This window comes from Terrapene carolina, unplaced genomic scaffold (genome assembly GCF_002925995.2).
Source record: "Terrapene carolina triunguis isolate 2854851 unplaced genomic scaffold, T_m_triunguis-2.0 Scaffold84, whole genome shotgun sequence".
In the NCBI taxonomy this organism is placed as follows: Eukaryota; Metazoa; Chordata; order Testudines; family Emydidae; genus Terrapene; species Terrapene triunguis.
In genome coordinates this window covers 12,776,974-12,840,861 of record NW_020664435.1, presented here as the reverse complement: position 1 = coordinate 12,840,861, position 63,888 = coordinate 12,776,974, and the positions used below count along the sequence as shown (strand labels likewise).

General features: G+C 42.8%; 2 protein-coding genes across 2 annotated transcripts; one reads left to right on the top strand and one right to left on the bottom strand.

The window, feature by feature from the left end:
* Window positions 1–3,229: 3,229 nt before the first annotated feature.
* Window positions 3,230–14,212, bottom strand: FKBP14 (FKBP prolyl isomerase 14). Its single transcript, XM_024209588.3, has 4 exons — window positions 13,308–14,212; window positions 10,812–10,963; window positions 7,861–7,988; window positions 3,230–3,786 (listed from the first exon to the last, which is right to left on the bottom strand). The coding sequence occupies exons 1-4, from the start codon at window positions 13,502–13,504 to the stop codon at window positions 3,628–3,630; spliced, it is 636 nt and encodes a 211-aa protein (XP_024065356.1). The 5' UTR covers window positions 13,505–14,212; the 3' UTR covers window positions 3,230–3,627.
* A 286-nt stretch (window positions 14,213–14,498) lies between these two features.
* On the top strand, window positions 14,499–56,749 carry PLEKHA8 (pleckstrin homology domain containing A8). Its single transcript, XM_024209587.3, has 14 exons — window positions 14,499–14,594; window positions 30,474–30,590; window positions 31,604–31,759; window positions 35,888–36,012; window positions 37,726–37,884; window positions 38,757–38,797; window positions 40,103–40,260; window positions 42,419–42,587; window positions 43,868–43,953; window positions 44,357–44,415; window positions 46,495–46,625; window positions 52,180–52,250; window positions 53,358–53,419; window positions 54,361–56,749. Exons 1-14 carry the CDS (start codon window positions 14,555–14,557, stop codon window positions 54,556–54,558), a joined length of 1,572 nt encoding a protein of 523 aa, XP_024065355.2. The 5' UTR covers window positions 14,499–14,554; the 3' UTR covers window positions 54,559–56,749.
* Window positions 56,750–63,888: the final 7,139 nt, after the last annotated feature.

Below are 63,888 nucleotides of genomic sequence, written 5' to 3'. Positions count from 1 at the left end.
TGTGTGTGTGTGTGTGTGTGTGTGTGTGTGTGTGTGTGTGTGTGTGTATTTATACATATTTGCTAAGTTATTTCACTATTAGTGTTTTTAAGAATCTAATTGGTAATAGGAAAATTTCACAGCTTTCACCAATCCAGCACTTCCATTGAACATGAAAGACGCAATGCTTACATGAACCCTTTATCCCCTGTCTGAGATGCAGTAACCAAAGACAACATGCTTGTCAGCTACCGCAGTAACATTCCAAAAGTAATATTAAAAAAAAAAAATCTTGCTTATAGAAAAGAGGAAAACAAGCATCAAAGTAATAGAAATATGCACCTTTGTGCTAATTTATCTTCATCTGATGCCACATCTACTACAGACCCCATCCTCTTTCCCCCTCAAAGCAACGAGTTGTATAACAGGACCTTTTCCCCCTTTGCACCCCCTTGTACAGAATATTTTCAGAAGTAAAAAATGCTTAGTTCAGAGCAAACACCTCCTCCCGCCACTGGTTTCAGAAGATCAGATTCTGTTGCAAATTAATAGGGCCCTGAAAATCTGCAGATATCCACAGACTATTTTTGTGGATCGGATGCAGATACAAATTTTGTATCTGCGCAGGATGCTACAAATTAACATATCTTAACTGAGGGTACGTCTTCACTACCCGCCGTATCGGCGGGTAGCAATCCATTTATCCGGGATCGATATATCGCGTCTCGTTAAGACGCGATATATCGATCCCCAAACACGGTCACCGTCGACTCCGGAACTCCATCAGAGCGAGCGGCGGTAGCGCAGTCGACGGGGGAGCCGCAGCTGTCGATCCCGCGCCATGTGGGCCCCAGGTAATTCGATCTTAGATACTTCGACTTCAGCTACACTATTCGCGTAGCTGAAGTTGCGTATCTTAGATCGATCCCCCCCCCCCCCAGTGTAGACCAGCCCTGGCAGACTGTAGTGACTATAGCTCCATTCCTGCACATGCTTAGCTTTAAGAATGTGCATAGTCTCACTGGCTTCAAGTTGGACTTCTCCTGTGTGTAAAGCAGGATTGTGGCCCATATGGACTAGAAGTCACAAGGGGAGAATTCTCTCCCTTGTTCCAGAAGAGCAATAGTTTGAAGCATCAAAGAAAAGCAAGACTGACAGCTCAGGGGTGAGCTGCACCTGTGATCTCTCCCGCAGCCCCTATACGTGACAGACCTCTACCTCAGTATTACCAAACGCCAAATGTTCAAAAATCATGAATCAGGCTCACCACAAATCATGAAATTGGCTTTAAAATCCTAAGATTATGTAAAAATAATAGATTTGGTGTTTTTTATTTTCCTTCTGCTTTCTAAGTGTTTAGGGTGCACCACGGTCACATTTTGAAGTGAAAGCCACAGTCACGAGGGCTAGAAATTTACTTTTTCTTTAAGACTGAAGGCTGAAATCATCACATATCCACTTGACTCTAGAAGCTGGGGCTTTAAAGGAAAAAACAAACAAACAAAGACAAAATCATCAGGGTGGGCAACATTGCTACCTGCAGTCTTCACAGAATGGAATTCAGTTCACCCTACTTTAGACTGGATCATAGGCTACAATACCCTGCATTTCCCATCATCCTGCCATAATTACAGTTTGAGCGATACTTTATACCTTCATGAGTGCACCCCTCAGATGACAGACTGCGTTATCTTCACATCTCCCTAGTGGAACCCTGTGGTTCTACCACTCTCACCTGGATCCTGGAGTGACAGTCCGTTGTTTCCAACCATGTTAACACAAGACACCCAACCATAATTGGTACTTGCAAGAAGCTTTCCTCAGATCCTGTAACCAAGAGCTGAATGATTAAAGTGAGACTCTAAAGAGCTCCTTCCAAACAGACAAATTGTCTATTCACCCAAGAGCAGAGAAAAGGGTTAAAGCTACAGAAACTCTGTATGCTTAGGTCTTATCTGGAACTCTTAGCTGCCTTTGACATTCCACTGGGCCTGCGCCCCAGGCTGACTGCTCTTTACGAACAGCCCATGACCAGTGAAGCCCCCTCCATCTCTAAAGGAAGATTTTAAATATTTAGTGCTCCTTTTATCTTGGGACCTCAGCCTTGGTGAGCCAGGTGTGCAATTTTGCCTGGCCCCTGGAAGCAGCATTTTCCCAATTGATAGCCCAGCCACTATTCCCTTAACTCCCATGAAGTCTTATCTTGTCACTGGCCATTGTTTTGTTTCCTGCTTGCTCTTCCTAAGAGCTCCTTTTGGTTTAACTCCTCAAGACAGACTAAGCACTATCAAGCAGGTAAAGAGAAAGATCTTCCACTTTCTCCATGACAATATTGCACAATAAGACGTTGATGCCTTGAACATATTTTTCTAAGTCGCTTTATTGTTTAAAATGTCAGCACACTTGATCGTCAATGTATTTTTGTACCACCCATGAAATACTGCAAGAAACATACTGCATTGTACAGTATACACCTCTGCAACTCTAAATACTGCTTTCCCTCTGCCCGCAATGGGCAACATAAAAAAAGACAAAACAAAACCCCCAAAACTATTTAAGGCAGTGACAGGAATTGGACCAATGCGGGTGTCCTTGTGACCATTTCGCTTCCTCTCAGAATACCTTTTTCCCCTCATAGCTAAGCAACTTGAAACTTGAGCATTCAGCCTAAGGCATATTTAGTAGGTCAAAGAAAACATGTGGTCTCTTTGCATCAATGCAAATTTCTTAATTCCAATGCATAAGATACTTCTTAGCATCGTAAGTTTTCCATTTAGAAGTGTAGGTGTTGTGCTGTAACTTGATATGTGTACAAATATCTCAAAAATAGCCCTTCCCTCCCCAACCCAAATGGAACGTTAATAACTGACAGTTTAAGTAAATAGCAAAAGTAACTGGCAACATCTAACTCCTACCTTGGTTCTAGCTCATATCACTGAAATAAATACAAAATGAATCATTAGTTTGTTGGGGCACTAAGGAAGCTTACTATATTTATAAAAATAAACCAGTGGAAGACAGTAATTTCTTATTCTGTCCCACGTAGATTACACTATATTACTACAGCTGAGAAGGCTCATAACACGTCACACCTTTGTAGTCTACCTCTTTTTGACAGCTTCAGGAAAATTGACACTTCTTTTCTTGTGCTTTTCAAACACAGATTTGAAAAGGAAAATAATGCCATATAACTGAAGTCACTGATTTAAAATTAAACAAGCTTTATATTATTAAAGAGAGAGAGAGAGAGAGAGAGTCACCTGAAATATTATATATATAGCACAGAAGAAGGAAATGCAAGGCAGATAAAGGACTGGATTTTCATTTTAGAAAGTTTGTTATATGGCAAATTTTTGTTTCATAATTGCAAAATAAGTTAATACAAAATAAGGGTTCGCACAACGAAAACCACTATTACTGCATAAACCTTTTCAACTGCTGCACAAAAAGGCTTAATTTCAATACCTGAAAATAGTTAAAACAGTTTGGATCATCAAACAATCTTTTGAATATGAAAAAAAAAAAAAGAAAAAAAGAAAAAAGTGTTTCTTCTGTTCCATTAGAAACTGTCAGCACCAAACACTGAATCAAAAATGTTACACAAAACTTGACGCTAAGTTGCTTCATGGAAAATTCTGCCAGGCTTCTCTACAGCTCGTCATGCTTGTATGTGAACTCCCTGGCAGATATAAATCCATCACGGTCTTCATCTTCTTTATCAAATATGTCCTCAGCCAAAACATCATGATAGCTGTCATTTATTGGTGCTCCATGCTTTTCAAATTCCTTCTTCAAATATGTTTTCACCTGTTGGGAAAGATAGATTAATAGTTTTTAGAGCTGTCAAGCGATTAAAAAAATTAATTGCGATTAATTGCACTGTTAAATAATAATAGAATACCATTTATTTAAATATTTTGGATGTTTTCTACATTTTCAAATATACTGATTTCAATTACAACACAGAATACAAAGTGTACAGTGCTCACTTTATTTTTTATTACAAATATTTACACTGTAACAAAAGAAACAGTATTTTCAATTCACCTAATACAAGTACTGTAGTGCAATCTCTTTATCATGAAAAGTTGAACTTACAAATGTAGAATTATGTGTACAAAAAACCCTGTATTCAAAAATAAAACCATGTAAAATTTTAGAGCCTGCAAGTCCATTCAGTTGTACTTCTTGTTCAGCCAACTGCTCAGACAAACAAGTTTGTTTACATTTGCAGGAGATAATGGTGCCCAATTCTTGTTTACAATGTCACCAAAAAGTGAGAACAGGCCTTCTCATGGTACTGTTGTAGCCGGAGTCGCAAGATATTTACGTGCCAGATGTGCTAAAGATTCATATGTCCCTTCATGCTTCAACCACCATTCCAGGGGACAGGCACCTATGCTGATGACGGGTTCTGCTTGATAACAATCCAAAGAAGCGTGGACCGATGCATGTTCATTTTCAGTATCTGACTCGGACGCCACCAGCGGAAGGTTGATTTTCGTTTTTGGTGGTTTGGGTTCTGTAGTTTCTGCATCGGAGTGTTGCTCTTTTAACACTTCTGAAAGCATGTTCCACACCTCGCCCCTCTCAGATTTTAGAAGGCACTTCAGATTCTTAAACCTTGGGTTGAGTGCTGTAGCTATCTTTAGACATCTCACATTGGTACCTTCTTTGCGTTTTGTGAAATCTGCAGTGAAAGTGTTCATAAAATGAATAACCTGTGTTGGGTCATCATCCAAGACTGCTATAACATGAAATATATGGCAGAATGTGGGTAAAACAAAGCAGGGGACATACAATTCTCCCCCAAGGAGTTCAGTTACAAATTTAATTAACGCATTATTTTTTTTTAACGAGTGTCATCAGCATGGAAGCATGTCCTCTGGAATGATGGCTAAAGCATGAAGGTGCATACGAATGTTTAGCCTATCTGGCACGTAAATACCTTGCAATGCCGGCTACAAAAGTGCCATGCGAATGTACTGTTTTCACTTTATGGTGACGTAAACAAGAAGCAGGCAGCATTATTTCCCATAAATGTAAACAAACTTGTTTGCCTTAGCAATTTGTAAGTTGCACTTTCATGACAAAGATTGCACTGCAGTACTTGTATGAGGTGAATTGAAAAATACTATTTCTTTTGTTTACAAATATTTGCACTGTAAAATAGATAAACAAAAATATACACTTTTATTTTAAATACAACACAGAATACAATATATATGAAAATGTAGAAAAACATCCAAAATATTTAATAAATTTCAATTTGTATTCTATTGTTTAACAGTGTGATTAAAACTACGATTAATCGCGATTAAATTTTTTAATCGTGATTAATTTTTAAGTTAATCGCGTGAGTTAACTATGATTAATCAACAGCCCTAATAGTTATCATAAGACTTTATTAAAATTCAGTTAATGGAGAAGAGACAGGCCTAGGAAAAGCTATCATATTTGTTATGGGTGTACTAGACAATAAATATCTACCGTATCTACTCGATCATAAGCCGGTTCGTTTATAAGCCGACCCCCCACCCAAGATGGATAAATAAAAATGGAAAATTTTTATAACCCGTTCATAAGACGACCCTATAATTCAGGGGTCAGCAAACTTTGGCTCCCAGGCCATCAGGATAAGCCACTGGTGGGCCAAGATGGTTTGTTTACCTCGAGCGTCCGCAGGCACGGAGGTAAACCTAAGTAAACAAAGTGTCCCGGCACACCAGCTGCTTACCCTGACGGGCCGGGACAGCAACTGGTGGGGAAATTTTGGGGGGTGGGGGAGAAGCTGGGAGTCAGGAGAGTAACCCCAGTGACCACCCTTCACATGACCCCACCCCTAGCCCGGGACTCCCACACTCTCCCCATCCCATCCCTTCCCACCTTATCTGGGGAGGATGTCTCTGGCCTGGCTGAAGCTGCTCCAGCAGGCTGGGCAGCGCGGCCACAGCCTGCTTCGGCGGGCCAGACCAGGCAGTGCGGCCGCATGTTCCAGCGGGCTGGGCCGGGCAGCACGGCCGCAGCATGCTCCGGCAGGCTGGGCGGCACGGCCACAGCCTGCTCTAGGGGGCGGGGCCAAGCGGCACGGCTGCAGCCTGCCAGCCCCAGAGCTGCAGCTGCTTTGGAGTCTGGGGGGAGAGCAGCGTGGCCAGAAGCGGAGAGACTCTGCATAGGTAACATTTAATTATTCTGAGTGACAACTCAATCCTCATTCAGTTGTTTGAAGTTTATCCATCTTAAATCCATAGAGTTGTAAACCATACAACCTTCTACTGAGGTAGGAAGATATTATAAATTAGGTAATTACAGATGACTTACCCTACAATACCCAAGATTTGTTTAGGATTGAATTAACAGCAAGCCAACGGGTCATATCTTCTGAGTTTTAAAATCTCTTTAATCCGCATCAGTACACTGCTTTGTAGCATTTGTTATGGTAAGTCAACAGCCATTAATATATCGATAATTTGCAAGGCTGGCTAACACAGTGCATTAGTGAACTGGATCAGTCTTTAAGCTCTAATTCCTGTCCTCGACTGAAAACAAAAAAGTTTAGTGGTCTCACCTAGCCCCCTAATGCAGGAGTTCCCAAACTTTTTTCCCCTGAGGCCCACCTGTGCAGCTGCAGTAGGCATTGTGGCCCACTATTAACATGCATCCATCAGGGAGAAGGCACTGCAGGGCATGCGAGGCCTCTCGCCTCAGCAGGGACCAGGGGCAGTGAGAGGGCAAAAGGGCCAGGCAGATGCCAGAGCCAGCCCCCGCCGACACCCTCCACCTCAGCAGCCAGTCACCCACCCAGCACCCTAGGGGTCACACACTCGGACTGCCCGGGAAACGTGGCACTGGGCTCCTCTGGCCCTGGGTGGGGGCCATCCTCAGCTGCAACTCCACCAACATATACAATTTTGGGGGGGCAGGGCAGCAACAACCCTCATGCCCCCGCCGCCCCCAAACTCCACCCATAGTGAACCACCCGGGACTGTGTTGTGGCCTACAGTTTGGGAATCCCTGCTCTAATGGATGTATTGGCTCATCACAAAAGCTACATCGTATAGCTGGTATACACTAGTATAATTCAATAGGAAGGAAACAAGTCTGAAATACCAGGACAGATCCAGGACAGGATTGTTGTACATGCAGAAGCCTGCCTGGCTAGAGTTTTTGATTTTCAGTTTAAAATAAAATAAACCACCACTTAAATAGTCTTTAAACACAGGTCATAAAACTAAGTGTTGAAACCTGCAGTTCTTTCCACCATTAAGTTCTATATTAAAGCAGAGTCCCAATTAGAAAAGTGGCCAGCAGAGGACGAACAATGTTGAATGCTGCGTCCTTTCAGGAAGGTCACATGATGAAGTGCCATCGGATGTTGGTGTTACAGCAGTAAGATTTGAAATCCAAGTTGTGGTACAAAAACCAGAAACTGACAAAGTTTAAAGTACTTTTTAACTTCTAAAAAGTTCTAAGTCACACAAATTAATATAAAAATTCTACGTGGTGCAAACCACGCTTAGAATGGGCGACAGAAGGATGGATCACTTGATGATTATCTGTTCTGTTCATTCCCTCTGAAGCACCTGGCATTGGCCACTGTTGGAAGACAGGATACTGGGCTAGATGGATCTTTGGTCTGACCCAGTATGGCCGTTCTTATGTTATGTTAACCTAGGCCTCCATCCTGCACTTATGCACATGAGCAGTCTCTATAGACTCAAGGCCCTTGCCTAGCACTAGCTAGATCAAGCCATAGTCCAATAGACCCTTTCTTGACAAATATCAATTTTTACTTCAACCTTTTATGAAAGGGAAGAGTTCCCTTTTGTTTACTTTATTTAATTTGTTTAACTTTGTTGAGTAGTTAGTTAGCACACTCACCTCATCCTTGGATAGCTTCCAGTCATCATTAAGATCCATCTGTTGGAATGACTCATGAGATCTCGGTCCACTTCTGATTTCTAGAAGGTCAATGTTGAATATCAGCGTGCTCTCAGGTGGAATTTTTCCTACCAAAGATGTTAAACATTGAGACAAATTAAGTGTTACATTCAGTACCTTAGAAAGTCCATCAATATTTGGGCAAAGTCTCCTATTAATCCAGTTTCATTAAAGTTGTTTAGGATTGCAGGTGACTGAATTAGTAAGGATTACTGTATGTGTAGTAGAGTGCAGGTATGGATTTGACCCATTCAAACTGTAAGTGGCCTCTGATCCTGCTGAGAGTGAAATACATATGTTACTTTACACATGCATCCCATTGAAGACAGGTATGCATTTAAGACAATCCACAAACATTAAGTGTTTTGGGAAGACAAGGTTCTTGGATCTGTCAGCCTCAGGCAGCAGAGCGAAGTTCAGGAGGTAGTTTCGTAAAAGGTGGTCTCTGTACTGCCCCTATCTTGAATGGGGATCTAAATTAGGCTGGCTGCGGATGGCACCAAAGGGCTGCAGATATGGCAGCTGAGGATAGCCAGAGCCTAAGAAAGCCCTGGCCATGTTCCCTTTAGCAGCAGCAGAGATGGGAAGGGTATCACAGGACTGCTCTACACTGGGGTGATCCTCTCATTGCTGGCTCTAGGCCCAGCCTTTTAAATAATGTTGTTGGTTAATCTGATTGTACCTGTGTGCTCAGTGTACATGCACCAAGTGAATTACTTCATTTTAGATGCTTGAATAGGCTGCTGGTTTTCTGATGGCGACACAGAAAGCAGTCCACTTTTGGCTCAGAATGGTTGGAAGTTTTAAATTTAATCACACACTGGCTTTACCAACATGTTATCTTTTAGCATTTAGGTCCAGTCAGTAAGATCATTTAAATGATTAACGTTTGAGGCACACAACTATCAGAAGCACATTTTCATCTTTAACACTCCACTTAATTTTGTGCCTGCTGTGCAAAGCCTACAGGAGTAGAATACACATCCTTGCTTTTGCTCCCCAGACAACAGCTCCCTGCCCCTAACAATATCCTCACAGCTCCCTACATGCCATCTCTTCTACTACTTGCCTGATAGGGTGTGAATGATCTCCAGAAAGCTCTGATTCACAGTAAGAGAGATGCTAACAGCCTTTTAGCATGTGCAAGTGGGTACTGAATCTTGGGAATACAACTGAAGGGGGACAGTGAGTGGGCAGTGATTCTTCGTAGGGTTACAGGAAAGAGTGCAACTCATTCTCCAGGTGAGAGATCAAGGGCAGCACCAAGGATGGAGGGCCTGGAGACAGCATGTGTGCATTGAAGAAAGCAGCATGAAGAAAGAAAATGAACCAGTTATTCCACATACCTGCTGAGTGTATTATTTGAAAAGAGCTGTAGGCAGGCACACACTCTACAAAGTTTTCTGAAGCAAAAACTATTTCTTATGGCAACTGTCAGGTTTGTTTAACTCTTCAGCAGGCCTTTAAATATACAAAACAAAGTCGCACTGTGTGTACTGACAATTCTTCCTTAGAAATCTGGGGGCTAGCTCGCCACTGCCTTGTATCGTAATTATTTACACTTGTGCTAAATAAGTGTGCATAAAGTGGCACCAAGTGAAAATGTTAGCATTTGACATCCTTTTTGTGTAGTTATTTACACCTGGGCATGATAGTAGAGAATTAGGCACCATGGGTGTCCTGGTGGCAAAAGACTAGCCAGGGTGCATTAATTTAAATTGCATACTAAAAGCTTGCTTTGCTTCTTGCATCATTTCTGGAAGACAAAAAACAGTGCTTCTAGAAAGCTATAATTGAAAGTTTTATTTTAAGGGAAAGTGTGTTTAGTTGCCCTCCACCTCTTGCTCCAATTTTGCCAGAATACATACACACAGTATATGGAGTCAAGTATTCCCAATTCCTAAACTAGTTTTGTATTATGAGAAGGCATAGTAGAAGAGTTAAATTTCCTCAGGAGAATACTTACTCCATCTGCATTAAAGGTCACACATTGCCTTAGATCCACATGACACAGGCAACCCCCATGATGCAAGTACTTAGCCCTGTTAACTGTTCAAATAATAATATTTTTTATAAATCACTTACTGTTGTAGCCCAACAGCTAGCTATCTCCAGTTTGGACTCTCTTGTCCCAAAGAGACATCTGGAAGTGTTTACCATCTTGGAAAGTGAAAAATCACTGCTAAAGCTAGATAAAGTTATGCAGAGCCACATTACCACCATTAATTCTGATAAATCAATCCTACAGCGAAGAGACAAGTCTTTACAGTGGATATACATACTGCTGTGCTAAGGGCTGGTCAGTCACACCATCTTGTTGAAGTAGTGCAATAGCTGACTTCCATTCAGGGCGGGCTAAATGATGGAACAATTAAATGCCTCTTTGTTTAGCAATAGCTGAAACAATGGAAAACCCCTACCCAAATACAAGACCATACGCAAGCCTGGGAAATGGCTGGGATTTCCCAGTGGTCTAATAGAGGGGCAGAGGACTGATGTGATTCCAGGTGTGTATCAGCCCACATGCCACAGAAGCATACTGAGAAGGCAGCAAGGAAGGCCAACAGCCAGACAGAGAAGAACTTGACATTGAGAAAGAGCTAAGGGAGAGAGTTTTTGGTTGAGTGCTGGCTGGAAAGAGGCTTAGTACTGTGAACAAAGAAACTATCTGCTGCTGCTTGATTCCTATTGTGTTCACGAAAACAGGACTTTATGTACATTCTTTGTAAATAAGCAGGATTGCATCAAAGAAATGTCTGACTCCTATCAATTTCTCTTCCTAATGGAAACAACCTACAAGACCTCAAAAATCTGTTAACTACCTAAGACAAAAGAGGTAACAATACAGGTTTAGGAATGCGTTGAGCTTGAGGAGGATTTAAAAGTATTACCTTTCCCTTCTTTTCCGTAAGCAAGGGATGGAGGAATAGTTAGTTGCCGCTTTTCTCCTACACACATATCCTTCAAACCTTTGTCCCAGCCTTTAATGGCTTCCTTTATGCCAAGTGTAAACCACGTAGGTTGACCATTGTTATGCTTGTGGCTGAAAAAAAAATGGAACAAAATATTTTAGTCCCTTAATTGTTTAGTATGTCCATGAAGATTAACCATTATACTAAGCTGAACAGACTCATACTGCAGAGTTACAGCACTGAACCCCTAAACAATAACTTTGCACCTCTTTAGTGACAGCAGACCTAGTCCTTGCACATCTAAAACATAGGAAAAAGCAGTGAAATTAAAAATAAAACCTCACCCTACACATGAAGATGTTGGTGCCTAGAGCCAGCACATTTTCTTTTTGTACTGGAAGCAGCAAATCTAATAATTTGTGTATCTGATCACTGTAGAAATGGAATCATACAGTTAAGAACACACAGCCATGGCTGTATTGATTAGTTGGTAGACAATAAAGCCTGAGATTTGTTTCTGAACCTTGATGGTCGATTGTAAAATATGTAGTATGTTTTAAATTGTTAACTGTATTTGTCTTTTGAAATAACCATGTCAGGTAGAAACTCACAGCAGCCACTATGAACCAACAACACTACACAACTGATGTGTAAGTTTAGCACAGAGGAAGTAAATGGATACAGGGAGGCATTTTAGTTTAGATAGGTAGAACGTAACCCCTCCCTTCCAAACTGAAATTTGGCTAGTATACCAGGGTGATAACTACTGTACAACTTACCATAGCATTCCTAGGCACCAATCCAACGCTCCTAACCACGTGAGTAATCACACTCATATTTAACAACACATTTAGAAAAAATTAAGTCAATACAATTGCACTGAATTCAATCCCACTGACTTCCATGGGCCTTAACATGTGCTTAACTTTAAGTGCATGTTCAAATGCTTATTTAGATCTGAATGGGACACTTGCACATTTCAAATAAAGAACATGCTTAAGTACTTTGCTGAAATGGCACCTTAGCCACTACAAGACTCAGGACCTCTACTTTAGGTATCATTCAGAAGTCACTGCTAGCAGCTCAGTGCTGTTGTGTACTATGATGGAATATTATTAGTTGTAGTACTAATAGAAAAAAAGTGCCTCAAAAACCACTTTATGGAGCATTTAGGTTTTCTACAAGGTCTCCCATCCAAGTAGTGACCAGGCCCAATCTTGTTTAGTTTAAATCTAAGCACTTCAGAGCTGTGCAGTTAGAATGTTTCTTAACCAGTATAGCTGGTTGAAAACATTGTGAAAATTTGTCACCATTTTCATTGATATTTTGTTTTTATCTGATTTTTCTGACCAGCTGTATTTACCTGATACTGAAAGAAGATACTTCAAAAATACAGAAATTAGTCATCAATGGACAATTTGTTAGAGAGAATGACAAACATAAATATAATTCCTTTACAAGAAGCATAAAAGACTATCTGTAAGAGATAATTGGTCAGAATTTACGATTTGGTGAGAGATTTTATTTAAGACTGATCTGTAAAGAAAGAACAAGCAGTCTGTACTAGTTGGACTCTTGTAGAAAGACATATTTTGGACCTAGCCTGGAAATATTTAAGCATGTTCATTGCTCTGCATCACCATAGCATCTGACTTTCATGTAAACTCAGTATCTGTAGTGAAGCTGACTTCATGGAATTTCTGGCTCTTCTCCCTTTTGGGGATAAAATGTCTGTTTAAAAATAGTAAATTTTTTTTTTTGGTTGATTTGTTTTAGGGAATTTGGGCGGGGAGGGAGAGGAGAGGGGAAGAGTGATGTTTAGACAGAAGATGTCAATGTTGCAATTATCACTTTTCCTGTAATGGAAATTACTTTTTAAAGTGAAAGGTTCTGCAGAGTTTCCTAGAGACAGATTCTGGATTGGTCCGATCTCCTCCGGAAACTTGTTTTATAATCAGATGTCCCTTTCTGCACATGAGAAGCCCCACTGAGCTACTCAAGAATATTTATGAGCATAAAGTTAATCATGTGTATATTTGCAAGATTGAGGCCAATATCTGAATTGTAAAACGTTGCTTAAGGCCCCCATCCTTCAAGGGGCTCCATGAGGGTCTGTCTGTGTGGAGCAACTTGGATGTTTGGGTAGTTTTATTTTTGGGTCTTCATTGGAAGTGAGGGTGAGGAACACAGATCACATCCTTAAGACAAAATTAAAAAACAACAAAAACAAGTACATTCCATCACTTATATTGCAAGAGAGGGAATTAATTAGGTACACTTTATTGTTAAAATGAGTATATTGGGGTATGGATATATTGATGGGGTTTAGCTGTTTTACACATATATCCTAGGGCAATGGAGCTTATACAATCACTATCCACACATCTAATCTCTTTACAGATCACCAAAATTGCCAACGAAAGCTTTAAGCCAGTACCTAGTGCTTTATCTTACATGCTTGAAAGGGTTACTTACGTGGAGTGAAACATTGAACCATCTTTTTCCAAGTAGCCTTCATAATGCACCAACATCATATCCCCCCATTTGGTTTTCCTCTGACAGATGAATGGCTTCTGGAGCACCTCAATCTTCACTTCTGCTTCTGGGATAAGAGCCCCAGTCACACAGGTAACAACCACACAGAAAAGGGGAGCCCAAAATGCAATCCTCATCCTTGAGTCACAGCAAGGGCTATTTTCTCAAAAAGAAAAAAAAAATCTGGATGACGGCTGCGTAAAGAAGTTTTATACAGTTGGGAGCCTGGAGCAAGGACCCTCACCTCTCCTTCTCCTGGGTCAGTTACATTCAGTGCCTTTCGCAGCCGCCTTAAAGTGCCCCCAATATTGTCAGCACGAGAGGATTCGGTCTTTACTTGCACGCCGCTGCGGCCAGGCGCTGAGTTTTGCAGGGCACTTAAGGCAGGTTTCGCTGTAACTGAATCAGACTTCGGGCTCCCCAGGGGCTCCAGCCCCCCGCAGAGGTGGGTGGTGCTGGGGGAAGAGGAGGGAGCCACATCCACTCTCGGCTCATCCCTCCCTGCTGCCCCTCCCCAGCACCACGCAGACGTGGCAAACTCATCCCGAACCAGGCTCAAAACTTCAGCTGGCGGACCCCTGCCCACTAGAGCCGGGCTCCTCTCCCTCTGATTGGTTCTCCCTAGGGGGCGGGCCAGAAAATGTCGCCATCTAATGGGACGCAGACCTATGTGTCTTCCCTCCCGCCCAACGGACAGCCGGCGCCGATCAGCGCTCGCAGAAAGTAATTGGTGCTCCCGGAAGAGAACGTTCGTACACAGTTCGGCCTTGTTGGAATCCTTACACAATTGAATCGGCTCCCGTGCGCCTCCGATTGGGTGGCGCTGTTGCCGGAGCAGCATTCTTATTGGTTCCCGGAAGCCACCGGCTTTGGATGTTCCATCTGCTCCCTTCCCGACTCCGCGCACGCTAGTCACGTGGTGGCTATTCCGGCGGCGGCGGCTTACACTGCCCGCCTCCTCGTGGGGCTGTGAGGCGGTACCCGGGGATGCGGAAGCCTTTGGTTGTGTGCTAGAAGCATAGTGCGAGAGGAGGCGGGGAGGGTCTGTCTGAAACAAGCCCCAGGATGGCCCTGGGTGTCGGTGGCTTTGCGGTGGGGCGCAGGGGGTGGTTGAAGGCTTAAAAGGGCAGGGGGGGCAAGGGGTTCCCCTGTCCCGAGCAGAGCTGGATGGGGGGGCCCTTGCCACCATGGAGGGGGTGCTGTACAAGTGGACCAACTATCTGAGCGGTGAGTGCCTTCCCCTCTTCCTCCAGCCCTGCGAGTGGTGCCTGCCTAGGGCAGCCTGGGCGCGCTGAGATGGGGGGTGTTCAGCCGGGACGCGGTTCTGTAGATGTGGGAGTTGCTTTGGGTGGGGGAGGCAAAGGTGCATGTTGGATCCTGCTGACTTTTGTCCGTAGGGTCCCAAATGGATCCCTCACTCGGGAGAGCCAGACTAGCCGCGCCCACTGCATCGGGAAAACCGAACCCTCCCAGAGAGCGTGGGTGTTGTCAAACCCGAAGTCTGGCACGTGGACCCAGACGTAATTTGCTTCCCAGCCAGTGCTAGAACACCACAAAAACACATACCTGGCGCCCGGGTCTTGGCAGATCCAGCAGTGTTTTAACCATAGACATCTAGATTTTATTGCATATATGGAGACAAAGCGTACCTACTTCACCATAAAAATCCGGGCACTGGTACAGCCTTGATCCTGGCGCTTGTACAGCCTTGTATTTCTAATGCAAAAAGGCAAAACAAATTTTGCTACTTTATGGCACCCAAAACCAATAGACCCTGATACATAGGGTTGCCAGCAGTGTATCTTAAAATAAGAGACCCATCCTCCTGATATTATTATTATCATCATCATAAGCAGTAATACTCACCTACATTCACCAGAGGTATTTCTTGCTGCTTTTTGCAGCACTCAGCAACTCCCGAACTTGTTGTACAGAGATAGAAAAAATAAGGGACATCCCTGGTAATAAGGGACTTGGCAGCCCTACCTATAACCCAGAGCATGAGTGCTGTAAAAATCCAGGTGTGGCACTGGAATCCAGCTGGATCTTGACTGTCTTTAGCCACAAACTCCAAAATGTACAATCTAAATAGAAAGCTGTTGTAGCAGCCTCAACTTGATTGGCAAAAATCTGCATCTGCATGCACCCCAGGCCCAGTCTAAAGCCGGTGCCCTGAGATTTATATAGCAGTCTCAAGGATTTACACACACATCTTCCATTGAAATGTGCTTAAAATTAATGGAAGTTCTAAATCCTCTAGACTGTTTTGGAAATCTCAGTCAAGATTGGCTAAAACCACACATAATGCGATCATCCACTTTTACAAGATGAGATGGGTCACGTTTCTATGTTCTGGTATAAAATTAGGCTGTATCTAGAAAAGTCAAGAGATTAAGTTTTGTTTATTGTGGCTTCATTAAAATACAATGTACATAGATTTATCTGATATGAAAGGACACATGCTGTCTTCAGAATTGCCACCCCCAAACATTCAAAAATCCTGACTCAGGCCCACTAAAAATCATAATTTTGGCTTGAAAAATCAGGAGGGTTTTTTTTTTAATTTAGTTTTGAATTCTTTTTATTTTCCCTCTGAGTTTTGAGCTGTTAGGGTCACATTTACCAGTGTTTTTCAGCAACCATTAGGGCCAAACACTTTTTATACATTTAAAAAAAAAACATACAAAAAAACCCCTGAGTCTGTTGTATTTAGGGTGGTCCAGGAACTGTGGCTTTAAGAAAAACTCCAAATAGCATGAGATTCACAATAGAATTTTGAGAGTTCACAACACAAGGTTACATTTTGAGGATCTAAGTGAAAAAAAATAATCAATACCTGCTGGATCCTGATCTACTTGGATTTTTCCCTGGTGCCAGGCTGTATCAGGTCCAGATTTTTATGGTGAAGTAGAAACACTTTGTCTCCATTTATGCAATAAAATCTAGAGATCTGTGGCTAAAACATAACTGGGTCTGATAAGACCCAAGTGCCAGATATGTGTTTTTGTGGTGTTCTTGCACTGGATTGTGATGGGGCCTGAATTTTTCTGGTTAAATAGCTATTTTCTGGTAGAAGCAGCTGTTGTCTACTTTGATGGTAAAGTTTGGGAACTTGAAGCCTGACCAGCTCCAGGTGTTTGGATATGTTACTTTGTGGTGTACTGAGCCGTGATGCATTGCAATTTGAATTTTTCAATTACATTTGAGCAACTGCATTTCTTCTCTATTTAGCCAGTAGAGCTTTGGGATTAGTTGGTTGTCTGTGTTTTTTGTTGATGTTGTTTGTCTGTTTAATCCCAAACTGGATCCCATGGGATCCAGATGCTGGATACGTGTTCTTGTGCTGCTGCACTAGATAGCAAGTTGATTTAGGTTTAGTGGTGCACTAGGAGATGCTACACTTGTTCCTCTATTTAGACAGATTTTTGGAGGTTGGGTTGAAAATTGGCAGGATCCAGTTGACAGATGTTTCTCCAGTGCTATTGTCCCTCTGTGCCTCAATTCCCCCTCAGTAAAATGGGGACAATAGTACACCTCTACCCCGATATAACGCTGTCTTCGGGAATCAAAAAATCTTACCGCGTTATAGGTGAAACCGCGTTATATCAAACTTGCTTTGATCCGCCGGAGTGCGCAGCCCCGCCCCTCCGGAGCACTGCTTTACCGCGTTATATCCGAATTCGTGTTATATTGGGGTAGAGGTGTACTTGTCTACCTCACAAGGTTGTTCAAAGGATACATATATTAAAAAGACTGTGAATTGCTATGGCATATCCTCATGTAAGAGAGAGGTTTGGGGTTGGTTTATATTAGGGTCCAGATTTTTCCATTGAAGTAGGAGCTGCTACATTTGTTTTCTATTTGGATTTTACAATCTGAGACTCAAAATTGCCATGTGGAAAAGGCAAAAAATTGCTATGATCCTGCTGGATCCAGGTTTTTGCATTGCTTGGGACGCATTAGGGTCTATAATTTTTTGGTGCTGCTACGCTTTTTTTCTGTTCATGCAATGGAATTTGGGGAGTGAGGGCCAAAACTTGCAGGGCTCCAGTAGGTTCCAGGTGCTAGATCTGCGTTTTCATGTACTGTGATATGACAAAGACAGAATATTTTAGTGCACTCAGAGCAGTTAGACTTGTTGTCTGTTTAGGAAACTGAGGCCAAAACTTGGCTGGATTCTTGTAATGGATCCAAGTTTTTACAGTGCTTATACTCTCGGATGTGTCAGGATTTGCATTTCTTGGTGCAGTAGGAACAGCCAGACTTGTTCTCTGTTTGATGGGACTTGTGACCAAAAAGCTGTAGGATCTGTCAGGATTCAGCTAGATCCAGACTTACGTTAAAACACAAAACAAAACAAACAAATTGAAACACACCTGAATCAAAATCCATTTTCATAAAGAAGGGAGATGCTTTGAAAATCTCAATAAAACTAATGCAGAATGAGTGAGTCTCCCTTCTCTAGGTGTGTAAGACTTAGCAAGTCTGAGTACCCAATGAGCCCACACAGAGAAGGAGACTGGTAGATTGTGATGTAATTTTTTCTTTAGTGGCTATGCCAAACCCTGGCCCTGCTACTGAATTTCACAGGTCAGTCTCATCAGTGCCTCTTCTTTTGTTATTACTTAAATTATAAATTCATTGGTACTATGTAGTATTTTTGTTCTGTATTTGTAAAATGCTGAGTACATTTACAGTTGTGAATAGTGTTTCTGTAATAAACAATGTAGTGCTATAGAGGCAATATACAATGGGTATAATGTACCAAACAAACGAGTTCCTGTTACGTTGTAAAGTGCATAATAGTATAATACAAATGCCGAATAAACATGGAGTGGGGTGTGGCATTTACAGATTGATTGCTTCCAAGAAGAGGAGAAGTAGAACTGTGACATGAAAGCCAGCAGACTATCCTTTCATAGAAAATCAGACATTAGAGATGGAGAAAAGACTTGTTAAATCATCTGCAATAGTTACCTCTGCCAATATAGGAATTTTCCCTCCAAACTAGATGTGCTGCATAGTGTAAATATTATATATAAAATGTGTGCAAAATATGTTGGGACCCTGAGTATTACAAAGATATAAAAGTGTATAACAGTTCAGCTCTTTTTCTATCTTTCTATACCACCAATCTGTAATGCTTTGTTTCACATGGTCCAAGATCATATGAGACATTCATGGAAACAGGAAGCTTATTTAAAATATTTGAAAAAGTGTGATTTCTTTTTCTCTCCCAAGAGAGCAGAGGATGGAGTCTGCTGGGGGTCATCATCTCCAGTGATAATGTTTCTATCACTGACACTCCTGAGAGAAGATGAAATTTGCCTCAAAGTTTTTCCGATATCCTAACGAGTGGTGTCTCCACCCTATTTTAATTTTCAATGCCCTCTCTATGCGTTTTTCCCTGAAAACTTCCTGCTCCCATATATCCAGTTTATCAAAGATAATAAAAATGTGTGAGCCCAGTTCTCAGCTGCTGATGTAATGGGTACACCTGCAAAAACCATGCAAGCAAAGTATATACACCTTATAAAAGGGTATATAGACCCTCAATTACTAGGTTTGAACACAGAGGCAGGATCATGTGTTCACACTACTTGTGTGAACTATGAGACCATTCCTGTCTTCCCTCACTCTGCCAATTTGAGACAGTGGGAAGCCCTGCACAATTTTCACTGAATTATTAAACATAATACTAGGTGATTATACCTTCACAGGGTTTTTACAAACTCTAATTAATCCTCGAAAGACCTACAGAGGGAGGTATTAAATAACAAAGGCACAGAGAAGGAACTTGTGACCTCAGGGTACATCTACACTTACCGGAGGGTCCGGCGGCAGGCAATCGATTTTCTGGGATCGACTTATCGCGTCTAGTGAAGACGCGATAAAATCGATCCCTGATCGCTCTGCCGTCGACTCCGGAAATCCACCGCGGCAAGAGGCGGCAGCGGAGTCGATGGCAGCGCGGCAGCGGTCGACTTTCCCTCGTCCTCACAGCCAGGTAAGTCGACCTAAAATACGCAACTTCAGCTACGGTATTCACGTAGCTGAAGTTGCGTATCTTAGGTCGGACCCCCGCTGTAGTGTAGACCTAGCCTCAGACAAAGAGTGTGTGTGATTATCTCTTGATAGAACAGGATGTGATCCAGGAACTAAGGCTAGGTCTACACTACAGCAGGGGTCCGACCTAAGATACGCAACTTCAGCTACGTGAATACCGTAGCTGAAGTTGCGTATTTTAGGTCGACTTACCTGGCTGTGAGGACGGGGGAAAGTCGACCGCTGCCGCGCTGCCGTCGACTCCGCTGCTGCCTCTTGCCGCGGTGGATTTCCGGAGTCGACGGCAGAGCGATCAGGGATCGATTTTATCGCGTCTTCACTAGACGCGATAAGTCGATCCCAGAAAATCGATTGCCTGCCGCCGGACCCTCCGGTAAGTGTAGATGTACCCTTAGTCCATTAGATTAGACCTTGTCTTTCTGTCTAATGTGAATCTGACCTACTAAATGTAAGCTGAGATGTGTACAGCATTCTGTCATACACAGCACCAGTTTGATTCTTGACTATGACAACAAGCAAGATATTTTCTTTTTGGGCAAGTTGGTTTGAGTAGGTTAGATGAAGTACAAGTGGTGTTGCACTGAGGCTCCGATCCTCAAAGGTATTTAGGCAACTAATTCCAGTTGACAGCAATGGGAGTTAGGTGCCTAAATCCTTTGAAGATTTGAGCCTGAGTGCTTTGGAAGCTGATCTACACATCTGTCTGAAATAGAGCCATAACCCGATGTTTGTCTTAGACCAGTTTACCTCTTAGAAGTTACTTTTGCTGAGTCTTAGGAGACTGACTCGTAAAAAAAAAAAAAGCCTGATTTCAGACAAGACTTTTATAGGGTGAGTAAATTACCATTTATTATGGAGTATAAACAGCCCATAGGGAAGTACATGCTGAAGATGGGGAGCTCCTTCCTTTAATTATGTAGGTAATAGCTTGGTACTTCCCAATGTTCTTTCTACTCAAATTCAATTAACTTCAGACTTTGAACATGAGAAGTATTTTACTTAAGATCAGCTCGCCAGAGTCTTCATGTCTTAACTTGAAGATTAAAAATGTCTTCTAAATTAGAGATGGCAAATACTGATTACATCGACTGGCCCATGCATATGCAAGTGCAGAATTGTTCTCTGCAGTACATTTTCTAGCACTTTACCTAGTCTCTTAACAGTTACATGTGAAGTAACTTCCACCATTTCCCTTGGGAAAGCTATGCAACAGTCTAATGCTTGCTGTCAGACCTTTTCCTGGTATGTAAATGTTCCCATAATTTAATTTTATAACTCTTAATTATACCTTGTTGTAGCAACCCTAAATTATTCCTCTTTCTTGAAATGTTACACCCTTCTGATACTTGCCATGGTTAGCCATGCTACACTGTACCATATATAGTTATCTCTTTCAGTCTTCCTTTGAGTTATGACTGTTGTCCGAATTCCTTTCCGTTTGTCTGATTTTAATATGCCAAGACCTAAAACTCAACAGCAAATTAAAGTTCTGAATATAAAGTTCTAAATCACTTTTTTTTTTTTTGCCTCTAATGCCATCATATCATGTTGAAACTTGCATCTTAATAAATTCACTTTTTTAAATGAAAACTACAAAGAACACTAACTGATAGAGGCAGATTCTAAATACATAGGCTAACATTTTCAAAAGTGTCTCCTAATTTGGGTGCTGAACTTAAGACACCTGGTGCCTGAGTTTTCAGAGTGCTGAGCATGCACAGTTCCAGTTGACATTAACCTCTGAAAATTGGACCCTAAGTGTTTCCACAAATGAAGGAGCCCATGCTTGAGAAGTTTAGCCTTCATTTCCTTTTAGCCTCCTTGATTTTGTCCTATAGAACTGGAAGGGGGGGAGGGATAGCTCAGTGGTTTGAGCATTGGCCTGCTGAATCCAGGGTTGTGAGTTCAATCCTTGAGGGGGCCATTTTGGGATGGGATGGGATGGGATGGGGGGGAACTGTCAGGGACAGTACTTGGTACTGCTAGTGAAGGCAGCAGACTGGACTCAATGACCTTCAAGGTCCCTTCCAGTTTTATGAGATAGGTCTCTCTCTCTCTCTCTCTCTCTCTCTCTCTCTCTCTCTATATATATATATATATATAACACAAGGTGGCTTTTGGGGAGCTGGAAGTATGCAGCTGAAGTTTTTGTAATTCCTAGTGCATCAGATATGGCTAATCTTAGCGGTACTAGCCACTATCAGAGACTGGATACTTGATTAGGTGGACCACTGGTCAGACCAGTATGGCAGTTCCAGTGACCAGCCAACTAATTTTCTATGGGGCTTTGTGTGTTCTAGATTTCTATGCTTTTCTTGCTCTGGACCATATGGTTTGAGATCATGTTTTCATATAACGTCCTTTTTTGTCTTATAATCTTTTAATTGAGGCAGTCGGAAGATGCTCTTTCAGTGAAGTTGATTAGGCTGTGGGAATCAAGAACATTTCATCTCTTCTTTCCTTGCTCTTTAGGTGGGGGTGTTGGGGCAACTGAGAGAGTATTTCCTGTATTGTTCTGCAGAATCTTCCAGCAGGTGAGCCATGTTACTCCAGTATTGGTGCCTGCATAGTTTGCTGTCTAATTCTCCTGTATGTGAATGAGTGTGTATGATCACAGAGAATGGTTTTGGTGGAGAGAGAAATAAAGGGATGTGGTAGTGGAGAGATGTCATCTCTTGCATTGTGTAAATCCAGTGGATTGACTCAGATCAGTCTCATAACCACACCATAAATAAGCTAGAGGGAGCAGAAATTTAGACTTATAGACTTTAAGGCCAGAAGGGACCATCATGATCTCCTAATCTGACGTCCTGCAAACTGCAGGCCACAGAACCTTGCCCACCCACTCCTGTAATAGACCATAACCTCTGGCTGAATTACTGAAGTCCTCAAATCATGGTTTAAAGGCTTCAAGTTACAGAGAATCCATCAATTACACTAAATTAGACTTGCAAGTGACCCATGCCCCATGCTGCAGAGAATGACAGGGCCTGGGGGGGTTTTCACCTATCTGATCCAGGGTAAAATTCCTTCCTGACCGCAGACATGGCGATCAGTTAGACCCTAAGTATATGGGCAAGACCCACTAGCCAGACACCTGGGAAAGAATTCTCTGTAGTCACTCAGAGCCCTTCCCGTCTAGTGTCCCATCACCGGCTGTTGGAGATATTTGATGCTGGCAGTTGCAGATCGGCTACGTGCCATTGTAGGCAGTGTCATCATACTATCCCTTCCATAAACGTATCAAGCTCAGTCTTTAAGCCAGTTAGTTTTTTTGCCTCCACTGCTCCCTTTGGAAAGCTGTTCCAGAACTTCACTCTTCTGATGGGTAGAATCCTTCATCTAATGTCAAGCCTATACTTGTTGCTGACCAGTTTATATCCATTTGTTCTTGTGTCAGCATTGGGGCTTAACTTAAATAACTCCTCACTCCCTGGTATTTATCCCTCTGATGTATTTATAGAGAGCAATCATATTTCCCCTTAGCCTTTTTTCAGTAGGCTAAACTAGTCAAGCTCTTTGAGTCTCCTCTGATAAGGTAGATTTCCATTCCTCAGATCATCTTAGTAGTCCTTTTCTGCACCGTTCCAGTTTGAATTCTCCTTTCCTAAACATGGGAGACTGATAAGTCCCCAGTTTATAACAGAAATTCTTGTTGTTAGTCCCTAAGTGTATGACCTTGCACTTTGCATTTTCTATTACTCCAGTTTTCAAGGTCATCCGGATCTTTTTTGTATGATATTCCGGTCCTCTTCCGTATTGGCTATACATCCCAACTTTGTGCCATCTGCAAATTTTATTTGCACACTGCCACTTTTTGTGCCAAAGTCATTAATAAAAATGTTAAGTAAGATTGGTCCCATGCCTGCAGAAGGTCAATGTCAGCAAAATGTCTCGTGGCCCACAATCAGATTACCCTGATGGGCCACTTGCAGCCCACGGGCTTCTGGTTGCCCACCACTGCATTAGAGGATTATAAGGAAAAAGCAGACCCACTCTTGTGTAGGAGCGCCTATGTTGAGAAAAACCCTGTATTTGTATTAGTTCTAGGGACAATCTGATTCTCAGAGAGAGACAAGAAATGATCCAGAAATTATCTAATCTGTAATTATTCCTTTGCTAAAGAATAATTGTTCTTCCTTTTGAATGGGAGTGGTGTGACTATTGATAGTGCTGAATGAGCAGCCATGTGGAATGAACTTGGTTTCATAAGAAGTATGGGCAGATAGTTTAATATATATGTTTTTCATATAATGTATGAAGCAAATTGGGATTTTGAAAAATATTGTGTCGAGTAGAACCTTTGTTGTTAGTGCAAATATTCAAGAGACTTCTGTAGCATTCAGGGGGATTGATTTAAATCAAAGTGACATAAATCACTGATTTCAATCTTTTAATCAGCAAGCAGGCAACCTTGATTTAAGTCATTGATTTTAATTGTGTTTTGCATTTGTGCATCTTAGTTATTTTTCTAAAGAGAGGTTGATGGTCATTTTGTCAGGTAACCATTAAAACGTGTTGATTTGCAACTAAATATAGCTTTTACACTAAATTTGGTGTTTCTTTTTGCTAACCAGGAGAATACACTATATCTATACAAATTTATTTAAGCAATTATATAATTTATCTTTTTACTAGATTAATTTTTTGCTTGCAATTTGTGTTGAGCTCTATTTGGATAGAAATTAAATTTCAATTAAATACACAAGCAGCATTTAAAAAAAATAAAACTAAATGTGTTGGATACTTAAGTGGAAAAGGTTATCAAAACATATTTTACATTTAAAACTAACTGATTTATTACATAACAAAAGTATTATCTGCATTTAGTGAATTGAACTGTTTGTATCTGATTACTAGATGTAACATCTTGATGGACATTGTGGAGCTCCACCTTTCACCCTAGTTTCTGTTCGTAGATTGGTAGAGGAAAAACTGGTTTTTCAACTCCAAATTGGTTTCTTAACTATGAATCATCTGGTCATTGAACTGAACTAGTTGAATAAATTAAAATGATGAAAGTATTCTCTCTGACTTGCAGAAGAGGCTACTGCTGTTAAATATTGGTTAGCTCTTCAACAAACTCAACTTCCAGGTGTTTAGCCAGTGATTTCCATCAATTCGGTGGTTTGACTTTCTTTAAAGCTTGGCAGCAAACGTGTACGACTTAATATTTTTGTATTCATTTTTTGTATATAATTTAAATGGTTGTAGTAGATTATAAGTTTAGACATCAACATAGGTTATCAATTTCAAATTTAATTTTGAATAGATTTATTTTTAAAAAATTAACCTGATTTTAATTTAAAATTTTTAAAAATCAGTTCTTGTCCATCCTGATAGCCGCCTTTCCATGTGAGGATCCCAAAGCACTTTACAGACATTAATGAATTTTATGCCCAGCATAAAAGATAGCTTTGTAATATTATCCTCACTTTACAGATGACAAAACTGGGGCACATGGAGAATAAATTTCTTGCCCAGGGTGTCTTAGCAATTCTGTGTCAGCTCTGGGAATTGAGTCAGAAGATTCTTAGTTCTGTATGTTAGCCACTAGACATAGTTCCACTAAATGAAAAATGACTTGTTAATAATGAAAGGCTTATTCCTTGCATACGTAGAGGACCAGCTGCCAACAGTATTGATCTCACCAGGTGCCTGTTTGGGCAAAGAAGGGGATGTTCTCTAGGCAACAGCTGCCACCTGAGTATCCAGGAGCAATCCAGGCTTTAATAAACTTCCTAGACTACAAACTTGTGTGGCATTGCCAAAGATCCTCCTCCAAACGTCAGTGCTGATACCACCTGTGACGGGTTGGATCACAGAAACCCCCTTGGGAACTGCCACCCGATGTGCAAAGACTACCCCTGCTCCTGTTTTCCCTGCCAGCTCAGGACTCCAGCACCCTGTCTTGCTGAGCCAGACACTCCTGTCTGCTCCAACACAGACCCAGGGTCTGAATCACTTGTCCCAAAGCTTCAAGTTTACCTGAAAACAGCTCACAGAAGTGTGCTTGTCTTTAGCACTCAGATGCCCAACTCCCAATGGGGTCTAAACCCAGATAAATCCGTTTTACCCTGCATAAAGCTTATGCAGAGCAAACTCATAAATTGTTCGCCCTCTATAACACTGATAGAGAGATATGCACAGTTGTTTGCTCCCCCAGGTACTAATACATACTCTGAGTAAATTACTAAATAAAAAGTGATTTTATTAAATACAGACAGTAGGATTTAAGTGGTTTCAAGTAGTAACAGACAGAACAAAGTAAGTCACCAAGTAAAATAAAATAAAATGCGCAAATCTATGTCTAATCAAGCTAAATACAGATAATCTCACCCTCAGAGATGCTTCAGTAAGTTTTTCTCAGACTGGACACCTTCCAGGCCTGGGCACAATTCTTTCCCCTGGTACAGCTCTTGTTCCAGCTCAGGTGATAGCTAGGGGATTCTTCATGATGGCTCCTCTCCCCCCTTTGTTCTCTTCCATCCCTTTATATATCTTTTGCATAAGGCGGGAACCCTTTGTCCCTCTGGGTTTCCACCCCCCTTACTGGAAAAGCACCAGGTTAAAGATGGATTCCAGTTCAGGTGACATGACCACATGTCACTGCAAGACTTCATTACTCACTTGCCAGCACACACATATACAGGAAGACTCACAGGTAAACACAGCCATCTGCAGACAATGGGAGTCATCAAGATTCCAAACCATCATTAATTGCCCACACTTTACATAATTACAATAGGCCCTCAGAGTTATATTTTATATTTCTAGTTTTAGATACAAGAGTGGTACATTTATACAAATCGGATGATCACACTCAGTAGATTATAAGCTTTGTAATGATACCTTACAAGAGACCTTTTGCATGAAGCATATCCCAGTTACGTTATATTCACTTTTTACCATATTTTTCTAAAACTATCCCAGTTACATTATATTCACTTATTATCATGTTTTTATAAAACCATATAGACTGCACAACGTCACACCACCTTTGCCAGCTCTTCTGTTGCTTTCTTCAATATATCAATACTGCCTCAGTCTTGTCTGGACCAACCCTTGCACAACTGTCATCCAGCCATGACTCTCATTCAGACACTGGTCATGTGTTTCGCTGCACCGTCAGGTCAGAGGTGATGGAGATATAGAACTGGGTGTCATCATATGGAATATATAGTGCAGCTCATTAAGAGCAGGAGGGGTGACAGACACCTGCAGTCCACTGCATGGGAAATCTTGGCGCATAAGAGTACCTTCCCTCTGAGACCTCAAAAAGAAAGGAGTGGTGCCACTCCAGTAACCTGTGCAACCCTGCTAAGGGCTGCAAATGTGTCAAGAAAATCTCACGGCCAATGGTAGCAGCAGCAGCTGACCAATCTAAAACACTCAGCCTGAACATTTGAATTTCTTCTTCTGCTAGGAGGCGTTCACTGGCTAATATAGGCACTTCAGAATCTGTCCCATATCTAGGCTTAAAATGTGGTTAACTGAGATCAAAGAAACCCACGTACTCCATAAATTGTTAAAGTAGTCCTGCTATAACCCTCTTAAATAACCTTTCTCAAAAGAGGGAAAAGAGAGATGGGTCTGTGGTTAGAAAGAATGTCTGCATCAAAAAAGAGCCTTATACTAGCTCCCCTGCTGGTCACTGGGACTCTTTCTTCCCCATTGCTCTAGGGAAGCAATGTCAATCTAAACCAATAGCAGGCCAGTATTTTCCCACCGGCCATCGTCAGCCTGGAAGGACATAGGCGCATCTTCATCTTTTCCCTTTACAAATTAAAAAAGGAAGAATAATACTTATTTTCCTCAGTAGTTGGTTTAACAACTGATGTTTGTAAAGTGCTTTGAATGCCAAGAAGTAAATAAGCAATAAAGTATTACTTTCATAATCCAGTGGCTGAAAAAAATCTTAGCATCTCTTACCATGGTATCTTTAAAAACCCAACCAAATTAGCATCTCTTCATCAAAGCATGTTTTCAAAAAGTGTAGGACTGGAAGGGACCTCAATAGGTCATCTAGTCCAATCCCCTACATTCAAGGCAGGACTAAGTAATAAATAGACCAGCGGTTCTCAAACCGTGGGTCAGGACCCCAAAGTGAGTCACGACCCGTCGCCAGGGCTGGCTTAGACTTGCTGGGGCCTGGGGCCAAAGCCCAAGGGCTTCAGCCCTTGGCGGTGGGGCTCATGTTACAGGCTTCAGCCCTTAGCGGTGGGGCTCAGGCTTTGGCACCCCCACCCTGAGCAGTGGGGCTCTGGTGAGCTCAGGCTTTGATCCCCCCTCTTGGGGTCGTGTAGTAATTTTTGTTGTCAGAAGGGGGTTGTGGTGCATTGAAGTTTGCGAACCCCTGAACTAGATCATTCCTCACAGGTTTTTGCCTAACCTGTTCTTAAAAACCTCCAATGACAGAGATTCCACAACCTCCCTAGGCAATTTGTTCCAGTGCTTAACTACCCTGGCTGTTGGGAAGTTTTTCCTGATGTCCAGCTTAAACCTCTCTTGTTGCAATTTAAACGCATTTCATCTTGTCCTGTCCTCAGAGTTAAGGAGAATGATTTTTTTCATCTTCCTCCTTGTAACAACCTTGTATGTACTTGAAAACTGTTCTTGAAAACTTGAAATCAGTTCCACTTCTCTGCATTCTGCAGTATTTAGTTATTCCAGCTGGATTTGCACTGTGTGTCTGTCGTGAGCTACATGTCTTTAAACTGTTTTTCCTCTGTCTCAGCAATCTGGAACCAAGACTTTCAGGATTCTTATTCATTACAACATTGAAGTCTGAATTGTGTCCAAAGTTAAGCTATATTATTATTGAACAAGTCTGAGATTGTTTGATAGTAACAGCCATACTTCCTGACGAGTGAAAACAAAAGTAGACAAGCAGGCCTTCCAGCTTGTGGAAATGTGAAGACAATGCTGAATTCTTAGGCACATAAGGGCATTTATATTTCTGGTGGATAATAAGACAAAAACGTTCAACTGCTAATGGTACTAATTTTAAAATACACTTAAGAGTACAATATGGTGGGACATGATCCAATGCCCACTGAAGTCAACTGGAGTCTTTCTGATTTCAGTGAATGTTGTATTGGGCCCTTGATAGACATGTGCTTTCAGTGCCTCTTTAGTTTTATCTGCTTGTTTTACCGACAACATCAAACTTTTACTGCCAGTAGCTCTGCAGAGCTAATTCAAGCTGTGGAAGAATGAGCTATGTTCTGGCAGGCCTAGTGCATCATCAATGAAAGTGCACCTAAATTCTTATTCCGGAATCTTTATTGTTGTCAATTTTAACAAACAGAAGGAACACAGCTTTAACTCTTCAGATACTAGGTTGAGCTTCTGGTACTCTGGGAGTTGGAAAATCATCTTGCAAACTCGATATGGAAGTCTATGTGGAGAAAATTAATCTAGAACACAAAAAGATCCATTTTTATAGGGTTAGTTTTGTGACCATAACAAAATGTAAAACTCCTGTAACGAAAGATACCCTGTTGCAGTATCAGCAATTTGTCAGCCATCTATTACTATTAGCCAGCCCTTCACGATAACCTTCTGATGGCTGCCTGGCTCAGCATCTTTGGGTCAAAGGTGGCTAATATATCTTCCAGCAAAATCCTTGCTATCTGACTTTTTAAAAAACTGGGGCCTTTTAAATATTAAAGTCTGTTACTGGAAAATGCTATATGCTCTGAAAGTTTTGATTTCTCATACATCAATACTGATTTTGTTCTGAAAATGCATTCTGTATGCTTGCTTGTTCTACGTAGTGAGAATTGTGACTCATTCTATGTTTGCTCATCTGTTAGAAAGAGAAATAAGATGTTAATTTAGCAAAAGACTAACTTTTTTTGTAGGGGGGACAGTTTATTTAAATACATTTAAAATACAGTTTATTTAAAATACATTTTAACCAGCATGTGGGCAGGTACTCTTTGCATATCGCCGCATAGACTGTACAGTCCTTGATTGAGAGGCTGTAATTCAGTTGGACTCTGGTAATACTGTAACCCATAACAGCCTAGCTGAAATTATTTATGATCAACAGCAGCAGGAGGAGCCCCAGAGTGAATTAGAGGCTTGTATTGATGAGAAGTTATGTATTATTTAAGTAAGAGTTTCTATGCCATCAAGGGTTTGAAGCAATTAACCAACTGCTCTTCAATGTTGAATAATCTCCACCTTACTGAGAGCTGCCTAAAATCAGAAATGACTCTTACAATTTTTGTGTCTCACAGCACTCCAACCCCACCCCCGCTTTTACTTAAAAACCTAAATTGAGTGTGGTCTGTTCTCCCCATATGTACCTGTTACAAAAAGGTGTATGTTTTTCAAATAAAATAAAAGAACAAGGTTGCCAATAAATGGCAAGCTTTCTAAAAAGTATCTCTCGTAATTTCCTACGTGATTCATATACTCATTATCTAGAATACTGCAGAAACTTAAGTAAGAAATCAGCTTAATTTTTTCCCCCTTCCATCTCATCCTATTAGCCTGGTTCTATAGGACTGCTTGTAAATGGAGTGGACCTGTGCATCTGTTTTTGCCTGTAGTTTTAGGAGTCAGGGATTGTAGAGTTATTGGCGTGCTGATTTGTGTTTGGCTCTGAGTGTAGTTTAAACAGTTCTTGACAGGCACTTTCACTAGAGCGTCAGGGTTTTTTCTGAACAACATGGGAGCTTGAGCTGTCTTCAGTATACTTGACTGAGGAAATTAGTCTGTCTGTAGCTTAATACTCAGCAAGGGATGATAATTTCTTCCACTAAATGTTCTCATCTGATTTTCGCCTGCATCTCACAAATCCAGCAGGGCTGTAGGAAAGGCCTGCAATTGCTGCCACAGGCTGCTGTGGTAAAGCTCAGTAAAAATCTCTATGGAAATTAGGTTAATTGAGCTTTAACCATCTTGAGTATCTCTTGTTTGGGCTTTCCTTGTATAGATTCCCACAAGAAATCCACATTGTTGTTGCACTAAAGAAATGTGTGTTCTATGAAAGATTAAATCACTGAGAAATGCAGTTTTGCTTTGCAGGCTGGCAGCCTCGATGGTTTCTTCTCTGTGGTGGTATCTTGTCATATTACGACTCTCGGGAAGATGCCTGGAAGGGTTGTAAGGGAAGCATCCAAATGGCCGTGTGTGAAATTCAAGGTAACTAAGGAACTTCAGAACCTGTTGCACAAAATTCTTCCAATAAATTTCTTACTCCCTTATAGTTCTTAAATATCATTTTTTGTGATCTGACATGTCTTGTATCATGATTTCTTCTCCTCCTTCCACTCCCATATCACAACATGAATATAATCTCTATTAAACTTTAAAATAATTAAATAAAGAACAAAGTATTCCAAGAACTATAAACATCTAGTATGATGGGTATGCTGCATGTTGGCATAACACTTTAATTTCTTTTGTGAGCCATGGTGTAGGGGCTCACAGGTCCAGCTAAATGTTCCCTGGCACAGATCTAAAACAAGACAATCCACTCTGACGGTGTAAATCGTAAACAAACTTCCGCACTTCAGCTCTTAATCCATTAGGAGTGAGCAGACTAGTGACAATAATTTTGAGGTATAAATATAGGGAGGAAAACTGAAAGATGGACAGGGATACAGACTTGTTGGAGAAGGTTGCCTCAGATCTGCCTTTCACAGCAGAGAGTGTTCCCTTTTACTGACCGTCCCACACTAGTATAAATCACATCAATATGTGTCATACATGTTCTCCCCTCTTCCATTTTTTTCTCTCTCCCTCCCTTTGTTTCGCACTTCTTTCTCATTGTATTGTAGCCCTCATGGGTCCAGCTGGACATGACTGAGAGTTCAGCATTGCTCTTTTTTTCTTCCTTTTGTTATTAAAGTGGAAGGGATTCCTGTTTCATGGCATGGAACATTCCTTCCCCCAGAGGCTGACAAGTTAAACTCACTAGCCTGGGTCACAAAATGGCAAGTTGGAAAGTTTTTTGACTGTTGATAACTAGCTTTCAAATATTATTTGACCTCAAGTTTTCCCCATACATTTGCAAGAATCCCAGTATTTTTCTATTGCAAAGTTAGGATGGGTTGGCTGGGTGGGTGTGAGGGAAAGCATGCACCATACCGGAGGGTTTTGACTCAGAAACTATAGGGTTTTAATTCAGTGACTTTAATCTGTGTTGCTCCTAGTTCACCATGCAGATAGTACTCGGATGGATCTGATTATTCCTGGAGAACAGTACTTCTACCTGAAAGCCAGAAGTGCAGCTGAGAGGCAAAAGTGGCTGATTGCACTTGGAACTGCCAAGGCCTGCCTGACAGACAGTAGGACGCAGAGAGAAAAAGGTAAGAACATTCTCTCAGAGCTGTGTCTATCTGGCATTTCTAGCCTTTCTGAACAATGCATTTTTTACTTGTTCTTTATCTCCTGTGACAGACTCAGACCAGTGGGGTACAGGAGTCTGGTAGAGGGCAAATATACTGGTCACTGGATGAGTAGTTTTCTGTTCCCTGAGTGCCCAGAGCAGGGGCTGCATTAGAGTAATCAGGAACCTGCTAGAACCAATTAAGACAGGCAGGATAATTAAGACACCTGGAGCCAATTAAGAAACTGCTAGAATCAATTAGGACAGGCTAGCTCAGGGGTCTCAAACCCGTGGCCCGCGGGCCGCCAAGCCCCCCGTGCCCCCCCCCCCCCCCACCGCCCCTCTGCCTACCCATGGGATTGCCTCCTGATGCTGCAAACGCTGCGCTGCTCTCTGAAGCAGCCAGCAGCACGCCCCTTCGGGCCGGGGGGAGGGGGAAGGAGGCAGAGGGCTCCGGCATTGCCTCCTTCCAGGCACCGCCCCCCACAGCTCCCATTGGCTGGAAACAGGGAACCGCGGCCAATGGGAGCTTCGTGGGAGGTACCTAGAAGAGCGGCAAGAGCCGCACAAGCAGGGAAGCCTGAGCCCAAGCCACTCCCCCTCCCCCAGGGGCTGCAGGGACACGGTTTCAGCTGCTTAATGGAACGGAGCAGCACGGAGCCAAAGACAGGCAGGGAGCCTGCCCTGGCCCCAGTGAGTGCCGCTGCCACCCCGGAGCTGCTCTAGGTAAGCGGCACCAGGCTGGAGCTCACACCCTGAACCCCTCCTGCACCCCCAACTCCCTGCCCTGAGCCTCCTGCCACATCCCGCACCCCTCCTGCACCCCCAACTCCCTGCCCTGAGCCCCCTGCCACATCCCACACCCTGCCTGCACCCCAACTCCCTGCCCTGAGCCCCCTGCCACATCCCACACCCCAACTCCCTGCCCTGAGCCCCCTGCCACATCCCACACCTCAACTCCCTGCCCTGAGCCCCCTGCCACATCCCGCACCCCTCCTGCACCCCCATCTCCCTGCCCTGAGCCCCCTGCCACATCCCACACCCCAACTCCCTTCCCTGAGCCCCCTGCACACCTCCTGCACCTCAACTCCCTGCCCTGAGCCCCCACTGCACCCTGCACCCTTTCTGCACCCCCTGGGGGCAGCGTTGGGTTGGGGACTTCAGGGAAGGTATTGGAATGGGGCAGGGAAGAGGTGGGGCAGGCGCGGGGCCTAATTGGAAGGGGTGGAGTGGGGGCGGGGCCAGAGGCAGCGGGAGGGGGGGGGGGTCAGTGATGCGACCCTCGGGCCAATGCACTAGTCCTCATGCGGACCTCGGAGTCATCTGAGTTTGAGACCCCTGGGCTAGCTAATCAGGGCACCTGAGTTTGTGGTGTGCATGCAAGGAGGTAGGATCAAGAGGCACAAGAAGCTGAGAGTGAGAAGACATATTGCTGGAAGACTGAGGAGTACAAGCGTTATCAGACACCAGGAGGAAGGTCCTGTGGTGAGAATAAGGAAGGTGTTTGGAGGAGGCCATGGGGAAGTAGCCCAGGGAGTTGTAGCTGTCGCGCAGCTGTACCAGGAGGCACTCTAGACAGCTGCAGTCCACAGGGCCCTGGGCTAGAACCCGGAGTAGAGGGCAGGCCCGGGTTCCCCCCAAACCTCCCAACTCCTGATCAGACACAGGAGGAACTGACCTGGACTGTGGCTTCTACCAGAGGAGAAGGTCTCTGGGCTGTTTCCCGACCCACATGGTGAATCTGTGAGGCGAGAAAATCCGCCAATAAGCGCAGGACCCACCAAGGTAGAGGAGGAACTTTGTCACACTCCCCATTTTTTCTAGGAGTTTTGCAACTGAGGAATGATAAAATCTGTACTCGAGCTGAAGTGTCCAAACCTGGGCAGGAGGCTTTCAGCACCTCTGAAAATCAGGCCTCATCAGAGATGTAGGACCTTGACCCTAACTCTGACTTTGAACATTCTGATCTTGGTTTATTTTAAATTATGAAAAAACTAATTAATCCCCACAGCTACTTAAGCCTTCAAGGATCCTGTAACAGTTAAATAGGGAACACCCAGACTTCTCAAAGGAATGTCTTAAACACACATACACACACTTACTAGCACATGAGACTTAGGCTGTGTCTACACTGCCACTTTCAGCGCTAAAACGTTAGTCGTTCATGGGTGTGAAAAAACACACCCCTGAGCGACAAAAGTTTTAGCGCTGAAAAGCGCCAGTATAGACAGCATGTGGCTCCCGGCGATAAAGCTACCACCGCTTGTTCAGGGTGGTTATTTTTATCACCTGAAGAGCTGTGATGTGGGCAGTGTAGACATATCCTTACAGATCATGGGGGAAAAACAACAATTCCCTCCCTCTGTGTCCTCACCGCTCCTAAGAGTCTTTTGGGTCTGAGATCTGCCCGTGTTCGGGCTAGGTGGAGATGCCCTTGTCTCCCTGCAGCAAGTCCCTCTTGCTGCTGGCAGTGGTCAGCCACTTCCACGCAGAAACCTTCCTGCTAATAAGCACAGTCTTGGTGAAGAGTCCCAGTGTGAGGCCCCATGCCCCAGACATCTGTGTTCTCCTGCTCAACACCCTTGTTGAACAGAGGGTGGGAAAGCAGACAAGAGTCATTAGCAAGTCAATAATCTGGCACCATCTGGGTGACTCTTCCTGTGTTAACTCTCCCCAAGGTGAGAAACTTTCCCTTCATCTCTGGCCTTGCTATGCATCGCATCAGACTATAGATACACCAATTCAAACTGGCTCTCAACACAAGTCACAAAGAGTCAGACACAAAATGCAGGGTCTACTCCACAATGCAAGTTTACAATAGTGAACTGTTAGCCAGTGCATATAGGTTACACACCCACGCATTAAAAGTATTATGCACACGGTGTTAATATGGTGTATATTAAATATAAGTGTTGGGCAATCATGTGAAATCTTGTTATGATTACTCTTACTCACTTGTAAGTATCCCACAATACCTTGTAACGGTATAACTCAGCATTTGGCATAAGGAAACTGTCAAAGGCAAGATATGTAAGTATTCTACCCTGGTACAGGTAAGGAGTGGCCCATTTAGTTCAGAATTCTGTGTTCAAAAACAAAATACAAGAGGGGAACACCATGCTACCAAAAAACCAAGGTAATTGGGGCCCAGTATTTTCATATTAGTCTTGGATGACGACATGCTTTTTATTTGTAAACAGGTCTAGTATAAATAGAGGTGGGTTTGGGGGCTTATTTTGGGAACACATCTTCTGCATAAGGTAAAAAGAACATGCTGTGAGAACCTGCTTCTCAGAAGGATTGGGGACGTATTATCTCTCTTTCCTGTACAAGACTGTTTTGTCTATAGACAATACATTGGTAATTTGGTCTCCTGAACATTTTTAATATTGAAACCCAAGTGTTGTCAAAATTAATTGGCTATACATTTTAATCAATAAAATGACACAAAGCAAGATGAAATTCACAAGTTGACACACTGTCACAAGGTGAAATACTCAGGGTGCATTCGCTGAACTTGAAATACTTTCAGCTAACAAAATTAACTTTTTTTAATTTGGGGATCATTAATAATCTATTTGGGGTTTTTTAAACTGGCTTTCAGGCATTCAGGTCCCTTAATTATGAATAATGAGATAGATGGGTGTTAAGATGAGCTGTCTTTGTCAAGCTCCCTTTTCCACCCTCCTGTAGTTTACAAACAAGGAGCTAAGACCCTCTGACAACTGTTATTTATATCTCAGATTATTTAGCAAACAGGCACATTATAGTATGTAGGGATTTAGTCCTTGAATAAAAAGGCTCATGAAGTCAGACATCTTGTGGTTGAGACTCTTTTCTTTCTCTTTTGTAGTAAGTTTGTGTGTTATAATTTAACAGCTCAGCTGGAACACTCTATTCCTGTTTGTGTTGGCAAATATCAAAAGGTGCATGTTTTTCAAAGTGAACGTATGGGCAACCTAGTTCTAAGTCTTAGTTTTCAGATTAATAGAGAATGTGGATGGGTTGGACTGCATTGAAATAGTACTAGTTATTTCCTCAACATTCCAAAAACGTCTACTGCAAGACTGATGGGATGTGTCCAACTCTCTTCTTGTTTCATTTTTAGAGCTCACTGAAAACACCGAAGCCTTGAAAATCAAAATGTCAGAGCTTAGACTGTACTGTGACCTCCTTGTTCAGCAAGTGGATAAAACTAAGGAAGCTAGCATTTGTGGTGTATCAGAATCAGAGGTACAACTTTGTTTTCATACAGCCCTATCCCACTGGGTGCTGAGCACTCTGGACTTGTCCTGTGGATTGAACACCTCACAGAATGAACCCATCATGACTTAAGGAAGGATGTTATCCAGTTTAATGTTGCACTGACTTTCCTGCTGAATGCACACAGGAGAAAAGTACCTAAGCAACAGACTTTAGTTAGCAATATGATATTATTTTTATTATGTATTGCTATCCATTATGCTGGCTAGTACTGAGGTCATATACAGTAACTATGATCATGATAGTAATGCCTCAAAAAAAATTATGGTTTCACTGATCTTGTGCATATAGTTCATGTTTCCAGGAATAAAGTGCACATACTTGATGAAGAGATGCTATGCAAGACGTGTATAGCACCTGATCCTAATTAGACTGCAGTCCAGGACCGCTAAAATCCTCCTTCAGTCAGTTCTGTTCTTAGGCTGAATACGTAATGACTAAGAGATAATGTAGAGCCACAATGAAACTCAACTAAAGGAAGAAACTTGCTGACTGGCCCATGTGATGGCTTTCGGAGTTTTAACAACATTTGTTGGTTTCGCATTAGAAAAGAAATACCAGTTCCAGAGGTATCTCTTATAAGCTTTCCTAACAGAAGGAGCTCAGTTTGGGAATGGCCTTCTAAAGAAGAGGGTATGCTCCTTCTCAATGCGAGGGGTAGGGAGGTGGAAGGAATATATGTGAGAAGAACTTAGCCTCTCGGACAGGAAGTGTGGTTTTCCAAGTTGTACACTCCTTCTGTGGTGCCTCCCAGAGGAATTTTATTCACAAGTTGCGGGGCTGGCAGATGACTGCATGAAGGGGAGTTATTGTGGTGTCCTAGCCAGCCAAGTAGAGACACTGGCTGAAGTCTTGATGATGGATTTAACAAACTGTGGTGGTAGTAATGTTATTGTGCCTAATTTGGTCTTGTATAAAGGACTAGTAAGCAGTTGTTAGAACTGTTGTAACAAACACACACATAATGTTGTATTTACCCACTTCATAATTCAGTGTTGTGGGGAAACTGAGTCAATATTTTTAGTGTCCCTTTACCTGGCAATGGATTATTCAGAGCTGCAAGGGTTTAGCCTAATAGCAATCCGCTATCAATAACATGTTTCTATGTTGCATCTAATACACAAGGGTCAGGACAGATGTAACCCTTTGTCCAGAGTATGTTATATAGACAAAGTAGGGGTTTGGTGCCAGCATAGTACTTTGTTTTGCACCTTGTTCAATTGCAGTCACCTTTCTTTGGGTATAGGTACAATACATAAATAATCTTATCCTAGGCCACTTGAATTGTCAGCTTTTCATTCCCTTGCCATGGTGTCCTCTGGTCATGCCAACCTAATAGCAGAATGTCAGGTCCTGGACCAAAACTGAATTCAGCATGGCATGTGTTTACCATGTTTTAACTCTGGGCAAGTGGCATATAAATAGATGTTGCTGTTGAAATGCTGCGTTTTGAGATTGGTGTCAGTGGAGGCTGACAGCAACAGGAACATCTTCATGCAATCCCAATAGTGTCTGTTGTCATCGCTGTAATCAGATGGCCTCATATGTTTAGTTCTTTGAAGATACTGAGCTTCTGATGATTAAGAAACACGACTGTTGGGATGATGGGTTTTGTAAACTTCAGTCTTTCCAAATTAGGCGTTGATGGCAAATAAAGTGTCTTGCCATCTGGTTATTTCACAGAATGGAATTGATATGGGAGCTCTGTTGAAATCAACATGTAACACTTTCCTGAAGACTCTTGAAGAATGTATGCAGATTGCAAATGTGGCCTTCTCTTCTGAATTATTACATCACACCCCATTGGGATCTCCCCACTTGGCTGTTCTCAAATCAAACAAGGTAATGTTGTGCAATCTCTGCTGTCAATCTCAACATCGAAAGCGTACTGCCTTTCCTGGAAAGTAGTAGCTGTGGTAGTAAGGAATGGGGGTTTTAGCCCAGGATCGAGATAGTAACCATCCACTGGTGACATCCTGGTGTGTCATATGGATTGCAAGTGATGCAGGACTCAACTGTACATTTAAGTCACCATTTACTTACTGTTAATAGCAGTTTAAACTCCTTGCTCAGTAATACTTGGGACCTGATCCAGCTGTGAATATCCATGGCCCAGAATATTGTGACTGTGTGCTAGCTGGAATGGAAGCCCCAAATAAATTTTAAAAATAATCCCAGCACCATGTCCGCAATTGTAAGCTCCCCAGAAGATGAAGAATTCATCTCACTGGTCTCACTATCACGGAGTCAAATTCCCCAAGCATATTTGTGAAGCTGGAGCAACTCTCTTGGCTAACAACAGATTAGGATGAAGGGAGGAAGGCATACATGTTTTTTCATCTGGCGTATGTAGGGTTTTTTAATTTAAACATACTCAGGAAGAGGGTTTCACAATGGCCCCTCCGGTTCCCCAGCTCCCACAGGATTGCCATACTTAGTTTGTTTTGTTTGTGGAGGTAGGCAGTACGCTGCCTGGGGATTAGCCTCTCTTTTGATCTTTGCCCGGTAACCTTCGGAATAGATCGTTTACCTGAGAAGGGTCCGATATTTTCATGGTTCAAACCTCATTGCATAAGTTCATATGGCCCCAGATCCGGGAAGTATGAAGCATAAGCTTAATTTTCCTCATTGACTTCCATTTGAGTTAATAAATGTAAAGTTTGAGGAGCACAAAATGCTGCTTTATTTTAAGGATAAATTTTCTGTTTTTATAGGTAACCCCTCCCGTCTCCCCCAGTAGCACTACAACAAAAAGGTACAGTGACACTCTTTTTCCCCCCCCCCCCCCGCTCCCCAAGAACGGCATAATTTTTTTTGTTATGTCTGACTCTCCTATGTTTTTTTGAATGTATTGATGATATTGCAAATACCAGATACAAGCACAAACTCTATTGCTAAATGGATTTTCTTTCACTTCGCTCACACTTTTCCCTCTTGGCTACTTCTCTTACCATTATCCTTATTATGCCTTTCTGCTGCTGGTGGCTAGCCAACCATCTCACACTCTTTACTGCTCTCTTCCCCACCTCTGGTTTCTGCTCCCTGCATTGCCATTATGAGTGCTGCTGCAGAAAACAAAGGTATCAGGAGGCAGTGAATGAGCTGTCCATTGCAGCAGTGACCAATAATGCCACCAATGCCAGTATAATGTGCCACTGGAACATTTCTTTAAAATCTGGTCTGTACCAACCACCTTCATCTGCACTGGTGACGTGCCCCTTTTCAGCCTCCAATGCAAAGCAAACATTTTCCCCAGGTCTCTGATGTAAGCCGAGTATTTAAAAAACAAGAGTTGTTAAAACATATTCTGTTTGCTGAAAAGGGTAATCTGTCTTCTGGGTTTTCTTAGTTTTAATAACAGTAGACTAATTCCAGTAAATATTTAATTCCTTTTTAGTATAAAATTTTGATTTTTGTTCTAACTGTGTGAACAGTTCCTTAAAGGCAACTCACTTCGTCTGAAAACTTTTTTACATGTTATTGTTACAAATAATACCTTAAATTACTATAACTGAGATTGGGAGGAGTTCTTTGTGCATTTGATGACTTGTTGTGTATAGTTTTGTTTTCCCACTTGTATGGCCATTTTCACCTGTTGTTTATGTTTGGGCTGTTCACTCAGAAAACAATGGAGAAAAAGATATCTGGGGGGGAAAATAGGAAAATATGACTAAAACTGTGGCAGCAGGACTGTTTCAGATACAATATCTGCCCCTTACCTTTTTTTTTTTTTTTTTTTTTAACCCAACTGGATTTCAAGTTGGCTGTGCCCCTCTTTTTTAATAAAGTATCTACTTTTTTCTCTCTCAAATATTCCATATTCTTGGTTTAGGATTGTTTCAGTAAATATACACACTGGAAAAACATTTTTGGAGCCACGTGGTTCCTTCTAATGTTTTTAGACAAACATTTTTCTCACAGCAATCTAGAACTGGCAACAATTTTGGATTTCAAGTCCCTCTTTTACATTGTTGTGTACAGTTTGATAGGAAGAGACATGCCAAGCAAAGTGTTACATTTGCCCTTTAGTTTACATTTGTGTTTTTCCCCCCTCCTTCAGGCAGATGGAATTGAACAGTTGTGAAAATGGCTCCATAAAGGCAGAAACTAATCATTGTGAGCAAACATTGTTTAACATTCTGATACCCTCACATCTGAAATCTAATGAGGGAGACTGTGACGTTTCAGCTGAAAACCATGTTGAAAAGAAGTTGACAGGTAAACGTATGGAAAGAAATCTTATCCTGTACTTTTGAGCACAAACAGTCTTATAAGAGTGTCGGAGAATAACAGAGTTCTCACTTTTTGTTTGGGTACAGCAAGTCAGATACTTTATTTTCTCAAGCAATTGCATAGAGGGAGAGAGCTAAACAGGTCTCTCAACAGGTAAACAATTACAGCAAGCATTTATACCTTTTGTTACAGACAATAATGAGCAACAGCTGCATTTTGTTTATACATAGGTCATTCTGATATCTTGTTTTGCTCACTAATGTAGACTCTGTCTACATTCCATATTATCTACACAAGGTCGCAACAACTTTTCACACAGTTCTTTCCCACTCGCCTCACACATTCCTCGCTTCTACAAATCTCGCGTTATTAGGGTTACAGTTAGCCTGACTCTTGCTAATGAACTGTCATACATTGCATCCCCTTCCTGTCAGTTCTTTCTCTGCTTCCACAAGAGTGTGAGATATCTCACTTCCCAAGAGAAGCTGTTGTATGTCAGCACTTGTTACAAGATTACTGACGTTTTACTTTGATCTCTGTCCATTTCCCAGGGGTTGTCTTCCCAACACAATTCACACCCTTGTTGGTGGCCTTGGTAGAGAGACCAAGAACTGAAGAGGTACAGGACTAAACTGCTCTCTCACACTAGAGCTCATCTGGGTCACAACTGACAGAAACTGGCAATGCACTCAGGCAACACTTGCACTGCACATGCTCTGTGGACCAGGGGCTTCATTCCCAAAGGCCCTCCATCGGCACCCTTTTCAAATACTAAAGGCCAGATTATCAAGAGTGCATATGGGAGCTGTGTGTGCTTGTTTCTGAGCAGCTGGTCTTCAGTTCACTCATACGTGCACTGACATATCCTTCAAAAAGAAAACAAAAAAACCCCAAACTCCTCCCCCTTAAATTAAGAGGTTATTTGTTTTAGGAAAATTCCGCCACTATTCAGACAGCATTGTATTAAAGTACCCATTACTCTAGCTGGCATCTCTCCTAAATAGGCAAAGTTAAAACATTTTATTTATATTTTGATTTGGCATTCTTTCAGAAATTGCCTGATACTTATGCTAATGTGGTTATATCAAAACAATTCAGTATACGATGGAATCAAGCCCTGAGACACTATGTTGGAGTGTTTGAGGTTTTATTATTATTATTTGTTGAGTAGACTAGGTCAGACTCAAACCACTTATGTTTCCCTTATTGTACATTATGCAGAACAGGCACTAGCAACCAGTGGTCTAGCAGAATTTGTGCACAAACATAAGAGGTATCAAGGTTCCTCTCAGCTTACCAAATTATGCTGTCTGTCACAAGTATTTAGCTCTCCCACTGGCTCTCCAGAATTTCCTTTGCCCTTGTTTTCCCCCGTTCAGTTTAGTTTGGTCTCGCATAGGCAGAAGAAATAGTTGAAAAATCAGAAATATAGTAATTGGAAAGGAAAACGGCTACGGGTTCCTATTGTGAAGATGTTGTGCAGCCTTGTTTGATGAGAGGTCTCCACTTCCCATGCTCTTCCCACCTGCTCTAAAACCAAGTCCACTTCCCCTTTTCCCTGGGTTTGGTTTTCATTTACTTAGAAATTAAGGGTAATACAATATACTTTCAGCCCAAACCTTTTCCCCAGTCTTGGCTGAACTTAGGGTTCCCTTGATCCTTTCTCCACCAAGCCACTCCCACAACCCTTTCTATCCGGGTAAGGTAACAGGACACATGTGAGTCAACATTTAATCCTTTTCCAGGAAGTTCAATACGGCTCTCACATAGGGTGTCTTAGGCAAACACTGCCATCCTTTTGCACATTTTTAGTCTTAGTTGCATTTTTTTCCCTTCAATGGACAAAGGAAAAAGAAGAATAAAGTAAAAGATGTGATGACATTTCACAAAGTGACGTCTCTTCCATGGAGCTGGGGCTGTTCCAATTTGAGTAGCGAGAGTGGCCAGTATTGTGTAGTCCTGCTAGTGCCTGTAGAAAAGTGTGCATGCAAAGATCAATAGAGCCATTCATTCTGAATACCTTAAAAGACACCATTAAATTAATAAGGTGGATAACAAGAGAAGAACTAGTCAAAGAATCTCATTCAAATTAGATAATTGGTATCATTCAGCAACTGAGGTTTCCTTTCTTTTTAAATGTAAGGTGATGAAGTTAAAGACGATGGAGGAAGCAAGATGCTGCCCATAGAGGGCAACAGTGCTAACGAATCGCTGCAGTTGGCAATGGATTCCATAAGTGGACCAGCTCCATCACACTGGGGAGAAGGAAAAGAAGAGGATTTACCTACCTTCTTCAGTGTCATGAACAATAGGTAGCATAGCTCCTGCATGCAGTAGATGAACAGTTGCTGGTATATTGAGACTGTATGGTTAAAACCCTTAATCAACTGAGCATTTGATCCATGCAATGGCGAATTCACTTCAATAAATCCCAACAGAGATAATTTTGTAAATTGTACTGTTTGTAGTAAAGCTATAATAGGTTTTGTAGTGCTGAGAGTTGGAACAAGGGAGTCTAATAGTTGAGTACTATGGTAAAAGGTCCATCACTTAAATACTACTTTTTGTGATTTTTATCCTCCCCCCTCCCTAACTTACACCCACCATCCATGGGGTGATTACTTTGCGAGAGTAACTGGCAGCAATAATTGTTGAACTTCTGAAAATTTGATCGTTGGTCAATTAATCACAAGCTGGAAAATTACTCTATTTAAAGTAACTAACTATCTCTGCTAACTTGACTGTGGTCTCTAGGTTGAGAATTATTTTTCCTTGGTGTGATTAAGAGCCTGTTTCTGTACTGTCGAAATCACTGGGCTACATTCACCAATAGCAAAAGCTGGTACAGTGAAACTGATGTAAAAAGGATCTGGTTATGCTAGTGGCTCAGTGCATGTCTAGTTTGCCTTATTCAAATGAAGCGGGTGTGTAATACAGTTTCTCCATTGAAACTGTACAAAAGAGGCAGTAGTGTAAAATAGAATTCTCTAATGCTTAAGAGATGTAGGAACAGGCTGAAACAATGATAATCAGTTCCCCACCCCCAAATTCAGAATCTGAGATCAGGGCCCCATTGCACTGGGCACGGTACCTGCATTTGGTGAGAAGAGCTTACAGTCAAAATAGCCAAGACACACATTTTCTCCATTTCACAGGTGGGGAACTGAGGAGCAAAAGCACATGTGACTAAGATCACATGGGAAATTTGGGTTCAATCTCTGGCATGGTACCGGTCTCTTTGAGTTCCGGTCCAGTGCGTTAACCATAAGCTCATCCTTCTGTCCTCACCAAACAGGCATAATGTAAAATTTGCCTTTGTCAGTAAATGCGTCTGAATCAAAGATCTGATTCCAGCTTTTATACTTGTTTGTGAGCAAGCAAACGAGGCGTATCTTGTCTTTGTATATAAAACTCGTGATTTCCATTCAAACATTCGTGTCCCTTACAGAACAAAACTCAGTATGTAGTTCTTGTGAAATATTGATTGCAGTGTGACCACCTTCCAAAAAAGCAAACCCTTCTTCCATTGTTTGTGGGTAAAGTATGACAGGAGTATTTAACGTTTTTTTTGTGTTTATACTGGAATCTCCAGGTTTAGTGACATTGAACTCCAGGAGGGTGACGGCATACCCACAGAGGAATTTCTGCAATCGTGTTACGCGATAGTGCCAGTTTTGGGTAAGTGGTTACTTACTTTCACTACAGTCAGTGTCTCTAGCAGCTATGCCATGAATCCTTTTTGATTGCTGCCTAATAAGAGAAATGGCTGAGGTGTGGCTCAGGCTCATTAAGATCATTCAGTTCTTTAATCCTATTTGAGGATAAGGATACTGACTTCCTTTATAAAGTGCTTTAAGATCTATGGATAAAACTTGCTATAAGAGCTAGGTCCTATTATTTTGGTGTCTTTGGCTCGTGTACAGAGTGGAGTTTTTGGCCCTGTAACAGAAGGAAGAAAAAGACATCTTTCTGTTTCTCCTTTTAACTATTCAGAAAAGCTTTTTGGTAGTAGGTGAAATAGATATTTCTGAGTCATGAGTACTAAGAAACTGCTTTAAAAATGTTGCCTTCTTTCTTCTAGACAAACTTGGACCAACAGTCTTTGCTCCTGTTAAAATGGATTTTGTAGGTAATATCAAGGTAATAGCCATTTCTAGCACTGACTTTTCAACAAAACAAAACTTAAGATATTCTACCTAAGACTAAACAGATGCTGAAACACTCAAACAAATAGTGTATAAATGTAGATACCTGTTTCCTTAAGTCAGGGTGCACAACCAAACTGATATCTAATGATATGAACAATAATCCTATACTCAATCTATTGAATATTTTAAAATCATAGAAATTAGATAGGCCTTTTCTTTAGCAAGTCCACTATTCCACACTCCAGACAATGCAGGATTGGCCCCCAGTATATGTACTTAATAAATAATAATAATTGCAATTTCTCCTTTTGTGATTTTAAATGATTCAAGGGGTGGGCTGCTATCACTTCTGTTGGAAAACTATTCAGCATTCTTATAGATCTCACCATTAGAATAGGGTTTTCCCCTGATAATTCAACGTAACTTTTTTACATTGCTTAGTTTCACCCCATTATTCCAAGTAATACATTCTTGTGCTACTCTAAAGAACTCCTTTCCCTCCTTGCCTCTTCCATCTTTTGGATGCAATAGGTGGCTTGTTCCATCTTTAATACCTGAGAGTTTAAAGATGTGTTTAAAACCATGAGGTAGGCAGAAATTGAGTTTACAATCTACTGATCTCTAGTACCCACACGGTATCCATTACCCAGCTGGCTTGCTGTTACAGTTATGACTGTATGTAGAAACACAGAGTGACATAGGATCTAATGCAATACAGTAACCCTTACAAAGGAAGTGTGTGGTGTGTTTGGAGCAGGTGGAGGTAGGTCAGGCATATGGAATATACAGGGGTGGGATTGGTATCTGGAGGTTTTGTAATATTTGCATAACGCTCCTATTGGTCAGATCAAAATGCAGAAAGGGACGTTACACTGTGCACTGTAAGTGCAGAATATTTTTTCAACACAGTCCAACTTTTGTGTGTAACCAGATTTTTTTTAAACTCCGTTTGAGTGATGGCCTGGTATAAACCATTCAGCATGCTAGATTATAGTGGTTAATGAATATGATTTAAATTGCTGTTTAGATTCTGTACTGATAGTGTTTTAAGTGAAGGCCTCACTAGCCACATCCGCTTTGTTAATGCTGTAAGCTGAAAAGAAACATTAGATTTCCTTCCTCAAGCAGAAGCCAGAGAGTACTTTGTGAGACCAGGTCCTCAGCTGATATAAATCAGCGTAGCTCCTTTGAAATCAATGCTGTTTTACACCAGCTGACGAGCTGCCTCTGAATCTGAACATTTACTTTTGGCTCCAAGCTTGAAAAGGTTTCGTGTGCTACTCGCAAGATGAAGTAAAAGAATATTTATCACTTAAAAGAAAACATTAAACACCTAATGGGGAACATAACTTATTTCAGGCTTCAAAGAAATACTTTTTAAAAATGGAAAATAAATAGCTTTCTCGCTTACCCAATGTGCCTGCTTCTCTTCTACCACAGCACGAGGTGCTGCTGTAGCTACTAGCATTGAGCAAGTGCATAAAAAACATACAATTTAACAGAAAAGAATGCTGTAGAAACCAAAAAGGACTGGGAAAGATAGTACTGAGAGTGGAAAGGCAACATATATCGCCAATATATACAAGAAGAGCCTGTTAAGACAGTCTTATTGCGTTGGCTTGTGTTTTTTACAAGGGTGGGTTATATGAAACAAGCTACATTTATAAAAAAAATAAAACAAACATTCTGAGTCTCGTATAGAATCTGGTGCTCCAGCTGCCACTGTAGTAATACCTTAACCATGTTTTTCTTTTCCCTGAAGTGCTCAGAGCATGAACTTCCCTCTCTGAAAGTTGAGGTATTCATTTTTCCCGGGGAGAATGGACAGGACTCTCTTCAGGGCCCGTCACTCCACTCCAGATTTAAAATGTCAGGGGGCTGTTGAACAAAGCAAGGCACTTTCCCCCTCAGATTTGGAGTCTACTACTCCATGTACGCTGCAAGGAATTAATCTGGGAACCGGAATTCCTTTTGTGTGTGAGAGGCCTGGTAAATAGCCCTTGTGAGCCAGAATGTTTTTGTTATTTAAAATGGAACCATGTAAAAGTATAAACTGTTGCCTTCTCTTCAGAAAATAAATCAGAAATATATAACCAACAGAGAAGAGTTCAACACTCTCCAGAAGATAGTGCTCCATGAAGTGAGTGCTGAGGTAGCACACGTTAGAAACTCTGCAACAGAGGCCCTTTTGTGGCTAAAAAGGTAACTGCCAAGTGTCAAATCTTCAGTTTAATTGTAGGTGTTAGGATGTTACCCAGATCCCTTCACCGATGTAGATCAGTCTCAGGAAGCAATTCTTGCTAGTTTCTTTGCACACTGGAGTAGTCCAAACACACTGCGTTCAAATTTAACATCCCAGTTATAGTCCCAGTATTTGGCATACCAATCACAAGGTCTAAATACCCACTTTTTCCTAGAGAAATAACTGAATAGTCTTGTTGGGTAACTATTCCTGCCACGCCTCTGAGTCATCCAGAGGACTTAGGCCTGGTCTACACTAGGCTTTTATGTCGAATTTAGCGCCGTTATATCGAATTAACCCTGCACCCGTCCACACCAGGAAGCCATTTAGTTCGACATAGAGCTCTCTTTAAATCGATTTCTGTAATCCTCCCCAACGAGAGGAGTAGCGCTAAATTCGACATGGCCATGTCGAATTAGGCTAGGTGTGGATGGAAATCGACGCTAATAGCTCCGGGAGCTATCCCACAGTGCACCACTCTGTTGACGCTCTGGACAGCAGTCCGAGCTCGGATGCTCTGACCAGCCACTCCCCCGGGAAAATTTGAATTCCTTTTCCTGTCTGGGCAGTTTGAAGCGCAGTTTCTGTTTGGACACCGTGGTGAGCTCAGCAGCAGTGGCAACGATGCAGAGCTCTCCAGCAGAGATGGCCGTGCAATCCAATAGAAAGAGGGCCCCAGCATGGACGGATCGGGAAGTCTTGGATCTCATCGCAGTGTGGGGCGATGAGTCCGTGCTTTCAGAGCTGCGCTCCAAAAGACGGAATGCAAAGATCTATGAGAAGATCTCTAAAGCCATGGCAGAGAGAGGCTACAGCCGGGATGCAACGCAGTGCCGCGTGAAAATCAAGGAGCTGAGACAAGGCTACCAGAAGACCAAAGAGGCAAACGGACGCTCTGGATCCCAGCCCCACACATCCCGTTTCTACGAGGCACTGCATTCCATCCTAGGTGCGGCCGCCACCACTACCCCACCAGTGACCGTGGACTCTGAGGATGGGATATTGTCCGCGACCGGTTCCTCAGCGGACGGGGAAGAGGAGGAAGGAGATGAGGAGGACGAGGCAGTAGACAGCGCTTACAACGCTGATTTGCCCGACAGCCAGGAGCTCTTCATCACCCTGACAGAGATCCCCTACCAACCCTCCCCAGCCGTTACCCCAGACACAGATTCAGGGGAAGGATCAAGCTGTAAGTGTTTTAAATATCTAAATATTTATTTACAACATAACTGGCGTATTTAAAATATTAACATTAGCTAAAGTGCTTTAAAACATGTAAACATTTATTTGCAACAAAACAGGAAGATTGAAAATATGAACAGTGGGTAAAGTGCTTCAAAACATGTAAACAGGAAAGTCAAACAAAAGGGGAATCAGTGCAAAGTGTATCATGATTTGTCTTTTTTTGGGCGCCTCAATATATAGTCCGAACCATTTTCAAAAAATTGCACAATGTCCGCTTCATGATTATAGTGCCCAAAACCCTGCAGTCATTTGTCCCTCCAAGGGCACCTAAGCCAGGAACTGGTCAATGTAACCGGGGATAGAGGCGAGATCCTCCGGGGAGAACTCCTCATACACCTCCTGCAGGTGTTTTTCCAGCCTCATCAGCAGGTTCCTGGGCAGGGAGAGCTTATTAGGCCCCCCGTGGTAGGACACGTTTCCCTGCCACAACGCCAGCAGGTACTCCGGGATCATGGCCTTGCACAGCAGTGCAGCAAATGGCCCCGGTTTCTGCAGGCTGTCCCGTAGCATCTTCTCCTTCTGGCTCTCGGAGACCTTCAGGAGGGTGATGTCAGGCATGACTCCCTGCTGTGAATTAGGTAGGGGAAAGTTAGTATTGGGACTGCTTGCTCGTCCCTTTACAGAACTGCAACCGCCGGTTTACAGCCACGCGGTTTACAGCCGCGAGGGGGTGGGACAGGGCCAGAGTTCATGCTTGCAGGATTGCTGCCAGCAGAGACTCGCATTGCTTTCTATGTGAAAGGAGGCCAGTGCCACTCTTAAAGTTTTAAGCGGCCACAAGTCTACGGCTTACCATGTTTGCCATCTAGACAAAGTCCGGTGTCCTGCCCTGCTCCTCAGCTCGCCACAGCAAGACCGCAGGCACTGTAGGCGAGGGCCGAAATTCGACCTTGTCCTCAGTGCGCGTGTGATAGGTGCTCTGCATGGTCTTGTTCACGGAGCAAGACTATGTTCTCTGTTCACAGATACATTGCTCTGTCTCAGGAATCCACTCCCTTTTTCCAATTCCCACAGCCACATCTGCCCAGAGGCTAGCGCACATTAGGAGGAGGAAGAAGAGGACACGGGAAGACATGTTTGCTGAACTAATGGAATGCTCCCGAGCACAGGCAGCCCAGCAGACACAGTGGAGGGAGAACTTGTCCCAAATGCACCGGGCAAACATGGAACGGGAGGAGAGGTGGCGACAGGAGGACAGGCAGGCTACTCAAACGCTGCTTGGACTAATGAGGGAGCAAACGGACACGCTCCGCCGCCTTGTGGATGTTCTGCAGGACCGGAGGCAGGAGGAGAGAGCCCCGCTGCAGTCTCTCTGTAACTGCCCTGCCCCGCCACCAAGTCCCATACCCCCCTCACCCAAAGTCCAAACACGGAGGGGTGGAAGGGGCCGTGAAAAATTTCACTCCACCCCTGCGGACTGCTCTACCACTAGAAGGCTCTCATTCCCCAAAATTTGAAAAGTCCTTTCCTACCCGCCTCACACAAGACCCCGTCCAAGTTTCACCCCCCCGTTCCATGTGCGGTTGTTAATAAAGAATACGTTTCTGTTCATTTCTGTTTCCATCCTCTTCTTTTGGAGGGGAGTCTGTCTGAAGGGGGGGGAAGGGGCTTGGTCATTGGACAGGACAGTCACCTTTAGCAGGGGGCAGGTGCAGCAGCAGGGCACATATACAGTGCAGTGACTAGTTATCCTAGTTAGTCTGGGAGGTGGTTTTCATGTTTTGTGTGGTGGGGGCGGTGGTGTTGCTCTCTGACTTGGTGGCGGGGGAGGGCAGTTACAGATCTTATGCAGCGGTCCTTACCCTGCATCACAGAGCCGCGCAGCAGGGGATCTGTAACCCTCCTCCCCCTGCAAGACAGTCACATAGCCGACATATACACGCAGTCCCGGCCAGGAGGGCTGGCAGGCTCCGTTGAAACAACCAGTCCACCACCGCGGAGCCTGTCATTCCTGGAGTTTAGAAGCATCATTTGCATCACAACCCTAAACCCGCCCCCCGCCACAGTCTGCGTCCCAGGTTTAAAACATTCCCGCGAAAACAGTAATAAAGACAACGGTGTCCATGAACAAAACAGAACAGATTTTATTTTTTGGGAAGGGGGCGAAGGGGGTATGTAAGTGGAGAGGATAGTCGACGGCAACTGGGTAAAGAAACGGGGGCAAGTTCTGCCTCTGTGTCCACAAACTTAAAAGTCACTGGGTACCCTGCTCAGCCTTGAAACTGGCTTTCAAAGCCTCCCGGATGCACAGCGCGTCCCGCTGGGCTCTTCTAATCGCCCGGCTGTCTGGCTGGGCGTAATCAGCAGCCAGGCTATTTGCCTCAACCTCCCACCCCGCCATAAAGGTCTCCCCCTTGCTCTCACACAGATTGTGGAGCACACAGCAAGCTGCAATAACGATGGGGATATTGGTTTCGCTGAGATCACAGCGAGTGAGTAAGCTTCTCCATCTCCCTTTGAGACGGCCAAAAGCACACTCCACCACCATTCTGCACTTGCTCAGCCGGTAGTTGAAGAGTTCTTTTTCTGTGTCCAGGGCGCCAGTATAGGGCTTCATGAGCCAGGGCATTAGCGGGTAGGCTGGGTCCCCGAGGATCACTGTAGGCATCTCCACATCCCCAACAGTTATCTTGTGGTCCGGGAAGTAAATACCTTCCTGCAGCCGTCTAAACAGACCAGAGTTCCTGAACACGCGAGCGTCATGAACCTTGCCCGGCCATCCGACGTAGATGTTTGTAAACCGTCCCCGATGGTCCACCAGTGCTTGCAGCACCATTGAAAAGTAGCCCTTTCTATTGATGTACTGGCTGGCCTGGTGGCCCGGTCCCAGGATAGGGATGTGAGTCCCATCTATAGCCCCACCGCAGTTTGGGAATCCCATCGCGGCGAAGCCATCTATGATGGCCTGCGCGTTTCCCAGAGTCACTACCTTTGACAGCAGTACCTTGACGATTGCCTTGGCTACTTGCATGACAACAACCCCCACGGTAGATTTGCCCACGCCAAAGTGGTTCGCGACTGACCGGTAGCTGTCCGGCGTTGCAAGCTTCCAGAGGGCTATGGCCACTCGCTTCTGGACAGTCAGGGCTGCTCGCATGCGGGTGTCCTTGCGCTTCAGGGCAGGGGACAGCAAGTCACAAAGTTCCAGGAAAGTCCCCTTCCGCATGCGAAAGTTTCGCAGCCACTGGGATTCATCCCAGACCTGAAGCACTATGCGGTCCCACCAGTCCGTGCTTGTTTCCCGGGCCCAGAATCGCCGTTCAACAAAATCCACATGCCCCATTGCCACCGTGATGTCCTGGGCGCTGGGGCTCGTGGTTTCTGACAGCTCTGTGCTACTCTCCGACTTCAGGCCCTCACGGCGGTGCCGTAGCCTCCTCGCCTGATTTCTCTGCATCTGCCTGTGGGAAAGGTGTATGATAAGGTGCGAGGCGTTGAGAACGGCCACAACTGCAGCGATGGTCGCAGCGGGATCCATGATCGCAGTGCTGTGGCGTCCGCGCTGTCACTGATCAAAAAGTGCGCGAACTGATTTCCCGCCGGCGCTTTCAGGAAGGGAGGCAGGGCGGTAGTGACTGACGGATGACGACAGTTACCCAAAAGCACCCTCGCCACATTTTTTTACCCAGAAGGCATTGGGGGCTCGACCCAGAATTCCAATGGGCAGCGGGGACTGCGGGAACTGTGGGATAGCTGCCCACAGTGCACTGCTTCCAATGTCGACGCTTTCCCTGGTAGTGTGGACTGACAAAGTCGAATTACTGTCCTTAGTGTAGACACACACGTTCGACTTTCTAATATCGATTGCACATATTCGATTTAACTAAAATCGAACTACTCTCGTAGTGTAGACATACCCTTAGACTACAGCACATAAACTCTGACTTGGAGCACAGCCTGTCTGGGGGGTTGGGGAGTGGTGACTGAAAGGGATTAGTAATGGATCCATCTCTTTACCCAGACGAAGAAAATGTCTAGTCAATATTGTGTTTGCTGTTACAAGTGAATAGGCCAAGAGACTTCACATGTGTTTTCTCCAGGCATTTCCACCTAGGCAATGAGACAGGGACTCTGCTCACAGTGAGCAGCCTTTAGTAATGTCCCATTTTGGCCAAAATGGTTTAAAGTGTTATGTGAAACCAATGATTTTTTGTATGCCTACGTAGTGATGTTACACACCCTTCTATTTCACTAAGCAATTTTTGTGGGGGCTGTCTGGTGATAAATATTTTGCCCTTTTTTTTTTTTTTTTTGGTTTCTTCCTGACAGAGGCTTAAAGTTTTTGAAGGGATTTTTGACAGAAGTTAAGAATGGAGAAAAGAATATTCAAACAGCTCTGAGTAAGTGCCAATTGCTTTATTGTTCTTACTTTTTTATTTATATAATTGAGCTTTTTCTCCATTGGGTGGTCTTCTCTTATTAATTTTAAAATTAGTATTCCCTGTAGCTCACCTTTAAGAAATACCTTCTCTGAAAACTGGAATCTTGAGCCAAAAACCCTATTTACAGATAACTGTGTACGAGGCGAGTCTTTATTTGATGGGATTCCCCTCCCCCCCCCCAAACTGTATGTTTACATGTAGTTACATTTGGGGTTGTTTCCCCCCCTCATTTTATCTTAAAGCAAGTTAAAACTTGTTAAGAAACTTTATGCTTATATAGGGCTTTTCTTTACTGAGCCTCTTGGCATCCCTGTGAGGTAGGCACAGTAACTGCTGTATCTGTTGTTTACATGGGAAAGCACAGTGCTTAAGATGTTAAACAGCTGGCTGTGGGAGCTGCTGAAAGTGCACAGAGCTGAAATGACAGTACTAGGCACGTAGTGTTTGCTCAGCCCCTGTGCAGAGGGTCTTCCCCATAGTATGGTGCAGTTGGCACAGTGCTCAGCAGCTTGCACTGAACGGAGTACTAGAGAGGAGAACCGTGGGGGTGAGGCATGGGCAAAGCTAGGGCTAATCAGATAACAAAAATTGCACTTGCAAATAAATTGGTCTCCATTGACAGAGGATTTATTGGGTAACTTATTTGCCAAATTCTATTTGCCCATCTGTAGAAATGGTCGGATAATGAAGAAACGTACCGGTGAATAACTTCCTTCATTTGCAGAAAATTGTTAAAGCACTTTTCATGAAATAATGTCCAGCAAGTAATCCAAGCAGCTGTATCCAGGGTGGAGAATTCTCCCATGCCCTCCAGTGAGTGCAGAGAATGTGTGGGGCAGCCAGTATTAGGCCTTCTGGTTACTGTTACTACCAGCCACAGGAATAGTGGCTAACTCGCATGGGCTTAATTGAGAGCAGGGGCAGATCTGAGCACTGGCTGTTTACACTGAAATGCTGTGTGGAGTTGTAAGAAAAAATCCTCTCTCACAGCCGGGTGGAAGTGAGCTGGAAGAAAATTTAAAAATACAGTTGGGAACTTTATTTTTTCTTTTTCTTTCTTTTAAGACAACGCTTACGGCAAGACATTACGGCAGCATCATGGCTGGGTTGTGCGAGGGGTTTTTGCGGTAAGTGGCTAACATCTTAATTGCTGACTCAGCTAGTCGGAATCTTGGCTGCATTCACCTGTACAGTCTTATGCTATGGTCGATACCTGATAAAATGTACTGAAATGTAAGTACCGAAAGAATTAACGAGATGTTCAGTTTGTCAGATCTCTGCCTCAGAGGCAAGGGTTAGGGCTATCATTTCATGTTTAATGTTTGATTTTTACGGAGAAATCTATTTTTCTTTTAGTTAAGAATTTTTGTCTATTTTAGGTTTAGTCTGGAAATGTCTCTTGCCACACATCGTATAGGGTCTTTTCTAGGAAAATAAAAATAAAGTCAGAATATTTTAGTGTGTGTCATTAACGATATCTTTTCCTAATATTTTTAAATGAATTTCTGGAAGTAGGTTCTGTTTCCTCAAGATGTTCTTACCTCCAGTGCATGAAACATTAGAGTAGAGTTGGAGGGAAGATTGAAACTTAATAGTTGTGAAAACAAGACCCACTTTACTCAAATAGAGTAACCAAAGAAACAGGTTGTCCTACCGCACAGCTAGCAGCGCCCCCTGGTGTCTGTTGTTATAAATTGTATTGGCGAGACTATGTAAAGTCCCAGCCAGATGTAAATACAATGCTTTTCATGATTGAAGGCGAAGCAGCAAGATTTGGGGTAAAATTATTTTAAAAAAAAGTATGGGACTTAGACTTCCAAGTTTCTGAGTTCTTGAAAATTAGACATAGGCTCCTTTTGAAAATGTACCCGTGTTGGTTATTTTAATGTTTTTAAAGTCTAAATAAAAATAATAATAAAAAATCACCACTTGTAGTCACAAAATATGCTGTATAGGCACTTCCTAAAAATCAGGCCTCTGTAAAGTGTCTCATAATGGGGATGCAAAAGTTGAAGCATCAAAAGTCACTTTCCAAGTTTGAGTTTTTAAACTTCTATTCCTCTCCCAGTTAGCTTTAAGGGCAGCACCAACATATGAAGACTTTGTGGCAGCACTGTCTGTGAAGAAGTGTGATGATCAGGAAGAAGCTTTTTATAATGCAATGCAGAGAGACCTCAACATTTACTTGCCAGCCATGGAAAACCAGCTGAATATCTTGGACACTCTCTATGAAGTACATGGTTTGGAGTCGGATGAGGTAGTATAATCACAGTGACACAGTACCTCAAAACTTCAGGCACTGCATTTGTTAACGAGCTTTTCTGAATGCCGTTTCTCTTCATTGTATCTTTAGCATGGGAGTTGGAGGAATCGGTGTGCGTGTGTATTTTTAATCCTTGTTTGTGTTTAAATGAAGAGGTGCTGTTTCTTTGAAGGCCGCAACTGTCTGCATGGTGAATACCTTTGGGCTAAATAATTCTTTTTTTTACATGAATGTAACAGAGCAGAATTAGGCCTTCTTGCTCCAGTGCATACTACTGGCATCACACGTGCGGAGGGGCAGCTTTGATGGGAGCACAGATGCTGTGCTGATGTCGTCATTTTGCCCTCACCCTGTTCTGTGCCTGTCCAAGCTGTGATGCTAGTCTCCATTTCACTGGTCTTCTCTCCATCTGGGCAGCTCTAGCCCTGCCCCTCTGCTAGAGAGAGCTGTGCTGCACTGATAGCAGAAGAGGGGGCAGTAGAACTCTACCTTATTAACTGAGTGGTTAGTCTGGTCCCATCTTGAGGTAAATTTGGGTTGCATCCTTGTGTTTTATACTGGTGACTTGATTTTACTCGCAGCCCTGTTTTAAAAAAATGTAAAGGCTGTTACTGCAAGTGTTGCTTTGATGGCCAGGGTCCCTGGGCCTCCCCTAAGAGTCAGCCCGTCACACTAGGCATGCTCTCCCTGTGCTTTTCTAGGTACTCTCTACCTCCTCACAGGTCCATGAAAACAGGATTGTCTCTTCCAGTGCTACTAGGCACCTGCTCCTGGAGCTGTTCTACCAAGAAGCTCCTCCTGCCTCATCCTGTGAGGGAGTGTGTGTGTGTTTGTGTGCAAGAGAGAGAGACAGAAAAATAATCCTTAAATTCACTGTGACACCAGCCTTGTTGCTAATGTCCCAGCAGGGGGAGGCCTCTACATGGCAGAGGGAGAGAAGGTTGTCAAGATGCATCACCTTGATCTTGGTACTAGTATCTTGAGTGCTTCCTTTGCCCTTGTGTGGTTAACAAGGCTTTAGTGCTAAGTGCTGGAGCCATTGGGCCAGATCCTCAACTGATGTAAATTGGCAAAGCCCCATTGGTTCCACTGGAGCTGCGCCCATCTACAGTAGCTGAAGATCTGTCCTGTTGTATTTACCCTGGTAATAGACAGAATACACTTTTCAAAAGCACCTAAGTATCATTGAAAGTCAATGGGACATAGACATGTAAGTGTCTAAGTCACATAGTTGCTTTTGAAAAGTTTGCCTATAGCCTTCTTTTTAAAGGGCCTATTCAAAACCAAATCCCATAACTGCTGCTGGGTATTTGTGTGGTTTAAACACAACCAACAATCTAACAAATTATATAAAAATGCTTCTAGATTAGCATTTGGAGGGGGTGTGGGTGTTGGTTTTGTTTTTTGCCAATGGGGGTTACAAAAGGCTGGGTTTGAAATGAGTCAGTCCTAGGGGGGGAATATAGTTCTTCATAAAACCATCACACATTAGTGCAGCTCTAAGTATATAATCCAAAAGTGTCTAGGTTTGACAGCGAATTAAGGATAATGGGGATTTTTGCCATGCTTTCCTCCCACTGACACGAGTAAAAGTCCACTGGTACTGTTGGAGTCAAGAATTAATAGCTTTCCCTGTAGTTAGTCAGATGATTAAAAGGTGAAATTTGACCTCGTGTAGAGGGCCAGCACAAAGTATTTGGACTATTTAGTCCCACTTCAGGGTTTAAGTAGATCTTTAGTGCATAGGACTTTTGCTGGCCTTCTGCATGGGGTGAATTTCACATTGTACATTAGAGAGAAGGAAGGAACACTTCAGAATGAAGGCCTTGGGAAAGTGGTGAGCCATTATAAATAGAGTAGAAAACAACTCTTCAGAGGCATTTTGAAATTTTTGTTGCCATCTCGCAGGAGAAATGCTTTTGCTTAGATCCAGCAAATCAAGGATACCAAGAGGATTCTAGTGATGTGCAATGCACCCTGTGCCTGGATTCCTATAGAACAGGTTGTTTAAGCTTAATTCCATGGTTGAAGCACAGCTATATACTTAGCACTCAAACCGTTCTATCCAGAGGACACTAAAATTTTTGAAGAAAGCACAAAACAGCTATAGGAAAAGACCAAAAACTTTAAATTTGGTGCCTGAGGGAGACACCAAAAGCAATAGATAAATAGTAATTGGCTTGATTTTTTTTTTTTTTTTTTTTTTTTTTTTTCAGAGCTGTGGGTGCTGAGCCCTTTTGAAAATTGAGGCATTTTCTATTGGTGCTTACATATAGAATTGAATATTTTTTGGCCAGAGTTTGCTTCAGTTATCCCACTACCTGCAGTACTAAGAATGAAGCCAGGTACCCTTGGGATTTACACATGTAATTCTCTTTAGCATAAATGCTGAGTAATCCACACAAATGTCAGTAGAACAACTCCAGACCCTGTCCCCCAGTGAGTGGGTTCTTCAGGGTGACAGCTAAGGTTCTTCACTGTGGGGAAGTTGGCTTCGTAGCTCTCCTCAGGATGCTCTGGGAAGATAGTGATTGCACAAGTAGCGACTACATTTTCACACCCACAGTGGAGGAAAGGACTGAGAGACCCTCTTATAAAGTAAATTTTAAAAGAAACATTGTGAAGTTAGAATGAATAAAAAGTGGAATTTTCTTTTGCTCCAAGCTTCTCTCATAGTGGGAGACGGTTCCCAGCATTCACATTTTTACCAGTGGGAAAATCCAAACTCACTGGTGCAAAGAGGGGAAGGATCTTAATTTCTAAAGTAGAACACCGTTAGCGACCTCATTTGAATTTTTTAACTTCAGAACTGACATTTTCCACCAATCTTACTGCTTCTGATAGTCAGACAGACCAATTACTGGCTTTGCATAGGTGGGGCACACTCCTCTTCAGAAGAGTTTCCTTGTCTCCATTCTTCCTTGCAGAACTGGCTCTTTTACTTGCAATTGGCTGGTCAGGGGCTTTCTAGGGAAACAGTGACAAAACTGAATAACTATTCAATATACCAGATTGCCAGCCATGGCCCAATATGTAGTCACTTGTTCTTTATAATTACTAAATCAAAGGAATCTTATTCTCTATTTTTCTGACTAACACCACTGATAATTTTAAAGTTTAAAGACAAAAACATGTTGTTGTTGTTTTCCCCCGAGTGGGTTGACACTTTTTAGTTTTAAAGAATTTGTGTTTGCCTCACAGCCAAGCAACAAGCATGCATCTTGGAACTGATCTGACAGCTACAAGATTAAAATGTGGTTTTACTCCCACATGCTGATACTGTTATAGCCCTGTTTTGCATACCTTACATGAACGGCATTGATTTGTTAACCTTTATCAGTATGAAGTTTTACATCTGTTTCCTTTAGAAATGCTTTCAGCTATTTCCTTTGTCTGACAGTTGCATACTCTCAGGGATTCTACATAGCCATGGCAAAAATATAGTAGGCTTACAATACAAGGCTGCTTTTTGTGTGAAGTTGGTATAGTTCAGTTCAGAACTCCAGCAAAAAGTATGACACTAGCACAGACTATCCAATGCACACGTTTGCTAAAACGTGATACATCCCAAGGCAATCTGATACTAATACTATAGAGAACAATAGCTGTCAGCATATTTTAATAAAGGTCATATCTCTTTGTAATACTGTGTCACTGACATTAGAGCAGAGCTCCCTAATAATTCAAATAGAGAGTTCTGCTTAGAAGTGGATGAGCTTTTATTTGATTTGATTTTGCTATTTTTAAAACAAATGTACTCTAGCATCCTTTTCAATACTTTAACACACCATAATCAACAGTTGCACGTGGCTGCTCCCTAGCATCAAGGCACCATGGGTATGTTCTGGTGAACTATTAATACTCAAGTGTTTAGAGATATAGATAAATGGATCACTGAAACATACCCAGGCGTCTCATCTTGATGTTATAGTATGGCCCTTAACTTTTAAAAGCAAAATTTTAAATTTGAAGTTAATTTTAAACAAGTGTTTGGTATTTTAAGGGCCATATGCTTTCACTCTTAGTAAAAGTAATTTATAGTATATCAATAGTTTGGGCTAAAGTACAGTCACTGTTTACATTACATTGCACATATTTCATGGTTTAAGAATTGTCAAACTTTTTTTTGTAGTTACGAGATTTTATGTATTTAAATATGCTGCAGTATTCTCCAGAACGGGTCTAACGCTGTAGCTTATGCCTACGTCGATACTGCACTTCCCGGGTGTGTGGCCATTATAGAATACTTTTTTTTAAAATAAGGGTTCCACTCATTCAGTGGACTTCCTCCCCTCATTTGTGCTCCGAACTTCTGTTTGGTTTTTGCAATAGGTGGTTAAAAGAACCCCGGGTTCCCTTGAGGCACTGTTACGAGCAATAGCCAAGCCCTTGCAGGGCTAAAAACTCCCATTCACCCGACCTCTCCATCTCATGCCTGCTTTGCAGCCAGCTATGCTGCTTTCAGGCTACAGTGTCTCCTGTGCAAAGCTAAAATGGGGAGTTTGAAACAGCCACAGTGCCAGTGTATTAAAGTGATTAAAAACAGAGACTTTGAAGATGGGCCCAAGCTCAGAGCTGAACAGCCAAGCGAAAGGGGGCTCGTGAAGAATGCGCTGCCCTTCTTTAAAGTGTCTCTCCCTGGTACTGCAGTGCTTTGCTAATCACATTAAAACTCTGGGAAGTTTTAATTTGACCTTTGAAATCTAAATTTCAAAGTAGTGACAGTTTCTAGCTCTTATTGGCGAAAGCACAGTTTCAAAGATGGACTCATTTCTCTCTGCTTGCCTGCAAAGTGCTGATAAGAAGGCAAGGTGAGAGAGAAGGGACAGCTGAATCCAGGGCCCCACTACCCTGAAAAAACTAAAGGCTTTAGGCTTCCACATGGTCTCCAAGTGTATAAAAATCATTTGTGTAGCAGGGTAGCGTTGTGGGAGGGGACGGATTCCTAGCACACAAGTGAGACTATCCCATGATAAGTCTGGACCAACCTATGGTTCATGTGGGGGTTTAAACAGTGCTCAGAAATCAAAATGGCCAAACTAATGAACTTGAAAACTTGGACTTCATGGTCTAGAGCAGTGGTCCCCAAACTGTGGGGTGCACCGCCCTAGGTGGGCGTGGAGGAACATTTGGAGGGGGTGCGGCGGTGCCCAGGCCAGCCCCCACTGGGTGTGGGATGGGAGCACTGCTCTGCCCCCTGCCGTGGCTCCCAGCCCCAGCCGCAGCTCCTGGCCCCAGCCATGGCTCTGTTCGCGACTCTGCTCCCGGCTGTGGCTCCAGCCCCTGGTTCCCAGCCCTGCCATGGCTCCAGCCTCAGCCCCAACCGTGGCCACGCTCCACTCCTGGCTCCCAACCTCATCTGGGAGAGATGGGGGGGCACCGTTAGAGGGGGAGGTCACGAGGTAGAAAGTTTGAGGACCATTGGTCTAGAGTTTCATTTTGCCCCTGATTTAGGAAGGTCTTCCTGTTCAGGACTGCACTTAAGCATGTGTTTAACTTTAAGCACACATCTAAGAACTGTCCTGAACATGGATGGTCTAAAGCATATGCTTAAGAGTTTTCCTGAATTAGGGTCTAAAACCGATGTGTGTGTGTGTGTATGTATATGTGTGCACACTTGTGCAGATGCCTGATTTAAGCACACAAATCCCCCATTGCATTAAAGTGCATACTTGCTCAAGATGTGGATGTTAGCTTTTTTTAATATACTTATCTTATTCTGTAACTAGAGGGACACCCCAGAAGTGCCAAAGGCTTATTTCATATATTAATTTTCCCTGTTTCAATATCCTGACTAGGTTTTAGCTCTAAGCTTGTTTTATCCTAATTTATGTCTTAACATTCAGGGGCCCATATTTGCTCTTTGACCCCTTTAAACAAAAATCTCAACAATTTGAGGTTCCTGTGTATTGTTGTGTTTTATCATGTCTCCATGTAGTTATACTTAATTAAAGCAAGGAAATCACACTCCAGAATAAAATAACAAAACTGAAAAGTGAAGTGTTTTGGTTGTGCATTTTCCTTTCCCAGCTCCTTAATTTTTCCAGGGACATGTTGGACATCAATTTTATGAACATTAAATTAGGCTTATAGTGAGCATTGCTTAGATGTGTACTATTTAAGAAGAGAGAAGGTACATGGCCTTTTATTTTAATTTTACTTTGTCTTGACTGATGAACAAATCCCTCTGTGGTGTAAACACATTGATACTAGACCAAATGAAAGCAGGTCAGGCATCAACCCGCTTTCAATCTATGCTGATTCTCTCAACAGAATTATATTCCATACTTAAGATTTAGTTTTGTTGTTTTTTGTTTTTGAGAAATGTTTGAAGACTTCTGTCAGATTTTTATATTTAGTGATAATAAACTTATTTTTAAATATGCCTATTTTAAAATCTCGTTTTCTCTGCATGGTTTCCTAAGAAGCTTTGTTTATAATTTTTATTTATTACTTGTAAATACAGTGGGGCTTAAGCTCCAGTCAAGACTGGAGCTCCATTATTCTAGGCACTGTAATTGGTTCTGGTTAGTGGAAACAGCCTGTATGTATCTTTTTTATTGAGAATGTTCATGCCAATGGAAACAGTTGGATTATAATAAAAAATGATTACTAAGAGCTGAATCCAGCAAATATTTGTGGCTTCCTGGGCCAGACAAGCTCCTGAAGCCCATAGATATGATCCTTTCACAAAACATTACCCACTGTCTGCTGAGGTCATGAAACTGAGAGGAGTTTCTCCAGCTCTAGAGCTGGAGGAATTTCTGTGCATCATTCGTAGATACAGATGAAGGCAAGTGTTGCCTGATCGTTAATTAGGAATCCTTTAGTGTTTCCACTTTAATATGCCATGGTTTGGCAGGGTTCTGCTGCCTCCAGGTTGGCCAAAGAATTCTTGTTAGAATGAGGACCCCTGTGTAAATGCGAGAGACACTCACACTTAGTGAAGACCTTGTGAATCTGTGATACTTTCACTAGTACAACCAGCAATATCAGAAACTCTGCAACATAGCCAAGTAGACAGAGATAATACAAAATGTTCACCATTTGCATGCTCACACTATCCTTTGCGGGAAACTGAAATAGGTAACATAGATGATCGGCAAGTGGTCGTCACTGCAGCTTACCCAGGAAGATCCCAAATGCGTAGGCCTAGGTTGGCCCTTTTATTACAAGTTGCATGGTCGACATACATATTCATAATGGTGCTCAACCCCCTATCAATATCAACACTTCCTCATCCTAACAATGTTGGGGTGTCCTCTTACAGACTACCTACTATTTTACCTCAACTAAATTAGCATATACATTACCTGGTTACCATAGCATTCTTGCAGTTGACCATCTGCTGATGTTCCTATCTTAAAATATCCAAAATTAGCATAAACTGATATTTTGTGATCACCTGCCAGCAGTTTAGCTGTACTTGTTTTTACAGCACTCTATCTTGTGACATCTTATGATATAGGTTAGTTGCTTATGTCAAGTCTTTGGGTTTTAGGCATCAGTTTGGCTAAGCTATTGTCTTACAGGCTTGAGGCCTGTAGGCTTTTGCGTTACTGCCTTAATCCATACCTATATCTTACCTAGGATATACCTACATATCAATAACAAAATAGCTGGCTTGTCCCTTTAAAAATGTTAGGGGAAAGTGGAGAGAACTTCACTTCTTCCTTGTCTCTTCCCTATGTGACCATGGAAGAGGAATGCAAGTGGTAGGGTCTCTTGTTCCCAGATCAGGAGGGGAGGCACTCCCTGACCCCTTTTGTGTCAGTTGAAGGACAATGGAAACCATTGACTCAGCAAGCCAACTTGTTCTCCATGGCAGAGTTTAGGAGTGGAGATCTCTGAAATATGTCTTTGGCTCACAGGCATTTCTTCAGCTGGAGGGGTTTGGGAGAAGGAGAGAGAGACAGAGACACATGCCAGAAGAAACTGGTGAGTGCAGAGGTGACTGCTGCATTCTGGAGTACATACAGGCCCAGCCCTCATACACAGCCACATCTGAATGAGGGAGGAGAGAATTACACACTCTGAACCAAGCAGCAGTCTCATGTGCACAGCCAAAGGCTCCCAAAGCTTTGGTGAGCCAACAACCCACAGAAGCTGCTTCCTAATGAAGTGGGGGTCCTACAATAATTAGAAGCTTAGTCCTGCAGTATTGTGGATGAGGCTTCAGAGCGGTGCTGTGCCACTATTACAGCTGAGCATGGTGCCTTGTTACTTGTGGCAAAGTGAAGGCTCAGGTGCTGCATGCTGATGGGCCAAAAAGAGTATTGTACCCAGCCTGAACCATGAAGCACTGAGCAGCTGGATGTGACTGATGGGTTCAGGGGAGCTGCCTGAAATGTTTCTGTGTTTGGGGCTGGCCTTCCATGACCACTTTTGCCATCTCTCCAAAGGTTAGCTCTCCCACACGCTCAGGTAAGGCAGTGCTCCAGGATGGCAGAGGAAGGGGCTTACAATCACAAAATCAACTGCTATGCCATCATTTCAGTATCATGTGCATGCAAACTACTGTGTCCTGACCATAACCTGCCTCCCAGCCCATCCCCTGCATTCCCACTTCCTCCCCCTGCTTACCAGTGCTCACCCCATGTGGGTTAAAGGAATGCTTGCATGGCAGATTTCTTCACAGTAGGGGCCCCTCCCTCCTTTTAGTGGGATGGGTGGGAAAAGGTTCTATTGAGTTCACAAGCTCTCAGCAGCCTGCAGGACCAAGTGGATTCTGTATACTTCATAATCCAAAAAGCTGGCAAATAAAGTCCTAGCATCTACTGTGAAAACGTCCAGTGATGGAGTGGTGGGTTGTCCTATTGTATTAACCATGCTGTCACTTGTTACAGTAAATCAGATACATTTTAAGAAATGGTGGGGGTTTTGCCCCAGATAATGCACATTATTTGTATCTTAACTTTTCAAACTGTTTTGAAAACCAAGGTGATAGGTCCTGTTTTTATTAGTAAGTGTTTCTGACTGACCACAGAACACTGTACATGTTGTTTTTACACAGGTGAAGTTGTTTCCAGCGGTGTATGCTGAACAATACCCAGGGAGTGTGCATGAGCCTCTATCTCTGTTAGGCTAGATTCACAAAAGGATTTAGGCTCCAAACTGCTATTTTAGGCACCTACGTCCAATGTTTAGGTTCCACTGCCGTTCAGCTGCCTCCTAACACTGTAGGCACCTAAGTTTCTGCTGGTGAGCACACACAAATTCCCTAAGTCCTAACTTTATCCCTGAGAACAGCGGGATATCAAATTAGGTAGCTCTCCTTCTTCCCCCACACCTACCTCTGCAGAGTGCTCAGAGCATGTGTAATCTGCACAAAAG

What these genes read in the sequence shown, in the direction of transcription:
- PLEKHA8 (XM_024209587.3), top strand. Translation starts at nt 14,555, where the DNA reads ATGGAGGGGGTGCTGTACAAGTGGACCAACTATCTGAGCG. An exon ending in ATTTTGTAGGTAATATCAAG is followed by an intron (nt 44,416 to 46,494) that starts GTAATAGCCATT and finishes CCTTCTCTTCAG; the next exon opens with AAAATAAATCAGAAATATAT. An exon ending in GCCCTTTTGTGGCTAAAAAG is followed by an intron (nt 46,626 to 52,179) that starts GTAACTGCCAAG and finishes TCTTCCTGACAG; the next exon opens with AGGCTTAAAGTTTTTGAAGG.
- FKBP14 (XM_024209588.3), bottom strand. Translation starts at nt 13,504, where the DNA reads ATGAGGATTGCATTTTGGGCTCCCCTTTTCTGTGTGGTTGTTACCTGT. An exon ending in GGTTCAATGTTTCACTCCAC is followed by an intron (nt 10,964 to 13,307) that starts GTAAGTAACCCT and finishes TTTTTTTTTCAG; the next exon opens with CCACAAGCATAACAATGGTC. An exon ending in GGAAGCTATCCAAGGATGAG is followed by an intron (nt 3,787 to 7,860) that starts GTGAGTGTGCTA and finishes CTTTCCCAACAG; the next exon opens with GTGAAAACATATTTGAAGAA.